The following is a 72089-nucleotide window of genomic DNA, read 5'->3' as shown; positions in this document are numbered from 1 at the left end:
TGCAGGCAGTGCAGAAAATCGGGACACATCGCCCGGGTGTGTCGGGCTCGGCCCACCCGACACCAGGCATCAGATGACCAATCCAAGAGCCCCAGGTCCCGGGGCCCAACGCACCAAGGCAACTCGACGGAGCTCACGGACTTCCAGGTATACCAGTTGCCCCACCCCAACGTAGAGAAAATTTATGTAGAGGTACAGATAGAGGGGGCCCCATGCCGCATGGAGCTTGACACGGGTTCAACTCTATCCATAATCTCGGCAAGGACCTTAAGGAAACTGTGTCCCACTGGGGGTCCCAAACTCAGGCCGGCCCCATTCACCCTCCGGGACTTCCAGAAACGTAAGGTCCCCACAATGGGGGTGGGGACCTTCAGGGTGCAATACCGAGGGCGGACGCGGCAACTGGACTTGCTTGTGGTCAAGGGCCCCTACATTAGCTTACTGGGATTGGCATGGTTTGGACCACTGGGGCTAGCTGTCACCGGGGTGAACCACACTAGCTTACAAGTGGACGTGGACGCCATATGCAAGGAATTTCCAGGGGTTTTCGATGGGAAATTGGGACAGTATACGGGCCCCCCCATTGCGCTACAGCTTGACCCCGCAGTACGACCGGTCAGGCTCAAGGCCCGCCGGGTCCCGTTCGCCTTGAAACCCCGTATAGACGAGGAATTGGACCGACTCGTAGAGCAAGGAGTGCTGGAGCCGGTGCCTAATGCTCCCTGGGAAACCCCAATCGTCACACCCGTCAAGCCTAATGGTTCGGTCCGCATCTGCGCAGACTACAAATGTACCATAAACAAGGCCCTCACGGCCCACGCATACCCAGTGCCAGTGGTCAGCCATGTCCTTGCCACCCTGGCTGGGTCGAAAATTTTTGGCAAGCTGGACTTGGCCCAAGCATATCAACAGCTGCCAGTAGATGAGGCCACAGCAGAGGCACAGACGATTGTGACGCACAGAGGAGCGTTCAGGGTAAAGCGGCTGCAATTCGGTGTCAGCGTGGCACCAGGCATATTCCAGAATATAATGGACTCTCTCCTTAAAGGGATTCCTGGCGTCACCCCCTTCTTCGATGATGTGTTGATTGCCGGCCCCACACCAGAGGAGTTTGAGGACCGCCTCCGCACCGTTCTGCACCGTTTCCAGACGGCGGGTCTCAAGGTGAAGCGGGAAAAATGTCTACTAGGAGTGCCTCAGGTGGACTTTCTGGGATTTATGGTGGACGCAGAAGGGGTCCACCCGACTGGGGACAAGGTACGGGCCATTTGTGATGCCCCAGCGCCCAAGAGCAAGACTGAACTTCAGGCCTTCTTGGGACTATTGAACTTTTACCATTCCTTCCTTCCCCACAAGGCGGCGGTAGCGGAGCCCCTACACAGACTCCTGGACAAGCGGGCCCCTTGGGTGTGGGGCCAGCGCCAGGAGGCCGCATTCCAGGCAGTCAAGGACTTGCTTGTCTCAAACTCGGTCTTGGCACACTTCGACGAGAGGCTGCCGGTGGTGCTAGCATGCGACGCCTCACCCTATGGCATTGGAGCTGTCCTGGGGCACCAACTCCCGGATGGAAGAGAGGTACCGGTGGCGTACTTTTCCCAGACACTCAACACAACCGAGCGGAACTACTCGCAAATCGACAAGGAGGGTCTGGCAATCGTAAAGGGAGTAAAAAAATTCCATGATTTCTTGTACGGGCGGCCCTTCACCGTGGTGACTGACCACAAGCCGTTGCTTGGCTTGTTTGCCCCCGAAAAGCAGACCCCCCAAGTGCTGTCTCCTCGCGTCCTCAGGTGGTCAATTTTCCTTGCCAGCTACCAGTATGCACTGATTCACCGACCTGGGAAGGCGATGGGCCATGCGGACGCCCTCAGCAGGCTACCACTACCGGAAACAGGCCCTGACCCAGCACCTGCACAAGAGGTTATGAGCCTGGAGCTGCTTCCCGACCGCCCCATTCAGGCACAAGAAGTTGCACACCATTCCAAGAAAGATAGGGTCATCTCCCGGGTCCTGGACTGGGTGTGGAGGGGATGGCCCAGCAGCAGCCCCGGGCCAGAATTCGCCGGCTACACAACCCGCAAACATGAACTGTCGGCCCACAAGGGGTGCCTGTTATGGGGAAGCAGAGTCGTTGTTCCCCAGCCCCTCTGCAAAAGGGTCCTCACAGCCCTACACGAGACACATCCAGGGGTAGTAAGAATGAAGGCCCTTGCCAGGAGTTATGTGTGGTGGCCGGGGATCGATGGAGAGATAGAGGCCTGGGTCAAACACTGCCAGGCCTGCCAAGAATCCCGCCCAGACCCCCCAAGGGCCCCAGTCCAGTCCTGGGAGTCCGCCCGAGCACCATGGTCACGCCTGCATGTGGATTTCGCTGGCCCCTTTCAGGGGAAAACATTCTTCATAGTGGTGGACTCCTACACCAAATGGCTGGAAGTCGCACTGGTACCGTCCACTTCCACGTCCGCAGCCATCCGGGTACTACGCAGGCTGTTTGCAACCCACGGGCTCCCTGACACTCTCGTCTCAGACAACGGGACTGCATTTACGTCAGGAGAATTCCAAACCTTCACAGCGCAGAACGCCATCCGCCACATCCGTTCGGCGCCGTTCCACCCTGCCACCAATGGCCAAGCAGAACGCATGGTGCGGACCACCAAGGACACCCTTCGCCGCATGACGCAAGGGGACTGGGAGTACCGCCTTGCCACATTCCTTCTAGCACAGCACAGCACCCCCAGCTCAACGACTGGCCGGAGCCCCGCTGAACTACTAATGGGTCGGCGCCTTGCAATCAGATTGGACCGCCTTCACCCCGATAGAGCTCAGGATGAGGTAGTGGTGGGGGAAGGCAGGAACCCCCGGACCTTCGAGGCCCAGGACCCAGTGTACGCAAAGAATTTTGGGGCAGGCCCAGCATGGGTACCCGCCACAATCACCAGGGTCACTGGCCCCGTGTCGTACAAGGTGCTAACGGATGGGGGGCAATGCTGGCGCCGCCACTGCGACCAGATACGGCGACGATTCCCGGGAGAAAACCAGGAGGAGGACAGGTCAGAGGAGTCCCAAGGGAACAGCGGGGCAGTGAGGCCCATAGAGCAGGAGGGGCCAGCAGGAGAGGCAGAATCAGTAAATACAGAGAGGACCCGTGAGGCCGAAAGGACACCGGAACCAGAACCACGACTGAGCGAGCCGGTTGCACCAGACCAAACAGCCGCATCACAGCCAGCATCCTTGGAACACGAGCCAGAACCCGGAGCCCGGACCAGGGAACACCCCAGGCCACAACGCACACGTAGGCCGCCGGCATACCTTGAGGACTATGAATGCGACCTCCCGGGCAGGACTGGAACTTAGAGGGGAGGGGTGTTATGTACTGAGTTGAATAGGATCCAAACTGTAGCAGTCTGATTGGTCCTAGAACAATAGGATCCAAAAGGCAGCAGTCTGATTGGTCCTAGAACAATAGGATTCAGAATGCAGCAGTCTGATTGGTCCTAGAACAATGCAGCAGTATGATTGGTTGGCAGGAACCACCCAATCCTGCTCCAGATAGAAGTGAATCCACAACCTGATTGGCTTACAGTAGAATTCCAGAATTAGCCAATCATGTGCAGCCCATTGTGTAAATAATGTATATAAAGCAGATACTGTGAGGGGACATTTATTCATTCCTCCTCACCACTATGAGCTGAATAAAGAGCATGAAATCACTTTGCGACTCTGAGTATATTTCACCCACCTTTCCCCAAGGACCTCAAGGTGGTGTGCATGGTTCTCGTCCTCTTCATTTTACCCTCACAACGACCCTCTTGACCCTGAGAGATTGTGACTGGCCCCAGGTCACCCAGTGAAGTTCATGGCTAAGCAGGTCATTGAACCCTGGCTTGCAGGTCCTAGTCCAACGCGCTTAACCACATTTAATCCTGAGCCGCCTACACAATGCAGTGGATCGTAAGAATCAGCTGTGCCATTTTATGAGCAACGCCCTGTGTAACATTGGGAAATTGTCCTCCTAAGGGCATAATGGGGTTGGGCAGTTAACAAAGGATAGTTATTCAAATTAGCACCTATTGCCTGCAATACTAGAAACGTCAACAAGGATACAGTGTTGAATGCAATCCCAGAAATAAATCCCCAACCCTGCCCCACCAGGTGACTCTGAAATTGGAATTGAATCCAGCTTGCGGGGTGGGGGGTGGGGGAGGCAGCCAGAGAATGAGACCCTTGGAAGGAAGAATCAAAAGAGCACAGCCCCATCCCTCATGCCAACAAACACTATACACATCCAGGAATCTTTTGCCCACTGTGGGGCTCAAACCCCACTATAATCCTCACAACAATCTTAGAATGTAGGTCAGTATTATTCTATAGCAGTGTAGGGACGGAGACAGTGGCTTGCCTAAGGGCAACGAAAGAGTTAACAAATGATGTGAGATGTGAACTGCTCAGCCTCACAGAAGCCTTTGGGCAAAGCAGAGCTTTTGGATGGGCTTTTACAAACTGTTCTCAAATACGTTTCTCTGGTAAGGTTGCTTTTTTAAAATAGTTTATTGAAAGAGTGGTTTTGTTTGTTTGTTTTTAGGATGGTTCAAGTGTCTTGCATTTGCCCTTACGAAAGAGAGAGGGTGCGGGAACGAGATGATCCTTGTGGTCCCTTCCAACTCTACAATTCTATGAATGCTCAAAGCACTGCATCCAGGGTGGCCCTCCAGGTGTGATTGGGCTACAATTCCCATCATCCCAGGCCACTTTCCATGCTGGCTGGGGCTGATGATAAGCTGGAAACCAAGAGCATCTCAAAGGCCACAGGCACCCCATTCTTGCACTCTGAAAATGCTCATGGTTGCTACGGAAAAAAGCTGACTAGCCATTATCATGAACAATGATCTTCAGCATTGTATTTCCTTTTTAATTGAGCATTTTGACAAACGTTGCCTCAAAAGGAAGGTTGGCTGCCATTTCCTCCCCCAATAATTTGTGTGCATGTTTAAACCCTTCTCTTTTCAGCTGTGCAAGGGGGAAAGCTAATCCAATACGGCTCTATGTCAGTGCTTAGAATCATTCATTTAACAAGACAGTCTTTTCCACGAATTAATTAACTGGATGTTCCCTCTCTCTGTTCCACCAAATATGATGGCTATTCCTCATTCAGCAGCATGAAGAGTTTCCTCACCGTTGCCTAGCTTCTAAAAGTGCAGCCCAAGCAGATGATCGTTCTCAGAGAGTGGAGGTGAACAAGGGCAACTGTCCTACATCTGACCTTGAAGAAGGGAGCATGACAAATAATATGTCTCGGCTTGTCTGACAGATCTTAATTTAATGAAATAAAATCCACAGCACATGCTAATAAACCCTGGAAGCTATCATAATTCTGACAGTAGGTAAGAAAAATATTTACACACCAGCAGGTGGTGTTTGTACAACCTGTACTGCAAAACACTCCTCTTTAATGGATGCAATTGCAAAGGAGAGGTGACAACGGATATTTAAAGGCAGAGAACAAAATAGAAGAAAAGCCCGGCGGGATCATACCAAAGACCTGGCTAGTCCAGCAATTTGTTCTCAAAATGGGCAACCCACATGACAATGAAAAGCCTGTAACCAAGTCCTCAACACTCTCCCGCCTTGTGATTCTCAGGAACTGGTATCCAGAGCCATACTTCATCTGAGAGTTGAGGCAGAACATGGCTAGTAGGCACTGAGGGCAAAGGTTTTAGTCTTGTTTCCTGCATAGATATTATTCTGACAATCTTCACTTTGCTTCTCAATCCAACTGTGTCACCGGAGCCTCAGGTAGCCTCAGTGCCTAGAGCTACCTTTTACCAACTGCGGCTGGTTCCATAGTTACGGCCACTCCTGGACCAGGAAAGTCTGGCCACAGTAGTTCATGCATTCATTACTTCAAGACTGGATTACTGCAATGCACTTTATGTGGGAATTCCCTTGCACTCGATCCAGAGGCTGCAGTTAGTGCAGAATGTTGCCGCATGATTGCTGTCAGGAGTGAGGCCTTGTCAGCATAGAACACCTGTGCTCAAATATCTGCACTGGTTGCTGATCCTCTGCTGGAACAGATTCAGTGTATTGCTATTAGCATATAAAGCCCTTAACAACTTGGGACCAGTTTACCTATGAGATCACCTTACCCCACACGTGCCCACTTGACCACTTCGATTGGCAGAATTGGCACTACTACAAGCGCCACATAAGACCCGTTCTGCATTCATAAGAACTCAATCCTTTAGTGTGGCAGCACCTGCCCTTTGGAACTCCCTGCCTATTGAAATCAAGCAGGCGCCTTCACTGTACTCTTTTTGGTGCTTCTCAAAAACTTTCTTGTTTAGACAAGCCTTCCTAGATGCTTAGAAATGCTAGGATGAACTTTAATCCATTTTAGTATTTTAACTTTTGTATGTTTTAATGCAAAAAGTTTCCTGATTTTATGGTTTTATCTTTTTGTAAACTGATTCGAGGCTTTTCTCTCTCTTTTTTACAATCAAGTGGTGTATAAATTTTATGAATGAAGGTTCCATCTGAATGACCCACTGGCACTAACCTAAAAGCAGCCCTATACTGTTGTACCTTGGTAGTCAAACACCTTAGTTGTCAAACAAATCAGCTCCCAAACATCGCAAACCCGGAAGTGAGTGTTCTGGTTTGCAAATGTTTTTTGGAAGCCAAACGACCGACGCAGCTTCTGTGGCTTCTGATTGGCTGCAGGAAGGTCCTGCAGCCATTCGGAAGCTGCGCCTTGGTTTTCAAACCATTTCAAGAGTTGAATGGACTCCTGGAACAGATTAAATTTGAGAACCAAGGTACTAATGTATATTCATTAGCTTTCAGCTTTCCTTAGAAGAGAAATATTGTGACATCTTGGGAAACAATTAAAGACCTTCCCAGATTCATAGTCACTATTACTGAAACACTGGGGACTTTAAAAAAAAAAAATTACATAGCAAGGCAACTGGTAGGTAGATGATTCAGTTAGGTAGCCGTGTTGGTTTAACACAGTCGAAATATATATATATATAAAAAGAGAAAAATTAGAGACCAACTAAGTAAAAGGTAACTTTCGGGGGTGGGGGTATACATATGTGTCTCACTACAGGAGAACACATACCCAAACCTTCTAGCTGCATGTAACATGTGAGAAGACCATTACTCTTTCTTGCACAGCAAAGCTATCCTCCCACCTTCCTCTTGCCAGTTATGTGTGGACAATCAGAATGCCATGTTGTTGTCCTTGAAAAGACAATAGACACTCCCTGATGCTGACAAGCCCATGGAAAGCAGAGAGGGCACAAAGGATCCATTAGCCAAATCAGTAAAACAAGCAGAGCCGGTTAAGGAAACCAGTCTTGTCCCTTCAATTAAAGCAGCTGTGGAAGGATAAAGGTGGGGAGGGGAGAGGAACTACGGTAGCTAGAGAAATATTTCTGGACTTTATGTTGAAAAAAGTCTGCCTGTGGCTTTCCCACAGGTTTCCTTTTTTCAGCTGGAATAGGCACTCTCATAGACCCGACAATTTGTATTGTTTTCATGACAGAGGCTGGTGCACTAAAAAGCATCACCTTATTAGCCATAAGGTACTGCATATGTAACTATGTCCTTTAGAAAGCCTGCCGTGTTCCTGTATGTTCTTTCTAGGTGCTCTGTGTATTCTTGGAAACAGCTGTTTGTACACAGCCTTCCAGCTCGGGGTGCCGATGTACATTTACAGCATGAAAATGAGTCATCCCGCTGAGGATTCTAAGCAGCTTTGCACACCGGTTCTCCTTGTTCAGTATTTTGCCAACCTTGCAAATCACAGCGAGGTAGACAGATTTGAAATTCTCTCTCGTGTCAGTGCTCTCTTCAGCTTTGCAATTAGAGAGCCCACAACCAGACACTTCCACACACATACATTGACGGCCAAGACCAAAAGGGGTGTGTGGGTAGTTTCTTGGGATAATTGTGCAAAATTGCAAGCTTTTCCAGAAAGCAGACAGCTCTGGAGCCATTTCATGAGCTGAAGAGGTGACCTAGCAGCTTGTTAGAAGTGGCTTGTCTGCACCCAGTTATTATTTCATCACCGAGTAGCATGCCAGGGAGAGGTGGGGGGGGGGGAGAGAGTTACTTTTGTCTATCACACAGAAACTTTGCTTGTAATTCTTTTACAATGGTACCCAGTTGAACCACTGGGTGCGATCCTTTTGTCCCACACCTCTGCATAGAGGGGCTGAGGCATCAGGGCAGTACAGGGGTGCCAACTTGAATAAAGTGGGGGGGCAGGTAAGCCCCACTCTGCATAATCAATCACAAGACGTGGCATGCACACACCATTTGAATGACAATACCTATCAAATTTTTTTGGGGGTGGTGGCCTCCTCAAATATTTTATTGGGGGGGGGGCAAAGGGACCAAGGCCTCTAGGAGCTGGCTCCTATTGGGCTGTCACTGTCTTCTCTTCTGCTTCTTCACACCCTTAAGAAAATGTTTCGAAGACATATGACCTAAAGTCACATTTAGATTTATTCCATAAATGTGTGCAACTGGTTTTCAATCAGTTCGTTATGTCCTTACAGCTCCCACAGGCTGACATGATCACAGGCAGCTCACACTAAAGTCTGCCCAAGAGTCTCTGGCACATCCCTGTAAGAAAAGCAGCTCTTATTTTGATATGCTTTGTATTGACTATACATCCTGACTTCACTGGGGGGAGGCATCCTTCACATGTGCATAATTGCTTCGTCTTGTGGGCACATGACTGGCAGTCTGTATGGGCAGGTGGAGACCACAACTGCCATGTACAAAGGAGCCGGTGAGAATGAGTTCAAGCTTTAGAAGAAGAGCCAGCTGGTCAAAGGTGTGATGCCTGCTGAGAGAGCCACAAAGCGGAAAAAAGGAAAAGCACAGGAAGCTGGCCTTACTCAGAGCCAGACCATTTGTCCAGCTAGCTCTAGGTTGTCTGCACACTGACTGGCAACACATCTCCAGCTGTTTCAGGCAGCAGCTTTCACCCCAGCCCTACCTGAATGTGCTGGTCCCAAGGGTTAACCGTGTGGCGAGGTTTGGGTCCAGTCCAAGGTCAAGTGTGCGATATGGAGGCTGTCCGTCAAGGCTGAAGCGGGGTCCAAGGCAGGGAGTCGGGTGAGGTAAGGAACTCTGGCAGAGCAGGACAGGGTGCAGGAGGGAACAGGCTACCAACAATGTTGCTCCCGAAACCTGGGACTGGGGCTGGCTGGCTTTTATCTGCCCCGAGGCATAGGGTGGCCCCGGTCCACAGGTGACTCGCCTCTCCTGGCCTGGAGACGAGCACTCCTCTTGCGGGAACTTAGTTCCCTCTGCCCTGAGCCTCTGCAGCTCAGGAGAGGCTGGAGGGTTTCCAGACCCAGAGGCAACCTCAGCTTCTCCTGACGGGGCTGAGAGAGGAGCACCTGCAGGCAATGGGTCCTCCATCACCTCAGGAGCCAGAGCAGACTCAGCTGGTGCCTGCACCTGAGGATCCAGCACAGGTGAGGACCCTTCAGGCTCAAGCCCCAGCCCCGGCTCAGCTGGTTCTGGAGGCGGGGACTCCTGTGCAGGCTGGGATTCCTCAGGTTCAGCCTCCGAGTCCAAATCCCAAGCCATCACACTGAAAGCTTCAGGGATTGAACCTGAGGGGAGGTGGGGGGTTGCATGCAAAACGTCTGCTTAGCCACTGAGCTGCATAACTTAAGATGGCTAGGCAAGGCAGCAAGGCAAAGCTTTCCCAGTTCCAATCAATCCAAATGATCCCAAGCCCTAGTCAAGCCAACTGTGCCGGGACACTTGAAGGCAAATCGGACCCTGGAACAGTTTGGCACAGGAGATGGAAGGGTGGAGGGCTGCCACCCTCTCTGGTGGAGCTGAAAAAGCTTGGCCACAAAGGGTGGGTGTGTTCTTACCAATTACATCTGCACTTGGATATTTATCACTTTAATTTCTTTGGAAAGCGGGTATTTTGAAAGAGAGCCTAGTTCTTTGATGACAACATGGCAAGCTGAAGACATGCTCACAGTTTTTAAAGCACAGGGCTTAGAAACCCTTTTTTTTAAAAGGGGGGAATATTAAAAAAAAAAACCACCCCTCTACATTCTCATGTGACAAGATCTTGCACAATGTCAAGGTTTCAGTCTTGCCTCAGTGTAGCCCATCTTGGCTGTTGCATTAGCTCCTCGTGTATTAGCATTACATCACCACAATATTGCTCATTTCCAGCTAGGGTGGAACAATCTGTGACCTGCCCTGTATAATTCCTTAGAACAGCAAATGCAATGCAGCAGTTCTCGCCCATCCCAGAGGCAGAACATAGAAAGTGTTTTTTACTCATGCAAAAGGGAATCGTCTTTTTGGCTTCACGGCACTTTCTCCCATAAAGAGCCTTGGAGGCTGACTCAGTGCTTTGGGCTTGGCTGCAGCATTAGTGAGTCCCTGCAGATGTTTATTGCATCACAAATCGATAGGAAGAAACCTTCTGAAGACAGAGAGGCAGCAGTGTTTTGAAACAGCAACTTCTTCCTAGCCTGGAAACCTCTGTCAATTTGGCTGAGGCACAACTTGACTCTGTCAAATGCACCTTTTTAAAAGGGCTCTGCAATGTAAACTCAAGGGTACTTCTGTAGGGCTGCCACTATGATCTGTTGCTCAGCCACAAATGGTGGAGCCAGAAAGAATCACAAAACATTCTTTGCCATTTCCACAGGACACCCCCATCTTCATCAATTTCCCACTGGCCAATGAAGGCCCCTCATGCCACTCAAAATGCTGTTCTCAGGGGTTGAGGAGAGCCTTTGGAACAGTAGAGGATATGGTGTGAACTGCAGGCCCTAAAGGGAGATTGGGGAGAATCAAGAGACATGCCCTGCACAAATGAAAGTGATTCCCCCTTTTCTTCTAGGAGACCTCCAGACCAATAATACAAAGCTGGCATGCATGTGGGCATATGGACCTCTTCAAATATTGTTTTATGTGTGAGCACGCCTGCCCAAGACTATCTTCAAATTGGTTCTGAGAAGATCATCACCAATGGATGCCCGAATGACCTGTGTGAAACATGTTCAAAGTTCAGCGCGCACACACACACACACACACACACACACACACACACACTATATTCTAATTGGGGTCTGGAATTGTTAGGGAATTGTCTTAAGACGTTCAGCAATTTTTATATTGAAATAGCCTTTGAGAAATGTTATCATTTCAGAAGAAGAAGAGGAGTTTGGATTTGATATCCCGCTTTATCATTACCCAAAGGCATCTCAAAGCGGCTAACAATCTCCTTTCCCTTCCTCCCCCACAACAAACACTCTGTGAGGTGAGTGGGGCTGAGAGACTTCAGAGAAGTGTGACTGGCCCAAGGTCACCCAGCAGCTGCATGTGGAGGAGCGGAAACACAAACCCGGTTCACCAGATTACGAGTCTACCGCTCTTAACCACCACACCACACTGGCTCCATTTCAGGAGACAAAACATGCCACTCCTCCTCTCTTGAGCTATGAAGTGAATGTGATCTATACCCCCAACACATTACATATTCAACCTACCAAAAAGTCTCTCCGGCATTCCGCACACAGACTTTGAATGGATCTCCTCCTCCTTAAAAGGGACAGTAGCATAATTGTTGACCTGCAGCAGCCAGAGTGGAGCATATCTTTTTCTCCCAGGCCTGCAGAAGAGTTGCTTAGTCTGCCCTGGACTTTTCAGCTGCCCTGTTGCTACTGTCTCACTGTTGCATTGTCATTTTAATAATCTGTAGATATTTTTACTATTACTCAATTCGCTTTGAGGCTTTGCAAAAAAAAAAAAAGCAGTGTATACATTTCTGGGGAAGAATCTAACATTATTTCCCTTCTTTGTCATTTCCATGAGCTCACATTAATGAGAGGACTGAAAATACAAAACAAGAAATGCTGAAACCCGTTCCTCTAATTGCATATAGGTGAACTTTCCCTGAACTCAGCTTTCAGCAAGTTCAACATGAGGGGTGAACAGGATTGCAGATGTATTGGAGTGGAAATTGACAGATGTTGTCCAAGTGTCATTGGAAACAAAGAAGACAGGGAGTAGCAGAAGCAAGTAAGAATGTTTAGGGTAAAGGGAATCCACCTTGTCTCTTACACAGGAGTTCAAAGGAAAAGTACATAAAAACAGAAATATTTAAACTACCTGCCAGTTCAGATGAGCCAGGTGAGTTTCAACTGGCAAACTTTGCTTCACTGGTCATGATCCATCCAATGAGGATTGGGCAACCCTTGCAAATTATGCTCTTAATTTCATCCTCAGCAAATGAGCTGGATATTGACTCTGCCCAGCAAGTTTTGTAAGCCACCTGGTTGGACAGGATAGCTTTGTGTTTTTTTCCATTATTCTCACACGCAGCAGAAGCTCCAGCTCTCCTTTGCTCAGAACTACTAATTTTGTCAGCTTCATGTGGCAATTGTTGTAAATGGAGCAGTGTTGGAAACACCAGCTGCACAGACTATAATCACCAAATCCTTCTTGAGTCAGTCAGATTGCTGGCACCTTTCCATGGTGGTCTTCTCATAGGTAGTGATAAGCACACACACAAAAAGAGAAAGCTGTGAACAAAAGAACTTGAAGCGGAAGAGGACAAGCACACAACTATTTGACCTTTCTCCACACATTGCAAGGAGGGGCAGAACTCAGGTGTTGCCAGGCATGGCATTCTCATGCATGTGCAGCCCTCATAGAAGGCAGATCTTTTGATTTTTGAAAACAAAATCATTACAAGTTTTGCTTGTATGGTACTCACTTGGACAGCAATTCCTAGAGTGGCCAGCAAGAGTACAAGTTGAGCAGGAGAAGTTTGTTGCCCAAGGCAAAGGGCAAGATGACATCTCCCCTTCCAAATACAGAAGCCCAGCAGCCTGTCAACTTACTACTTAACACCAGCAATGTGGCAGCATCCTCCACAACTGAGACCAGCAAGTTGGCCTAGGCAGAATGTGTGGTGCACGCAGCTTTGTTCTTGAAGAGCGGAATGACCAGGGAAGCTCAGTGCTGATGGCTGGAGTTTTCTGCCAGTGTCCCCTCTCACCCCTCCAAACATCTAATGCCTGAAGTGGTCGCCTCGCCCTGACTAATGGTAGGGCCAGCCTTGCAAGTGGGACTGGGAGGATGTGGTAGACTGCTGGAGAAAGCAGGAGTAGTGCTACTGTTGACCCTGCATTGCAGGGATGAGATTACCCTCAGGATCCCTTCCATTCTGCGATTCCCTTTTCCTTGTCTAGGTGGGTGGCAGGCACACACACAGGAAAAGCTGACAAAGTTTAAGTTTGCTTCTTGATAGGACGGCAGCTGGGGGGAAAGCACAGAAGGGGAGATCACTGTAACACTTTAAAGTAGGTTGTTGCTGCCTGTGGTGAGGAACTGACATCACTGCAGACCATAGGAGCTATGCTGCACCTTAGACTTTTCCAGAGAAGTGAATTGCAAGAGAAAAGAGAAGAGGCAGAAGGGCCTCCCACCCCCACCCCCACCTGAAAAGGAAAAAAACCAAGCAGCTCCAAAAGGATTCAAAGTCAGTATCTAGACTGAGTATGTGCAAATATCTGCCTGTGTAGGCCTCCAAGCTACAGAAGCCAATGGGCTAGGGTTCTTGCAACGAACCTGTTGGAATGTGTTGACATCAAGCTAGAAAGGCAGAAACACAGAACATCACAGAGACAGTAGCACATTGGGTTGGGTGGAGACCATGAGAAATCACCTAATCATCCTGCCTCAACCTGGTGCCCCTCCAGGTGTTACTGGACTCTCAACTCCCACCAGCCCCAGTGGTCAGGGATGATGGGAGTTGTTCAGAACATCTGGAGGGCAGCAGGTTGGGGAAGGCTGCTCTAAATGGACAGCTTTAGCGAGAGAGAACCACCTGATAACTCACAACATCAGTTATATTGGAGATATACTGGAGATTTGTACTGGAGACTTCCACAAAGTTTCACTTTAAAAAAATACGTATTACTTGTGGCTTACCTGACGGTAGAGGAATAGGCAACATTTAACAAATGTTCAAAAAAATCCAGGAGAGTTTAAAAAGGCTTCGAAGTATCAAGAGGTCAGTACCTACAAACTTCATTCAGGCTGCAATACTGACTTTACCCAGAAGCCCCATTTAACTAATTCTACATGTGTGCCCTTAGCCCTCCTGCTGACATTTCTTTCTATGTCAAGATGTACTCAATGTTTTGCAGAAGTCACCTTTTAAAAAGAGAAAAAGGCTATCTCAATGTGCATATTTTCCTTTCAAAGACTTTATCGCTTACCCACAAATGCCTGTGAGGGCCAATCACATTTATTAAACTAAAAAAAAGTCATTGCTAATGTTAGTTTAAGGCCTGTTAACAGCAGAAGGGTTGAGTTTGTGAAGCTTGGCAGCTTCTGTCTCTTTTACTGAAATCTATCAGATTGGATGGATCACAGAGATCTGTTAAAAGCCAGTCCGCATGAAAACAGTCATGAGCCGTGCAGTAGAATTAAATGGCACAGCCTGCAATAACCATCTGCTCACTTTACAGATTAAGGAGCCCTCGCACCATTACTTGAACGGCATTGCTTTCAAATGTCCTGTCAAAACAACTTGCATACTACAAAGTGCCTCTGAGCAAACCACAACTATCATCAGCCAGATTCTTGGATTTATGAGGGCTCGGTCTCATTCCCCTGGCACATGATGTCACGGCTATTCTTTTTCCTGTTTTTAAATCTACGTCTCCTAGCTTGTTTGGTGGATACGCCTCTACAAATTGCTAATGTGGTGTCTTACTTTCATCAACAAGCTCTCCTTGAGCATATTTTAAAATAATATATTGTAACAGTTTATAATCTTACAAGAGCTAAGAGCCAAACATTGTATCCCTGATATATATTCAGCAATCCTAAAATTGAAATGAAAAACAGTCAGAGGAGGCTGCACATTTGCATGGAGGAGTGGCAGGAAATGCTGCTCAATGTTTTCCCCTCCAACCATTTTAATGACCCAAACCCAAAGCTGCTTTTTCAAAGCTGGAGGGGGCATTTTTGAGTACAAATATGACCAGAGAGGAAAGGGATATGTAGCTCCTTAAGTTCCTCACTTTATGTGCGGCCCTCCAACAGATGTTTATATATATACAAACACTGGGAGACTGTTACATACAACAGTGAATGTGGGCTTAAACAAGATCGGACCAGAGCTCTTTATTAAAAAAAAGAGTTCTCATTACGTTAGGATTTTCAAATACTGTACTACCAAAGATGTTTGAAAATGGTTTTCTGTCTTAATATATTGAAACATGGAATAGGTCTGTTTTTGCTTTTTAATCACACATTCAGAATGCGAATTGATGAGAGGGGAACATACCAGATAAATGCATGGCTGCTACGTTTAGTAAGGGTGGCAGCTACGGAAGAAAGCAATTGCAAGGAACTTACATCTGCTCAATGTGGGCTTTTGGTGTTGCCTTATGAAAACAGAAAACGTACCTCTTTCTTTGGTTGCCTGTGTTTTAATTTGAAGAGCTGTGCTTGACTACATTGTCTTACCTGATCACAGAGTGGCAGAAACTGCTTTGTCAGTGGATCTCTGCTTTTGTGGGGTATCTGTCCGCTGCTGCCACTTTTCAGTTCAGGTGTTATTTTACCCGGAAAAATACCCAGGAAACTTGCCTCCACATTGCAAGCAATTTAAGCTCTGGCTATAAATACGTTCAGCGATTTACAGCTAAATCATTGCCATATTGCAGTGGGTCCTCAAGCTCATGCGCACACCTATCAGGGATGCTCGCCGACCAGAAATATGACGACTGATAATGAAATGGCAGCAATCCACATAGTGCTTGGCTGGTGGTGCAGAGATCATTTGTCAGGGAGAGTGGTTGAAGTACACTGTAGCCTTGAGGTTAGAATATGGCCTGAAAATATACATGACAAAACTCAGAAGGATATACACATGAGATGGATGCAATGAGAACCCACTGGATGGCATTCAAGGAAACTGCAATCAAAGGAATTTAATTATGTGGTCTTCCACATGGAACGCATGTGATAAGATTTATCACATTGTATGCTGTATAAGAAACTACATGGAATTGATATTTGGGGCAGGGGGGAGGGTAATCATTGTAAAGTGGCCCTAACTGGGACTCTCTTTAGAGATGTATGGTAGGAACATCTGTACCTCAAGTTCTACCTTCTCATCCAATAGCTATGCAAACAGACTTCAACAGGGAATTATGCAAAATAAAAAGCGCACCTATAAATCACCCAGATTCGATCATAATAGCCAGATTATCACACAGAAGAGCTGTTCAATTCACCTTAAGGTTTGCAAAACAGACATAACTGATCAGATGATCAGTTTGCCTGAGCAACAAGCAGCTGTAGGCACAAGAAAAGAAGCAGTCCTTGAAACATGCCGCTAAGAGTAATGTTACTTAACAATGCCTTGGGCTTCTGGAAACAAGAACCTGATGTTGCTTTTTCTCAACTTTCTCCAGCTCCCCATATTAAATGAATGCAGAAGACAGATCAGAATAATGTAATTTGTAACTAATTTAATCATAAAAAATAAATCACTGCTGTGGGTGATTTTTCATTGATAGTTTTAATCCGAATCATAATTCCATAATAGGATTATTTTCCATTTATATAACTCCTTTGCATGTAGCACTCATCTTTCCAGTCCTTGATAAGCTTTAATAAATCCTCACAGCAACCCTGCATTATCCTTATTATATACCAATGAGGAAACTGACAGAATAGATTTGCAAAAGGCCACCAAGGAGGTCAGACCAGCACAGGGAAACGGCAGCAAAGACAAGACAATGCTATTAATAGCAGGCACTGTCGGCTGGCTTTACACCTCAGCAAGTGTAAAGATCAGAAATAAGCCGGGCTCTCATCTTAAAAGGGGTCATAGGAAGAAGAAAAAACCATTTGGCCAATATTTAAAGCAGCACAGAAACTCTCGAAAGTGGCAAGGAATTTTGTTGTGTTTTTGATAGAGGAAACACAAAAGGAGAACTTAACTGCATATTCTGTTCCTGGCATGGATAATCATGTTGAAGCCCTTTGTTCTGCAACATTCTCACTTGACCTTCTGAACATTCCGGCAAGCATCTTGGCTTGCCATGTGGAACAATCCCTTCTCTCCTACCACACGTAATGCTCTGGGGGTTCTCCTGGACCCCACCTGCCAGTCAACTACAAGAGCAATTGGGGGGGGGGGCAATTCCACTGCAGAAGCAGAGGGTCTTGCTCAGGGCTACTGTTGATGGGACTCATCTGTTGAATCCTTCCCCACATGCATTCAGAAGTCCTGTTGAATCCAGTTTGCTTGATTCCCAGTTATACAGGGTTAGGGTTGCACTTTTGTGATTATTTGAATTGTTTTGTAGTTATAGGTATTTCAGGAAGCAAAGCATGAGCTAGTAGTATATGGACTGGATCCAAACTACCAGAAATGATGTAATGTGTATGAGAAGTAGAGAAACTACTACAAGAAAAATGATTGACCTCAGGTGATTTCCCATCTTTTCAATATAGGACACATAAAATGCACCAAAATTCCTTATCAACTATTGTGGGTTTTTTTTGATTACCAAATGTAGTGAATACCAAATGAATTGCTTACACTTTCAAGGCTTACTGATCAAAAAGGAAGTAAAGGGGTTTTTTAACCAAGATTTCCTTTATAAAGGTCTGCATTTTTACACAACTGCATTTGCTTGCTTTTAGACCAGTTACTATCATGCAAATTTGGTAATAAATATCAATATACAATAAACCTTATTTTATACTGGAGGGATGGGTGGGACAAACTCTTTGAAAAAGGACAGAGAGAATGGCAATCCAAAATGTCAATCATCTGCGATACTGCACAGATTTACAGACAAAGTTAAATTAAACTTTACCACTAGAAAATGCCCAAAAGACTCAGTGGCAGCTCATTTACAAATATACTATTTATAATGATACATTGATACAGAATGACTTGTAAAAAAGCAAGGCAATCTTTTATAGACATAACAATCAACATTACAATAATTCAGAAAGTACAATTTTTGTAGACCGTTTTACACGCTTTCATTTTCAATCACAAATTAGTGTGGTCTTGTATTTAACAGGCAGAATCCTGCACTGTCCTGCTTAAGACCTAAACATTGAAATAATAAACAGAATCTTCAGATCTTTGTAGAATAAAAAAGCCATCAGATTTTTTTGCAGATATCATTAGTAATTGCCCTACATGTGCCTTTTAAAGTTGGTGTGTTGTGCAAATTACTGCCAAGTGTATACCTAATTAAAAGCAAGTTCTGACATGCTGATTAAATATACAATGGAAGTGCAATATTGACTATACAAATGCGCTGCTGCATTCAGGTTCTTGAATAATCAGGAAGGCATTATTCCTTTGATATGTGAAGAATACAAAACCATCCCAATGCCCCTGTTCCAAAAATTGTCCAGGTCAAAGATGCTACTTTGAATTTTGCCTGCCATTTTGACAATAAGTAGCTACAGTTTTCTCTTCTTAGTACTACTATACAAAAACATTTCAATGAGCTAGAATCCCTCCTAAGCTTAAATATTTGCCAAGATAAATTGTGTAAATAAAGTCTGAAACATCAAAAAGCAAACACTGCAAAATTTTAGCAGGAAACACATTAGAAAGCCCCCACAAGGGAAGTTGGGTAAAGATCTTTAAAGCCAAATTATGCAGCCAAATTAATTTACTCCCATTAATGTAACATGAATATTATACTAAGATATATACACTGGTTTCCCAAAGAGTCAATGCCAATTATTCCTTCTTTGCAATTCAGTGTTGCAACTCAATCCTAAGAAGTGGAGGTTAGATTTTTGTAACTTTCCTAACTGTGGCAGAGCTGTACAAAGTGTACTTTGCAGCCCATCTGAGGGGTTCCTTCAGCAGTGCAGAGGGTGGTTTGTGCTCATGTGCTAAAGCAGCTTTAGCACATGATAACTGCCTCATGTGCTAAAGCAGCACATGAGGCAGTTCCGTCCTGCTTGCCATTAAAATTCTGTTCTAACACACAGGCACAGGGTTACTCCAACGAAGCACAGCAAGGGCTACACTGACATCCATATGCATCACATCAAAGTCATACAGGTTTTATCCCTTTGCTATACAGCTGCCAGAGAACAACACAAGAGCAGCAGCACTGATGGTGGCACCCGCACTGGAGCCAAGGTGATGACCTCGATGGACATGGCATCTTTTCTTGCACTGGGAAACCCATGTACATGATTCTATGGGGAACAGTCTAATAAGAATGCTCCAAATATATCTGCTGTTGTTTCCATGACGAACTTGGGAGGATATGCACTGACACCCATCAAAACTGCTTGAGAGACCTGAGAGGATTGTCACTAATTCTGAAGCTTCGCGTAAAAAGGTAGAACTGACTTAGTAGAGATACTAAATGTGTAGTGTTACAAGAGCAAGGGGCACACTTACTAGACATCCCAAAAAGAACTATCTAGAAATATGTATCTTCTCAGTATCACAAATCCTAGAATTTTCCCCAAGTTTCTGATTGGCACAGATTCAGTTTTTAAATTCCAGTTAATACATCCTTGCTAGATTTAGGTGGACATTTCCTAATTGGTTAGAATCCATCATTTTGCCAAGGAAAGTAAAGATATTCTGGGACACAATAACTTTCTATCATGAGAAATCAAATTCTAAATTTCAGAAGACAATCAACTGCATTATGAAAATATTTTCTGATTTCTTTTTAGCCCAGAATTTATTGCTACCTCTGTCTAAATTTATTCATTTTGCATCCTGTGCTGATTGTGGAACATAAACTTGGATTTGGGAGTCCTGTAGATTCTGTGCTTAACAGACTATACTTTGACTCCTCTTTACATGTGATACTGAAGTATAATTGATTCACCTTTTTTTTTAAAAGTTCATTTTTTAAATGTTTTAATGAATAAAACCAGTTTCCAACATGCAAGTGATCTTTCAGAGAGAGAGAAAAACAGTCAGTCACATAATCCTTGGCAAGATGAACAATTGTATTAATATATTTACAGACAAAACTACCAGTTCCATAAATGCAGTTCAACTTCATCTACCCACAACTCCACAAAGTGGCAGAAGAACCCAACCTACTAGAAGCATCCTATCCTACATCAATTCTGAAAAATCTTCCAAAGATACTATTCTCATTTTGCCTGGAATAATTTTCAATACATGGCTAAACTCTGGCTTTAAAAGTAACAGGTACAGACAATTGATTATAGAAAAGATTATCTCCCCCTAAAAGTGCATATGGGCAGCATATAAAGACACAGACTGAGTTACTGGGACAAGTTTACAGCTTCAGCATAAAGTGGACTTTCACCTTTTAAACCACCACTTTGTATTTTAATACCTTAATGCTCAGATGGATAGGCTTTCACACAGCTGAAACTATACAATTTTATAAATCTAAACTGACATAGCATTAGATTATTATTTTTCAGAAGACTGTAGTAGATATTCCTTTGTATATCCAGTGACATCTAGACTAGTTTTTGCTACCAGCTTAAGCCCGTTAAAGGTTTTATGTATCTTACCTGCCTTTCTTTCAAAAAAATTCTCCCTCGCTAGTGAGAAAACCAATCAATAAAAGCTATAATTCATATCAAAGAAAACAGAGCAAGGCAGTAAGTTATGATGGGCTCAAGCCAAAGGAACTCAGGCACATCCAAATCCCACTACAGCCTCTGACACTTGCAGAGCACTCTTAAGCATCTTTACTCAGAAGTAATTCTTAATTATACTGCCAGGAGTGTGCATCTTACTTATTTACATGGGACAGGCATATGTGATAATCTCTGATTTGTACTGATTAAATGGCTCTTAGTGCCAGAAATAAAAGTTCCAAAACCTTCAATAGGCGAACAAGATTCCTCTGGCTTCTGTGGTGCATACAACTGGTTCAAAAGACACAGCACTCTCTAAATTCCACAATCTCAGAAGCAAACCCAATGTAGTGAACTGACATTGAAAGCAACTGCCCAGAATGCAAGATGAGTGTACAAAAAAACTAGAAATGGCACTGCGTTAGTGGCAAGTGTCTGTTTCACTGCAGCGTTATTAGCCCTTCATACAGCCACGAAAATGACGGTAAAACTGCATGTGAACCACTTTACTGTTCTTTTTTACAGAGCAAGTTTTAAGTACGAATGAAAAGGTGTCCTTTTAAAACAGACCGGTCTTTAATACTGAGATTGATAGGATGAAGCTGAGAGAATAAACCATGGTACTGAACTGATTACTTTGAAGCAAGTGTCCCACTTCTGCAGGGAAAAGTGCATTTAGTTCAGCAGCAAAACAGCACAGCATGAAGATATTGTGCTTGGATGCAGATGCTCCGTAACAATGGAAAGATGTACAAGGCAAGGCAAGATATAAAGCCAGAGTAACACTGTCAACCAACCATAAATCTTACATATACTGCGGTGCTTTAAAAGACACATTCATTAATTGTACAAAGACCGGGGGAGCGCTTACACTTGCCTGGTGTAATATATATTCATTCCTCGTCAATGCACTACTAGACCTTAACAGAATGTTGCGGGTTTTCAAATATATCTGTCAATTTATGTATCAGAATATGGTGCTTGTGCTAGATGAGGCCAACCGTAAAATAAGTGGATCAAATAAGATATGCTTACGAACGATAAACTGAAAAAGGCCTAAATTCAAGCTTTTGTTGAACTGCATCTTTTCCTACTTACGCTTTTGTTTTAATATAAAATCAGACAATAAGAAGCCCTCGGCAGAAGCATATAAATTTTAGATATGAGTATAACAGAGCAAATCCAACAACAATAATAAAAAATAAAAATAATCCAGTGATTTACTCTGACTGTAAACAAATACATCACCATTTGCTTCAAATCTTAAAATAAGTTAAAGAATCTCCCCAACTAGAGGACAAATCACCCGAAAGGATTTTTGAGACAGAGAATGTGCACAGAGGGGAATGATAAAAAAAAAGTTTATGTAATCAAGTTGCTTGTTTTTCCCATAGGAAGAGGGCTCCATCTAAAAATGTTTTGTCCCTTAAATTGTTCAGCAATTAGTTGGCCATTGTTTTCAGTGAACTGGTATCTCCAATTACCCAGACATCCATCAAATTCGGCAAAGAAAACTTAGACAAGCACTTTACAAAGAAAAAAAAATCTAAATGGCTATGCTTCCTCTATTAGCAGAAACACATAAACATGGTCTTGAATTTGCCTGTTTTATATTATTTATGCTTTATATATAATATAATATACAGCCTATATATTATATTATATATTCACACATACGCAATACCAATAATGCTCTTTGCATTTTGTACAGTGTATGGAACAATCCAACTTTTATCAAACCCTGGCACCGTGTGGCCTAGATAAAATTATGTACACAATGATACCCTCAATGCAATTTATATTTTGTACATCATTAGGGCAGATATCCATCAGACCATGGAACGATATGGTCCCTGCATTTTGAGAAACTGGATGATAAAGGAAGGTCCACCTGCAACAATTTGAGCTGGAAGGGTATTGAGTGGGCAGTTCTCAATGCTCATTATAGACAATTTACTGCAGAGGGCCAGTTCAAAAGGAAGGCTGTTCAGATGAGGGTTGTCATTTAGATACAGTTCTTCCAGATTCTCCAGTGTACCTACAAAAGCAAGAATTGTCAATAATTAGCACTTAAAAACACCCTTGGCTGAAACTAATTTAGACCCAACTGGTGTCCTTGCACTTATGGAAGGGCTTTCCGGCTAAAGGAGAGGACGGGAGCCTGCTGTTGTTAATTCCCTCTCCCCATGGCAGTACTCCATATCACCTTCTATGCTGTTCTGAAGGATTAGACAACTGATTGGAGCAGATTTCTGGAGGGAGGGTGCTGGAGAGAGGATCACTTAATGAAAACTCCCTCCCTTCCTCTTTCATTCGGAGACACATCTGCTAGATCAAAAGCCTTCCCATGAGCGTGAGGGTGCCAACAAAACTCCACACACCACCCAGAAAGAAGCTCTCATTAAGATATTCTCAACACATAAATAGTTTGTTCTTCTGTCAGTTATCACAGTACGGCAACCCATTTTTCCACAGGATCCAAACAGATGCCTTAAATTGAAGATGCATTTCTCATCTACTGCCATTTTCTATTGTTTGCATGCCAAACGAAAAGCAGTATGAAACTGAGAGATTGCGACTTCCCCTCATCAACTGAAGCCCATTGTAGATAATAAAATTGTCTTATTTCTTCCTTTACTGTCTTCCCAGCTACAAAATCTTGAACTCCTAACTCCTACCTTCAAGAGACTTCATTATGCTAAAGGTCTTCTGATGAGAGATATGCTAGAAGAGACTCCCCAAACTGGCAAAGTATCTACCTAGTGCTTTCCAAATGTTACAAGAAATATAGTTCTGCCCACATTTTAAGAGAGTGCGTAGCATCCCTGGGACAATCCTGTGAGCAGGACACAACTGGAATGTAGCAAATACTGCAGATAATCAACACCTGTAGACTACATCTCCAGCATTTTACTGGTAGCTAAAACAAAACCACATCATTCTATGTATGGGTAAAACAAATATCATACCAATTTCCTCAGGAAGTTGTGTAAGAAAATTCTCTCCCAGTCCAAGATGTGTCAGATTGATGAGGTGGCCAATTCCTCTAGGAAGGGTGCTCAACTGATTATTTGTTAAGATCAACCTCTGGGAAGAAATATGCATATGTAAGCATCAAATTAATGTCATCTTCAATCACCCAGAACAAAGATGGGTAACACTATCCAATCATTAGAATCACAGCCTTCCCCTCCCCGGCAACCATAGGGATGTAAGAAAAGCCTGCTGGATCAGGCCAATGGCCCACCTTGTCCCACATCCTGTCCTCACAGTGGCCAACCAAATGCCTGTAAGAAACTTGCATACAGGACCCAAGCAGAAGGACACTCTCCCCACCAGTTCCCACTGTGGTTTCCAGCAACTGGTATTCAGAAGCATTACTGTCTCCAACCATGGAGACAGAGCATAGCCATAGTAGCTAGTAGCCATTGATAGCCTTATCCCCATCCAAGTTTGTGGTCATCACTGCCTCCTGTGAGAATGAGTTCCATAGTTTAACTATGTGTTGTGTGGAGAAGTAGAAGCCTAGCGTGGAATTTGTCTTGTTCACAATGGCTGCACACCAGGCCAACGTCTTGATCGAGCTATCTACTAGGACCTCAAGGTCTCATAACACATCAGTTACCCCATGCAATATGTCATGACCCAGAATTTAGGTTTTAGCACTCTGCAATGTTATCTACCATACACAGAAACTGGGAGATGTCCACACAATGACTTCTACAGTTACTTCCAGATTATCCACCCTCCTTACATGGCAATGCCACATACTGGTGAAACGTGTGTACAAAGAGACAGTCCCTAATACCAAATCAGGCAAAAAGACCCATTGATAGAGGTTCCGTTTTTATGTGGTACAGATAGGTACCTGAAGTTCCCGAAGATACGCTATTTCATTGGGCAAGGATTCCAGCTTGTTTTCCTCTAGATCCAATTCTCTTAACTTTCGCAGGTTCCCAATGCCATGGGGAAGGTTTCTTAGAAGGTTGTTCGACAAGACAAGAACCTGAAGAAAGACGTATGTTGAACTTTTAATAAACCAGCAAGTTATTGGCGAAGTAAACATTCAGTAAACTAAGGGTTCTTCAATTAAAAAGCTGGAGGTGGCTTAATTTCGCCTACAAATGCCATATTTCAGGGATGAGGAAGTGTCCCTTGGCCTATGCCAAACTCCTCACTAGTTCTGCTTAGCATTCTCCCTGAGTGCTTCTGCCTGGTGGGAATGTGTCCTTCAACTGTGATAACGCCTCTAAGCTGGATAGAAAGGAGTGTGTAGAAATATCAGAGTTTTGCAGATTGGATCAAACATCGCCTCTGGTCCACTCATCGCTAGCATGTGGCTCTGAGAAGGTTGCGTACAAGGGAACATGGCCACTCAAGCTCGAAAAGGTCTCCTACCTCTGCCACACTGACTCCAGCAAATGAGAATCATGAAACAGCTCTCTCTCAGACAGCTATACTTTCACAATTTTTCCAGCCAATGTTTCTTTTAATTAGGACAGTTTAGCAGGTTTTGCAAATCAAAAAAAAACCCCAACCCAACAACACACATATAAAGTAGTTTAATCTTCAGTTCTAAAATTAGTTAGAGCAAAGACTGAATAATTTTAGCAACCATTTAGGAAAAAGAAACAGTACTGAGAGTAAAAGCAACCTTTCCCAGAAAATGTTAACAAAGTTTCTGTGTAGCTTTTATTATTATTATTATTATTATTATTATTATTATTATTATTATTTTATTAGATTTCTATACCACCCTTCATCACAAGAGCTCAGGGCAGTTCACAAGATCTCAGTGTATGCCACTCACCTCTAGGGAAACAAGTCCAGACACATCCTCAGGAATCTTGTTGAGTTGATTTGTAGCTAAGTTCAGTTCTACCATGCTGGTCCATGTCCCAAAGTCCAAGGGAAGCGACGTCAGCTGATTGTCCTGTAATTTCATATGAAGAAGGTTTAGGAATGTGGTTGAAAAAGTAAAAGAAAACTACTTGAAAAGGACATTAATTGGGTACATGAGGAATAAAATCACTTTGATTCTGACTTTAATAAAAAATACCACTGATCTGCTGCTTTAAAACTTTTAAAGCAGGGGCAGTCAACATGTTCCCCTACAAATATTGTGGACTGTAACACACATCAGCCCCAGATATGTCTTCCAATAGCCAGGAATTATGGGAGTTGCAGTCCAAAAACATCTGAAAAAGCAGCAAATTGGCCACATCTGTTTTAAAGCTTTTTAGTTTTGTACAACTGTTCATTAATATTTTTAACAGGTATCTTTACATTACAGATCTCTTTTAACTTACCTTGTCCAATTGTATTTTACTATTTTTAATATAAGCCACTGACTGTTTTTGCAGAAAAGCAGGATATCAAACTGTCAACATGACAAAGACAAATTCATTACATCACAAGACCTGTGTGCAAAATCAATGCAGCTGTACACATCTAACAACTATACACAAAATTATAAAAAAGGGGATCTGAGATGCAAAGTGCTACTAATTGTATGGATTCACCTTAACCTTCATTTTGCTGAAAACCAGCTACAGTACAGCCCAAGGAACAGCTTCACACTGTGTATTTACAGAAGATACGCAGCCATAGTTTAAGGGGGTAATCAGGTGTGGAACGACTGCTCCATTTACCTAATGGTTGCTGCTACATATCTGGTGTGTAAACACGGCATGAAATCATCCCCATCTAAACAAGGAGATAATTTAGAATTTGAATAAGCAATTTGTTTTTAAAGGTGGCCAGGGAAGATGGGGCTACAGGGTGCACAGTCCTTCCTTCTCAATTGCTGGACAGAGAGGTTTTGCAAATAGCACATGCTGGCAAAACCCAGTCACCCACAACCAATGTCTCATCTCCCACTGATAAAAGATGTGTGCAATTTACTCCAGCTACTCTCATGGATTTCCTTCCAGATAGTTTCCATTACACCACAGCTGACACCTGACGCAATTCCCCAACACCGGCTGGTAGAAGGATCAATACAGAGTAAGTGCTTGTTCACTGCTTCACATGGTGGCCACGTAGACATTTCATAGAGAGAAATGTGATGCTACTCTCTCCTCCATAACAATGTCCTACCAATATCTTAAATAAAAAATCTTTTGAAGGGTATATACTGCCTTTCTCCAGAATGTGAACACATGCATGCGCACAAAGTTTGGGTTTTTTTACTTAAAAATAAACACAGATTCCATATACAGCAAGGCTGTTCTCTCAGATATCAAGTTAGAATAATATTGCAACTAAGGAAATCATAGCACTATTGAGAAACCCTAATAAGAGACCAATAACTTATAAAGAAAATAGGATTTCTTTAAAGCATTATAGCTAGGAAGTCATACTTAGTCAATATTTATGCAAGGTCTACATTTTCATTAATGTTTAAAGCACTGCTACACTGTGCTTATTATTTGAATTCAAATCAGAACAGTATATTATTTGAAGTATGTATTGTCCTTGCCCAGATGATACACTATTTAAAAAAGCAGGTTGTGGCTAGTATTTGTGTTAACTGGAAGTACAACTTATCTATATATAAGAGCCAGTTCTCTGCAAGTAAAAGACTCACCACCTGCATTACAAGCAGCAGCATTTAATAAAGTTGGCAATACTTAGATCCTCTGTTTTAGACCATTATTAAATGAAAGAAATTATGTGTTGCAACGGAGTTCAGCTAGACTTCAAAGAAACTGACAATAAAATATTTGCTTTTGGCAATTTAATATTCAAGTATAACCAAAAATGTTTCCTACAATGTGAGCAGTCTACTTATATGGATCTAGGCTTGAAACACCTTAACATCTTGTTCCAAATACCAAAAGCCACATTTATAATATGCAATGATCTGAGTCAACCTATTTCACCACCTCAGCAACAACGTTCAGCAACAATGGAAGCAAGCTCCTCCATTTTTCAGACTGCCAACATTTGAAACAAATTTTTAATTACAACTAATTTATGGATACTTGTTTGTATCCAGCGGTGCCATTCTGCTTGTGCAACAGGCTCCTGTTTGTACTAAAGAACTTGTCCCTCCTCTCCAGCTCCCGAGGCACTCTCAGAATTCACTCCAGAGGATTGGAAGACAGTCTAGAACAGATTCCAGGGGGCAGGGAGAGGAGATGAGGGGCAAGTGTTGTGTGAGTCAAACTCCACCTGTGCAGCCTTGGGGACAACCCAGTATGTGGCAATGGCCCATTTCTCTGTTTACCTCCCCATGCATTTGTTTTTCACAAGAAAAAGGAGCAAAGACATAAACATGCTGCCTGCTTGGGCTCAGTCAATTTTAAACACTGATTATGCTTAACAGAAGTTCTCTGTCTTTTGCAAAAGGTACAAAGGCAGTAGGGGGAAAGGAAGGCTTCTGCCAGCTTCTAAAGAACAGATATTCAAATCTGCATTAGAAAAGAAGTTTGTGCTCTATTCATTTTATGCTATTCTCATATGAAAAAAGAAGCATGAAATCAACAAAGGCTTTTTTCCAGTTTTATACTTAATATCTGACAACTCATCCACTACTGTCATGCATACCTGGTTATCTTGCACCTCTTTACTTAACTGCACTTAATGTTTGGCAACATTGGCAAGCCTGGAAGCAAAACAGTTCCTGATAGTCAGCGATGTCTCACCTTCATGTTCAGCTTACTTAACACTTTTGCTCTGGAGAAAATTCCAAAAGGGATTTTATTGATGCGGTTATGCTCCATATTGAGAGCGTAGATGGTAGAGAACTGTGAGGGGCCACCCACTGGATATGACTGGAAACAGTTCCGTGCCAGAGTGAGGCTAGTCAGATTCACAAGACTGGATAAGAGACCCTGGGGAAGCAAAACAGAAGCACACAGGTCTAAATACAAACTTGCATGAACTCTGAACACCAACATACTTGAATTTTTCTTTTCTCTTGCATGCCACCTACCGTATTTTTCGCCCTATAGGACGCACTTTTTCCCCTCCAAAAATGAAGGGGAAATGTGTGTGCGTCCTATGGGGCGAATGCAGGCTTTCGCTGAAGGCTGGAGAGCGAGAGGGGTCGGTGCGCACCGACCCCACTCGCTCTCCAGGCTTCAGGAAGCTCTGCGCAACCCTCGGGAGACCGGCGCCACTTCGCGCTCGCCTCCCGAGGGTTGCGCAGAGCTGCCTGCAGTCCCGGGGCGAGCGCCGCTCTGCGCAGCCATCGGGAGCGGGGCGCGAAGTCGCGCCCGCCTCCCGATGGCTGCGAAGAGCTGTCTGCAGTCCCGGGGCGAGCGCCGCTCTGCGCAGCCATCGGGAGCAGGGTGCGAAGTCGCTCCCGCCTCCCGATGGCTGCGCAGAGCTGCCTGCTGTCCCGGGGCGAGCACAGCTCTGCGCAGCCATCGGGAGCGGGGCACGAAGTCGCTCCCGCCTCCCGATGGCTGCGCAGAGCTGCCTGCTGTCCCGGGGCGAGCGCCGCTCTGCGCAGCCATCGGGAGCAGGGTGCGAAGTCACGCCCGCCTCCCGATGGCTGCAAAGAGCTGCCTGCATTCCGAAGCCTGGGGAGACTGGCACGACTTACCGCTGGCGTCCCTAGGCTTGCAGATAGCAGGCTGTTCTCAGGGCTGGGATTGGGGGAAGCTCGGGCTTCCCCCGCGCCAGCCCCGCGCCTGGGGGGAAATAATTTTTTTTCTTTATTTCCCCCCCCCTAAAAACTAGGTGCGTCCTATGGGGCGGTGCGCCCTATGGGGCGAAAAATACGGTAATCTCCATCTTAGTGTGACAACATATGGGTTTCTGTTGTTTTTGCAAAAATGTTAACTTCACACTTTCAAAAAAACAAATAACTGTAGTCTGAACCAAAGCACATGGAAATGTTCACAAGAGCTTCCATGTATACTTCAATACCAGGGAACAGTTTCATGTGCACAGTGGGAGTGTGCGTGCAGAACTGTCGCCAGAACTGATGGGAGGAGGAAGTATCTGCTTGCACAGAACTTGTACATACAGTGCTGTAATTGCTGATTCAAAAAAAAGATAAGCATGTCATTTAAAAAAGATAAGCATGTCATTTAAAAAACCCCACTCATTACACCGGTAAATTATTTCCCCAAAGTAATGGCTGAAAATAAACTCTGGGCAACATGAAAAGCTTAGAATTAATTCCAAGTAGTGAGGTAATGTCTAGATAGCTCAGCCAATTATAGTACTTTCGCACTTTGTAACAAGCTCAGCCTATGGAAAGGGAGAGCCATGTAATTCATGGCTGAGGTTGTGCCGGAGATTTAACTTATAGTCACCTTACCACTTATTGTTGCATCCTCATGTAACAGGCATTATATAACACAGCATTGCTTATCTCATTTTTGTGGAAACCAGTGCTTCCATAACACCTATGCTATGGTTTCATTTGATAGGCACAATCAATTCTCCATCCAAATAGCTGTTGCTGTACCCACTGCTGTCTAAAACTAGAGTACTTTCAAGTGGGGCTGCAACTTTTAGTCAAGTAATCTGTTAGATTAATAGATGAAAAACTTTCAGTCAACTAAGAAAGAAAGAACCCTTTCCCCAATTGAATTGGCAAGATTTAAGCAAACTGCTAATATTTTTAATGTAAGAACTTACCACAACTGTGGCAGCAGGCACCATCTTGGAAGTTCTAAGATGGTGTCCACTGTAACATGCCCATACATGAAATAGAAGCATGCATGTTTCGTAGGAATTATTGCTTTATTTAAATGTAAATTTATGCCGAAGCAATAGACTAAACTATCTTTAACTGGGTGACAGCCTTACTTTAAAGATAACAGCTTGGATCCTAAAAAAGGAATTTCACGAGAAGAACGCTTCCTATCTCTTCACACCCTGCAGCCATTTGTGCCCAAAGATATCCTGAACAATGTGGAATGGGGAACAGAGGACAGCTGAGGTACACAGGAATTGCTCCAAATTCAGCTGGATTTAAGGGGAGTTAGCTTAAGCAAGTTCATGAAAACCAAGTTTCCCATCCTCTCCACGCACACCCTCCAGGCCACAGTATTCAGAGGACTTTTGGGCGACATCAGCTGTTGCAGGGAGAATGAGGCAACTGTGAACTTTTGTTCCATTAACTTAAGTTCCAGGACACTGTGAGCTCAGATAAGGTACGTACTTTTAGGATTAACAAGTCTGGGGCTTTAAACTGCACCCTCAATATTTTTTAAGTTTACGCTTCTGACAAATAACTGTAAGTAACGATTAAAACAAACACAAAACAGATTCAAACAGATTATATCATTCACCAAGCAAGCTGTTATATATGAAAAAGAAAAGCACCTGAAGACAGGATTGGTTTCCTTTATTTACTAAAATGGTGTCATATTCCTACTTTGTAATTCAGAAATTACAAAGAGTACCATATTTTTCGCTCTATAGGACGCACTTTTTCCCTCCTAAAAAGCAAGGGGAAATGTGTGTGCGTCCTATGGAGCGAATGCAAGGGGGAGGCAGGCGGGAAAAGCCCCCAAGAGCCGCACACAAGCTTTGTGCGCTCTTGCGGGCTTTTCCCCAGGAGGGAGAAGGGACTGACTGGCTGCATCAGTCCCTTCTCCCACCTCCCAGAAAAGCCAGGAGAAGCCGCGCAGCCCCTTTAAAGAGCTGGTGGCTTCTGCGGGCTCTCCGGGAGGTGGGGGAAGCTGCAGCGGATTCCCTCCTCCCCAGCTCCCTTTGAAGCAGCAAAGTGGGAGGGGAGCAGCTTACACTCGTGTAAGCAGCTCCTCTCCCACTTTCCTGCTTCAAAGTGGATGGAATCCACTGCAGTTGCGAGCAGAGGATCCATGGCTCCGCTTCCTTCCCTGGAAGCAGGGTGCGGGGGTGCAGAGGAGAAAGAGGGCAGGAAATAGATGCCGGGCAGGAAGACACAACCACACTTTGACCACTGGAATGTCCACCCCAGCCTCCCCAGATTTCCACTGAGACGGCCAGGCTAATCTCGATGGCCATAAGTCAGGCTCAGCATTATTAACTGGACTTAGATAAGCCATGGTTCCCCTTCCTACCCTCCTCTGAGGCTCGATTTAAAGCAGCAAAGTGGACAGGAGCCGCCCACTTTGCTGCTTTAAATAGTTTAGTGCAACATTTGATTCAGAATATTTTTTTGTGTGTTTTCCTCCTCTAAAAACTAGGTGCGCCCTATGGTCAGGTGCGCCCTATGGTGCGAAAAATACGGTAGTATCGAACAGTAATGTTCCGCCAATGAAAGGAAATTACTGGTCATTGACCATAATAAAGAGATTGATTGATGGAAAATATCCATTAATAGATTGGGGAAGGGAGACCATTTTTTGGAAATGCGACACAAGCTCAGCCCGCTGGGCCCAATTTTATGCAGGATGGAAACCCAACGAAACAAAATAGGAGGCATGGGTGGCTACAAAGGGGTGGGGAGGAAATTGCAGAACATTGCCTCTTCCCCTCTTCCACTAAGGGATGCCTTCCATCAACAGAGTAACACCATGGGATATCACTAAAAGTTTCCTCTTCTGGTTTCTTATGCCAAACTTTCTTTCTGATGCAATTAATATTGCATCATGATGCCTGCAATGATGGAATACTGGTAAACTTGCACAACATTAATCATTTTAAAAATGAGAGCAAGATGCTCTCAAGTACTAGTTATAGGAATTTCCATCAGTAAACTCTCAAAATATCCAGCAGTAACCACCCTCCAGCAGAACATATTTTTACTGGTGCAACAGGACTTCCCCTTCTTCTTCTTTCTCCTGCAGCCCCAAGCCCACCCTCCCAAAATCTGTTCCAGAGTGCTGGGGTACCTCCAGAGCAGACTTGAGGAGAGCACAGAGAGTGAGCAAAAGTCTGCATGTTGCCCTAAACTCATAAGGTATTTCATATTAATCATATTTAGAGAGTTCTTCATGCCAAAGATTGCAATGGAGCTTTGGCACCACCGACTTTTCAAAGAATATTGAAATCTGCAAAAGCTTGATGCTGAAGGCTGTCATAATAAACTCAGCCACATAGATATTACATTTTTTAGCCATTTTCAAACACACTGATTATTTTTTTTTTAAGGGATCAGAGAAGAGGCTGGCTAATGAATGTACTGCTTCGAAAAGAAACAAAGTACTTACTATTTATGAATACTGTTGGACAGCTGCCTCTCCCAAACTAGTCTTTTAAGATCTAATGTTTATTAGGCATTGCATCATCATGAGCTTGGTATATTTTGCAATTCTGCAGTTTTCTTTACAAATGTTTTCTTTCTTCTGCTGCCAAAGAGACTTGCTTTAATGGATTACCCCACTACACTAACATGCAAGTGGCTCTTTTCAGCAACAATTACAATTTATACACAGACTAGCACTTCTGAATAAAGCATTTTTATTTGTTAAAAGAGTTTTTGGATTGGGAGCCAAACTTATCTTATGATAAAGCAATCTGTTTTGCTGTCAGTCTCCTTTGTATATTTAATTACACTTGAGTAACTTTCATAATGCGCTAGGGAGGGGCAATTCAGCTTTGTTCTTAAAAGCTTCCAGGCAACTTTCTCACAGCAGCAACTTCTTCAAGCAATATCCATTCATTCCCATTCAATTAGTGCTAATGCTAATAATTTACATCCAATTTGGCAAATTTCAGCAGCCTTCCATTTCCAGAGCATTTGTCTTCAATAAAACTAATGCTGGTTCCAGTGCTTTAGAGCAACATTTAAACAACATTAAGCCTCAATCATACAAAAACTGTAGAGTGCCTCACCTCTGGTAAAGCAGAAATCATGTTGTTCTCCAAATTCAGTTCATCAAGTTTACTGCACTGTGCTAGAGACCTGGGTATTGCTGAGAGCCGGTTATACCTCAGCCCGAGGCTTTTCAGACTGGACAGGTTTCCTAAAAACAAAAGAGGGTTAAGAGAGATTTGCTTTAGAAGCTGGGAGAAGGGGACTACCACTGGTTGCATTTTCTTGGAAAAGAACCAATTCCTAGAGTTTTTATTTTTCAGTAAACACATTCTTTCCACAATAATATCTCTGCATATTTTGAGCAGCAGCATATTTTCAAAGGATTTCCCAAGTATAGATGCAAACACTGGTAAAGGATTCAGAATTTCAGCTATGTCCCATTTTGGTGTAATCAATTTACACTACTCAGCTTTGCTTTCATCTCTAGCTGCCCAGCAATTCTCTCAAAGCATACATCGAAGTTTTTCTGTTTGTTTCTTTTTAAACATTACTGGCCACTCATCACTCTAGTACTTTAGACCACTTTACACATTTCAGATTACAAGGGTAAGCATTTCTGCAAGAACAGAGGAAGGGGAAATTAGCAGACGTCAAAAGCAATACAATTAAGGACATAAAAACCTTGCATGTGAGCTGCATGTGCCAGCGGATAATTAATGAAAAACCTGCTGCCATCTCCTAATGCTTTCTGAACTTAACCCATGAGACTATATTGCAAATTGATACATCTCTCTTGGTGCAACACTAAGCATAAGATCAATATTGCCAGGGCAAGCTATCCATTTCGTCAACAGAAAGCCCCAACACTTGTCAGTCTATAAAACTTCATGAGATGCAAAATTACAGTTAAATGTTTTTTGCTACAAGGTGCTCTTATTAGGTGTGGGAGATAAATTTCTTAGGATTGGCAGTTTAAACAGAATTCACAGGTGAAGAATAAAAACTTTGTTACTGCAGAAATATATTTATAGTCATGATTATAAAAAAAATTAATACTGGCTTTTTATGACACCTTTGTCCATATCCATTTTTATTACCAAGCTTAGCTATTTCTCAGACCAATAAGAAGAATGATTGCCACAGAAGCTTAAAGTGTAAATTTGCATGCCACCATCACACTCTGCAGCGCCTTTGGGCAGAATGACATCCCTCCTTTTCCTGGGAACATAAGCTTCACACTCATAAAACATACTAATCACGATTCTAGGGAAGTTTGCAAACAGACATAAGTGAGGTCTGGCTACCTATTTTGCCAATGGAAAACTAGATCACACAAAGCAATCTAATCTTATGTGCTCTGTACTCTGCTATGCATAAAGGAAGACACAGACAATTTTTTGTCTATCAAGTATCACAGTCTTGTAAATAAACTCACAAAAGTTAGTAAAAAGGTAAAGGGACCCCTGACCATTAGGTCCAGTTGTGACTGACTCTGGGGTTGCGGCGCTCATCTCGCTTTATTGGCCGAGGGAGCCAGCATACAGCTTCCGGGTCATGTGGCCAGCATGACTAAGCCGCTTCTGGCAAACCAGAGCAGCGCATGGAAATGCTGTTTACCTTCCCGCCGGAGCGGTACCTATTTATCTACTTGTACTTTGACGTACTTTCGAACTGCTGGGTTGGCAGGAGCTGGGACCAAGCAACGGGAGCTCACCCCGTCGCGGGGATTCAAACCGCCAACCTTCTGATCGGCAAGTCCTAGGCTCTGTGGTTTAACCCACAGCGCCACCCGCGTCCCTACAAAAGTTAGTAGCTTTCACATTTTTTGACTAGCTTGCTAAGAGGCTAGTAGCCTAGGTTTACATGCTGCCTGCAGAGGGGAGGAAATTCTCCCCTATTCCAGCCCTGAAATGTAGGATACTAGCGTCTTAGCATGTGAGTTAAAACAACTGCCTTCTGCCAAACAGGCTGGTGGTGAAAAAACAGGACCGATAGACAGATTTCCCTTTTTCTGTAGCCACAATGGAAACAAAGTAGAGAGACATGAGGACTAGCTAGGGGTGATGGGAGTTGTAGTTCAACAACATCTGGGGACCCACAGGTTGATAAAGGCTGGCTTATGGGAACCAGATCCCGAACACAAAGGACCTGAAAGCTTCATACAAATTGATGCTTAGCCACCTAGCACAGCATGAGTAATACAGAAATAGACGAGGTACCAAATTACAGTGGTGCTTGTAACCTTTGCCCATAACAACTTTTTGCTCATAGGCATTTAGAAGATGCTTGTATTGAACTTGCCTGGATTTGTTTCCAAAGTACAGGACTTTACATCTGCATTTTCCTTGTTACACAAAGCTTCCCACAGAATTAACGGCTCAACACTCCTTTTTCTAAGTAAGCTATTCATAACTTAAATTTTGAATTAATAAAGACCAGAATGATGAAGATTATCACTGCTTACACCGTCAACGAGGTCTAACAAACACACAATGGCAAGATTAAAAAGTTGGACCTACAACTTTAACTCCATTCACCTAAATGACTATTTTAATAGGCAGTTTGGGGGTGACACTTGACCTTTCAAAAATAATGCTGATAGTCAAAGCATTTAGAGAAGTCCTATGAGGATATTAAGTAGCCCAGAATGCAAGAAGAGGCCAGGGTAGAGAGCACAACAGATACATTAACTCTGTAGCAAAATCTATTTTCCTGTAACCTCAGTGGATCTCAGTAGGAAGAGTAAGCAATTGTTTTCTCAAGCCTCTTTAATATTTGCAAACTGCCAAGATAGCTCCTCTTAGGAATCCCTGCTAGCAATGGATCAAAACGGTGAAGGTTACAGAAAAAGGCCTATGAAAAGCTTTTGAAAATTATTCAAGTTAAAGCATATGTATCCGAATACAGTGGGCCAGATTTCATATTGCAGGACTTTTGATCCACCTACCATTGAATCCTTAACTCTCTGTTCACCCTAGTGAACAGCAGTGATAAGTTCGTATGAGAGCTACTTGACTCTCATCTTCATCAAGCAGCCACCATCTTAAATCATCCACAATAAGTGCCATAGGGATGCTGGAGTCTCCAGCATTAGCAAGGTACCAGGCTATCCTGAAGAGTGTAATGCTTTTTTGCAAGGAGCAAGTCTACACACAGTACAAGCTATTTAATTATAGGAAACTCTTCCCAGAAGCGTTTCTCTTTTTTTAAAAGATGGGCTATAACCTTTAATTTACGTACCTTTTTGATTAGTTGGAGATATATATAATAAACCAGGAAGATAATGTTTTCTAATGTTTGCTTTCATACAGGTTATTTACAAGAACTACAGAGGCAGGACTTGGGCAAGTGTCTCTTTTAATGCAGAAGGACTTGCAGCAATAGGCAACCACCTCTCCAGTAAAGATAAGGATTGATGGTTAATTTAAATGAAACAAATTTAGAACAGTATCTGGGTTGGTAATGACTTCGGGGAAGAGATCAATTTGGGATTATCTGGATAGGGTATGGGGAACTAAGTAGGGCTTATCAGGATGTAATTTGAGGTTATTAATTATGGAGGGAATGATTTTAAGCAGAATCTGGGAGTGAAATTAACTGAAGGAAAATAAATTGATGAGGAAATGATCTGGGGTAATTTGGGTGGGATATTAATTCAGCAAATAAATTTATATTAAGGGAAATATGGGTGGTAATTGTGATGGTTTTTAAAGCATGTATACTATTTGGTTAGTTCGTTAGTCACTTTGTAAAGGTTATTTGCTTGGGAATGCAGAACATAAATACTTAGATTTAAAAAATAAAAATATAATGAGCTAACAAATAAACTGAAGCTCTCCAAACAACTTGTTCACATCCTTAGACACAGGGATCCTCTAAAGGGAACCACCACCAAAAATGCCCCTTTACAAACAGTAATTCTAATCAAGAGCTCAGCTTCTGTCAGCTTGATTTCCACTATGATGATACATTGGGCAAGACCTGAGTCACATGAAAAGAAGTACAGTAGGTTACATCTCCTCCCAAACCTCAGAACAAACTCTGAGAGCTTCCCCAATATAGTGGATGCTCAAGTTGCAAACGTGATCCGTGCGGGGTACACGTTCGCAAGCTGCAGCATTCACAACCCATGTCTGCGCTGGTTGCAATTTGGCACTTCTGTGCACGTGCAAAGCATGATTTAGTGCTTCTGCGCATGTGCGACCGCCAAAACCTGGAAGTAACCCGTTCTGGTACTTCTGGGTTTCGGTGATCCGTAACCCGAAAAAACACAACCTGAAGCGGCTGTAACCCGAGGTATGACTGTACACAGGAATCAAAAATAAAGCAGGCTCCATGTAAAGTAGTAATTTGGGAATATCAAGAGCTGCCACATGTTCAGATCTAATTTGAATTTAAAAATAAACAATGCCTTTAAAAAAATGAAGAAGTGCTTATTTGAGATTAAGGGCCAAACAATAAACAACATTGGTCACATATTTAAACAAGGGTACTTAGCCAGGCTCCTTTTATTTTGGATTAGAAAACAACCCAATCCGGAACATGCACCTGGGTCCAGTTCCGGGGCCACAACACTTTCGTCCTGAAAATCACACACTTCTGGCTGATTTGACCCCAAAGTGTTGTTTGCTGCAAACAACAACTGGGGTGGGAGACAGCACCCAGATAAGGAGTGACATTCAGCAGAAACCAGTGTGGATCTAAGCCAGGCACATGCTGCAGATCAGGATGCTTTTTCTCCAAAATAAAAAAGAGGCCATGTTAAGCACACTTGTTTAAATATATGACTTGTGTCACTTGTAGTTTGGCCCTAAGATTTGGCTTACAATATACAAAGCTTTGGAAGGCCACTACCAAGGAAGGAAAATCGCTAGTGTTTTTGGTTTTAAATCATTCACTGGTTTTGTGGCATTTATGCATTTGAATTGATTTTTATGTTATTTGCATGTGCCTTTTCTATATTAGTGCCTCATTAATGGTTTTAATAAATGATAACTATGTGATGCTTCATCTCTAAATTTATATTTATTTAGCATTCACCAGCCTCTCCAGGGTTGCAGCAAGTTAGGCCTGGAAAGGTGATAAAATATTTTTCCTGCAGATAGCTGGGCAGGAACATAGAAGCTCTTTTACATGGAACTGAGTGTCATTCCATGTATGGAAGTTTCTTGTGAACTGTGCCTCTGAAGAACAATGAAGAAGAAAAAAAAGAGGGAGGACAGAAATTTAAATCTAAAGACAAAAACCTGTTTCAATAATTAGAAACCTATATTATCTATAGCAAACCAGTCCCAAAAGAAGGTACAAAGGGGGAGAAAAAACACAGTCGGTTGAGTTCAGAGATTGGTGTGTAGTTCTTGAAATAACTAAGAGGTGAATGACTGCTACAATCTGCTTGAAGATGATTACATTTAATCTCTAATTGAAATGAAACAAAAATTCTGCTGAAGACTGAAGTTAAAGACAGACAGACAGACTTTAGGACCACCAGCCCATCTACTCTGTTGTGTTTGTTAATTTCAAGATTTAAGCACTGACTTTCAGGCAAATGTTTCATGCTGCTAACAATTAAATTTTCATGCATCCAATGCACACCTATGGTCCACTGGAGCCAAGTGCTAGATGTTGTAAGAAAAACTGTTGTCAGTTTTCACACACACACACACACACACCCTTTATGATCTTTACAGAAGTCTCTGGGAAGGCATGCTGAACCTTAATGATGGGACATCTATAGTACCTGGAATGATGCCTGAACACACATATGATGGTGTCAATATCTAAGTTACGATAATCATCTGAAATGGCAAAACCTATTAGCAATTTCACTATTCAAAATCCTTGTGTGGGCTGCGATCTAAATCTGACAGGCAGAATCTTGCCTGCAAAAGCTAATGCCAAACAAAAGTTCTGTAAAGTTACAAGGGAGTGAGTCAATCACTCCCTTCCTCAACTGATCTGTTTGGATCAGCTGAGTTGGAGGAAGGGAAGCTGTGTGCTTGTACCATGTCCAAACACACATGTGTCTGTGTGTATGTGTTTGTGTATACATGGTGTGTGTTCATGCTTGCAAGAGCCTACATGGATGAGTGTGGGGTGGTCACACCCACCGCTGGCATGTAGCCTCTGGAGAGCTGGTCAAGGGTGAATGTGGCTCTTGAGACAAAACCATGTCAACCACCCCTTACTCTACAAAGTAGATGGAGCAGGGGATGCAAAACCATGTATGTGGGGGAGGTATGTAACAACCTGGGTTGAGCTCATACACACACACACACACACACACACATATATATATATATATATATATATATATATATATTTCATGTATATTCAGCTGAAGAAGACATCAGCCTCCTGCAGGTTATCCCCAACCTATTTAAAACTCAGATTAAGCAGTCCAAAGCCTTGGCAGAAAAAACAATGTCAAAGATCTCAATATAATTAGAGCTGATGCAAGGCTTCTGGATATGGTCTCTGGAGGCTGAAGTTGCTAGGCTGAAGTCTCTTTGCTGGACTTCATCAAAATTAGTGCTTGAGGGAGCTCTGAGAAACGGTTAAAAACAGTCCTTCTAGGGCTATGGAAAACCTGGAGATGGATCAGGATTCTAGGACATGGGTTTCTCCCATAAGGGCAAAATACTGTTCATGGGTAATTTTTTGACACCCATTAAGCTTTGGGATTTGTTATTCGTGTTGTCTACATACAAGTTTGAGCAATGAGAAAATGTCCTTTGGGGAAATATAAATTTCCACTCACAGGAAATAATTTGTACTAAATCAATAAATGGCACAAATTAACTAAATAACTGTAATTCACTACAAAGGCAGACATGTGGTAACATGGAGTTATTAAAGCAGTTTAGAAAGAATATTCATTCCATTCATGTTGAAGTTTACAAACAGTATTTCCATTTAGGTGGTAGCAAAAGGTTTTTCAGAAATACAGCTAGATTTTTTACAAAAAAATAAACTTTATAAATTTCAAAATGAGTAAATTTTAGCAGTTGCAGAATGAGATAATCACAAATCTTGTCAAATCAAATTTAATTTTTAAAAGTTACATTAAAAGCATGTATTTAAGCAATGATCATTACTGTTAGTCATCTTTAGACTAATTAGCTTCTATATTTACCTGCCTTCAATACTGATTCTCAGCAAATGTCGCTAGAGATTTGGGCACAGAATGGCAAGGGATAAGTCCAAATGCCTGCATTGGATTACCCTGGACTCACTCCCCAAAACGGGGAGCCAAAAAATAAAGATATTTACATACCTATGGTATCTGGAAGGTCCAGGAGCTCGTTGTGCTGTAGGTCAAGTTTGGTGATCTGTGTACAATTTCCAATCTCCTTTGGAAGATGCTCAAGCTGATTGTGTGCGACATCCAGTGTTATGAGGTTAAACAACTCACCTGAAAGTGCACAAAGATACAAGTATTAATAAGTCATTGTTCTGCCCAGGACTAAACAGTGCAGACGCAAAAGGCCACCTTTAAGGCATGCACGGCATTGTCAAGTTTCAACCTCTAATCCCAACCCACACAATTTCACAATTTCTCTTCTCAATGTAATGTAGTAAAGAAGGAATAAGAATAGTAATTGTATGGTGCTGGTATTCTTCCCAATAGAAGAATCTGCATTTTAAATTTCTTTTTCTGTTTTGCACCAACGTGGCTGCTCTTATACCTAGCACTTTTCACAGTACTAAAATTATCTTGCTAACATGGTATTTATAAGGACAGTTTTCCCTAAATTAAAAACCTGGCAAGAACTGATTAATTCTAATTTAAGGCAGGAATTCGAGGCTGGAATTCTTTGCTTACTTACCTGGAAGTAAGTCCCATGAACCTAATTACTTCTGATACAACAGCCGATAGAGTGCTTTTCTTTAAAATGTTATAGAAACAGATACAGATATTGATTCTGTATAAGTAGAACTCTAGCAGAAACAGCAAATCTACCATTTCTCACAATGAAGATGAAAAACCTGTCTTATTTATATATTTTCCCTCATTAAAACACACAGACTTTCTCCTATATATAGGCTGCTTAATATTGTCATGCTTTCATTTAAGGAGGGAGGCATCTCACATCTCATTGAGACGCACAGATACAAGGAAAACAGTAATGTTCATTTTTTTCTTCACTTGAACCGAATCTCCAGTTTAGCTTATATAAAAACAAACTGATTGCTTTTAATTCCCATTTTCCACCTTCTATGAAACCTTTGTGTTTCACCTAAGGATGGAGATGGATCCAAGTAACTGCTCAACTTTATCTTTTCAAAGATAGGTGGATTAGTCATCCTATTTTCTTTCCAGCAGCCTTAGATGTAACCTGAAACCTGCATATCACCTAGCAGAGCCCCATCTGAAGGTCTGCCACTCCTATGTTCCATCATAAGACTATAACTAAATGGAGACTTTATAGAGTCAGCCTGTTTCCTGTCCATCCCATTTTGTTTACCATCTAGCCTGATGGAGCATCTTCCAGAACCCAAAAGCTTGCACGCTACTTTGAGACACTTTGGTTGGCCTAGTAAAGGTGTTGCCATAATGCAGATTTTATAATTTTTCTTACAGCCATCATGGCTACCTTCACTTGTTGTGAACTATGTATGTATGTATGTATGTATGTATGTATTCTTCCTGCCACAATTAACTTGGTGGAAAATATTTGATACTGCAAGGATGATATGCAACTCTCCTGACCGGCTGCACACTCTCGCTCTCTCCATAAGCAGATTGAAAATTCTAAAACCCTTTACATCATAATAAATCCTGCATTAGATGACAAAGGGAATGCATAGAAAGCTTTCCCTGTGCACATAAGGAAAAGGAATTTAGAAATATTAGCAATTCTAGATTTTTGCTTCAATTAGCATTTGTCTTCTGACCTCTTCTCTGAAGTCATCTCCCCTCCATTTTTCTTAAGCTGTGCTAGCCCACTGAGTATTATGAGACCTGAACACATTATCCAGCATACTGATTGCATTAAATAAAATTTTAGTAACAAGCAGATGAGTCAAACTAAGTCAATACAGAGCAGTCAATGACATACGTGTATGTCTGCTAGCAACAGTGTTTATTAATCCTCTTCTAGACTCTCTACCTACATAAAAAGGTAACCTAAATTATATTGTTATAACACCTGAGAATTTAAAAACTTGAAGTATTTTTTAAAATTCTGGCATTGAAAAATATTACTAAGATTATAGTAAGTACTGTACTGGAATTTCTATTCCCTGATTGATTTTTAAAGTGCCAGTACAGTGGTACCTGGGGTTAAGAACTTAATTTGTTCTGGAGGTCTGTTCTTAACCTGAAACTGTTCTTAACCTGAAGCACCACTTTAGCTAATGGGGCCTCCTGCTGCTGCCGCGCCGCTGCTGCAAGATTTCTGTTCTCATCCTGAAGCAAAGTTCTTAACCTGAGGTAATATTTCTGCGTTAGCGGAGTCTGTAACCTGAAGCGTATGTAACCTGAAGCGTATGTAACCCGAGGTACCACTGTATACCAAAAACAATGAGCCTTCATTTTTCTTTTCCTGCCAGCTACCCATGTAAGAACAATTATCTTATGAATTCTGATCAGGAGTCCACTAAGCTCTTAGAAATCCATTCTCATTTCTCTCATTGCTAACATAGAGAACAGCAAGCTGTCTTATTGGCTCTGGGTTTACCTGGAGCACTGCCCATCAATCATATCTCATATCTACAATTCTATTGCTGTCTTGTGAAAAACTCAGAAGGTAGCAGAGGTTACGCTCATCTTATAGAAGAGCGGGAAACAATTTCTTTTAATTAAATTAAATAAGCTTTACATCTCTTGGGCATGCCAACCAACAACTCCCATTACACACCATCCACCCCTTACTTGAAAAACCTGTCCAACAGGGATGTTCAAAATATGTAGGTCAGCCTTTACTGCAATTTCCCCAAACCACCCCAAATTGAATAATTTTAGAAGCATCTGCTTTCACCTGCTTTGCTACTTACATGTGCATATCTGTGAAAAATAGAGAAACCTGTCACCATTTCAGTCAGTTGTTTTATTAGCGAATGCATGCATTGATGCATTGAATAATAAAGCTATTTTGTGTGAAAATAAAACTAATTGTATGAAGTGCCTCTAGAAATGAACATGTACAACAAACTAGCTATAAAAGAATGCATAAGGTAAACCTAAGATTACAAGAAAGCTTTGGATTCAGTCAGAGACACTCCCATTTGTTTCTTCATATTTCTCATGCTTCTTCTGTGACTCACTATAATTTTGAATTTTATCCCACTCTTCACCCTTGCTTCAATGAAATGGAGGATTTCCTAGAGAGATATGGATAATAAGCTAGATCTACCTTAGGCAATAGGGGATCCCCAGTGTTTTCTTCAGGAATGCATAATTCTTAGCATTAGCTGTTGGCAGGACTTCGCATTTTTAATACAGTGCGACACCTCAGACTAAACAGTTCAGAGAAGAGAAAAATAAACCTCCTTTGGTGGTTTCTCTGGAGCCACAGTGGATATACAAAAATACACAAGCACTGTGTAGTCCTTCTCCCAACAGACACAGCATAGAACAGTATTTCCAATTGCTTTCCTCAAAGGTATCACACAAGTCAAAAGGGCAGCAGCAATAAGTCTTGTTCCAAAAGCAAGACAAATATAAGCAGCTACCAATAAAAGTGGTAAAGATTAGTCTGATATCACTGCGCAAAGGCAGAGATTAACAGCTAAAGTAAACATGAACCATTTGTGAGAATCAAGTTGTTGCTTGTTTCTACTGTTCTTTAAATCGTCCACAAATCAGTTCACACACTTTACACAAATTCAACATGACCTAAGCTGAGTTATGCTGCTGCCACATCAAACATCCCCTAACGCCTAACCATTTTTACTTAAATTTGCACTAGATGTGCACCTTACCCTTCAGCAGCAAAAAAAAAATTACACTGCATTTACTTAAAGAAGCTGCAGTGGGCAAAGGTTGGCAAAACTAATACTTGTTTCAAAATTATACTAAACAAGTGAATATATTAAGTTCACTCCAGCCACAAAAATGGAGGCACACAAACCCCCACGAGGTTTCTATGAGTTTTTAGAGAGTAACTTGCCCTAAGGAAGAGTCTACAGCAATAAACAGCCTTCATAATCCCTCTCCAACTGTTTCCAAGTACAAGAACTGTATAGAAGCATACACTGCATGAACAGGCAATTTTTTGAGTGACTTCAATAATAGAAATCCCATAGGACTGTATCCTGTTTGCATACGCTGCTTTACTTGTCACTGTATCAGGATGGAGTGCATGGATGCATCTTGCCTGTCTGGATTAAAATTAAATTTAAGTGTCGTAACATTGTCTTAAATCAGAACCACCAGTTTACTTATTAAAAGAAAACTAGAATGAATAAAAGAATTTTAAGGAAAGAGGCCAGCTGAAAGAAAGCTGAATTTCTTGAACAAAATAAAATAGAAGTATCTTGAAACACTTTAAGACTAACAAATTAATAAACTGTGGCAGGCATATATACACATCAGCAAGTGGAAAGAAATGGAGGGGAGTAAAGTTAGAGGGAAACAAGAGACAAAAAAACCCCAGTGATAAGTAAAGAAAAGTGGAAAAATTACAGCAACAAAGCAAAGTAGGTGATCACACATATATCCTGTTGCATACATTTGTATATAGTTAGGAACTGTTTAAGATGTACATAGTTTAAATGTGGAAATTTTTGCTCTGCATGATACCTCTTCAGGTCTTTATGCTATCCCCATATGGTCTTAATTCAAGAGACCAGCCAACATATTCCCTAAACCTCATCCCTCCTAACAGTACTGTCAAATGATCATAGCCTTTTCAGTATTACGGCTTATAGGAAAGGAGTTGGAAAGTTATTGAATTTCTATAGGCAATTCATAATGGAATCTCTTGACCTATTTTAAAAATATTAAATTTACTCAGATTCTTAGTTAAAATACTAGCCGTGCCATTTTTGCAACTTAAGCAAGTTTCCACTCCTGAAAGAAATGTGAATTCATGATTCAATGTTACATTTATGAAAAGATTAATTGCAGGCATACTGATCAGTAATTAGATAGCACCAAAACTGCTTTCTCCTAAAGTGTTGTTTGTACCCCAATTCTTACAAAGGCATTTCTAACTTTCTCGACTTTACCCCCATAGAATACTACTACTTATGTCTTAGGCAGCACAGATACACAATCCTTAATATCTAACACTGTATCTGGGAGCCAAGAAATGGTTGTATTCCTTCCTCAAGAACTAAGCCTGTTTCATGGAGTCCAATATGAAGGAATAAAATTTGTGGGACAGTAGCTGAACACCAGAGAAATATATGAGGTATGGTTCAGTGCTTTAGGAATGTAATGGCCACACGGCATGCATTAATTTGGTGAAGCCCATCCACCAGCAGAATGGACATTACTTGCAAAGCAGATTGAGCATTAGCGGACACTAGAGAGCAGATTTGGGGGTCCTAGGGAGCAGCAGTTCATTTCTGCAAAGGTGGCTCTTGCCCATGGATAACAATTCAATCCACTGTTACATAATAAGATTTAGTACAGGGTTTTAAAAATCACTCTTACCAATTTCTTCAGGTAGTTGCTTGATTTTGTTCTCCCGTATGCTGAGCATGATGAGTATCGACAAGTTTTTGATATCCTTTTCCACAGCTGTGATACGATTAAAGCGTAGATAAAGTGTGGTGAGAGACCTTAGCCTGTACACCACTGGGGGAATTTCTCTCAGTTTGTTGTGTCGTAAATCAACCATGCGAAGCTGCTTCAAGTTATCAAGAGAGTCAGGGAGGCTGGTAAGTGAGTTCTCGTTCAGGGCCAGTGTCACCAGATTCACAAGACAGCCCACCTCCGACGGTAGTGACTGCAGTTTGTTTCCATATAAATAAAGTTCCGTCAACTGCGTTAACTCTTTGACAGATGGTGGGAGTATGTGTATCGACCTCTTGGCCAAGTCCAAGCGTACTGAATTTTCCTCCCGACATTTGTTTAGCTCTTTGATCACCTCGGCATTGCTGGACTTCTTGCGAGCACCTGGAGCTGGATTAGGCCGTTTTATTGTATTGTCCACTGAAAAAGCCACACCCGGCTGTGCACCGCTGGAGTCCTTCTTCCCATCTTTGGCTTCTTTCCCTTTGGTCTTAAGCTCTCTCTCTTTGCTTTCTTTCCCAAATCCACCAGAAGTCTTGGCCTCTTTCTCCCTTTCCTTTGCTGAAGACCCTTTTGGGTCCTTCTCCTTACAATCTTTTTCTTTCCCAAGATTACTACTCATGGTTCCTCAGTTTAACAAAAAACCACGTGAAATCCAATTTCAGTTTCTGTCAACGAAACTCATTCACCACCCAAGAAATAAGAATCCCTAGAATGATTCTTTCACTGCTGAAAGCACAGGGAAGTCTAGAAGACAAACACCTTGGCCAAAAGCAGCAAATCTGACGGAACAGTAGCTATCTGCTACATGTTGGTTTCAGAAGTACTTTCTCCCAGCTTTGATATCCGAGGATCCAGCTATTAGAGCTCAGATAATCATAGGATCTTCATTAGAAGTTCTGCAAAATAAAAAGGTAGAAAGGGTAGGTAATATGTTGAGAATTACAAAAAATGAGAGACATGAAATAATACCCCATTACTAACTTTTTCAAACTGGTCTACTGTAAATGAGAGTATGAGTATGTGTACTTCTGCAGTTGTCCTACTGCCTATCTAGCAGGTCTTATTTATTTATGGAGGTGCTTTTATCTTATGCTGATCTATGACCATAATAAAGATTTGGATTGGATTGGATTGGTTTGGAAACATTCTAAAGGCAAAGAAGGTTTAATATATTTCCCGAAGGTGTAAAATGCAAAGAAAAATACCGAATATCTATAGTTCTTAAGCTGATTTATCAACTAGAATGCCAAGGAGGTTCCCCTGCCTTTTTCTGAGCTGATCTTTCCTACTGTTACAGTGTACCACAGTGCTCTGAGAGTCAGCTTGGTGTACTACCTTTAAAAATGTAAACATCTGAAAAGGCAACTGCAGATATATTTGGGATGCCTAAGATGTTATGCAACTAAAGTTAGATTAAAAAAACAAATATTTATTCCCCAAGCAAAAGCTACCTAACCACCTATTTCAAATGTTCTTATAAATTTGTAAATCAAATTACATAAAGGATATGTTGAAGAATACTATTTGATGATGTTATGGAAGAAAAAGAATGTGGGAAATGTTAAACAGCACTTTGTGCCACTTTGTGCCTCTCAGTATAAACACCGAATTTCATTCTTTTGACAACAGAATTTATCACCACTTTCTTCTGCTATGCCTTATCACCAATATGCTTATCTATGATGCTTAGGAAACAGGTTTGCTTCCTTAAATACTCTTAAAAACCCTCTGCTACATGCATGCTAAGGGGCAGTGTATCTCCACCCAAGTACCAAACACTAGGAACAAATAATGGAAGCCATTTTTTATACTCTTAGTAAAAATTCTAGATACAGGTAGGTAGCCGTGTTGGTCTGCCGCAGTCGAAACAAAATAAAAAAAATCCTTCCAGTAGCACCTTAGAGACCATCTAAGTTTGTTATTGGTATGAGCTTCCGTGTGCATGCACACTTCTTCAGATACACTGCATGCACACGAAAGCTCATACCAATAACAAACTTAGTTGGTCTCTAAGGTGCTACTGGAAGGAATTTTTTTTATTTTGTTTTGACTACGGCAGACCAACACGGCTACCTACCTGTAACTAGAACTATGGAAGGCACCACATTGAGCCACATGAAATGGAAGTCCATCAACCTCACCAAGAAACTTGCACAGGTACAGACTGACATCTTCTTTCTGACTAAATGCAAGGACCTGGACATTATACCTAAGGGTCTTAGAATTAAGAACCCTCTACAATCCACTTATCCTACCAAATATGCAATCACCCATTCCCACCACCCTTCTGAGTAATACCCCTCCCCACCCTCTCACTATATACAGAAAAAGAGCAAATATATAACCTTCACAGACATTCCACATGGCCAACATGTATGTAAGTGTATATATCTCCATCATTCAATTTCAAACCAAACATGTAAATATCTACTACACATACGGAGCAAACATTTCAGACACCGGAGAAAGAAAACCAAACAAATAAATTATATATCTGGGAAAGGACGGAGAGAACACGAGAAAAACCATGTCCTACTTTGTTGTTGTTGTTTTTACTCACTGCTCCTGTCTGTCTGTTCCTTCCTCCCACCTGCATATTTCAAGAAACGTTGGAGGGATGGTACACAGAAAGTAATAGTCTGGATAAAACTAAAATCTTGCTCCATTTTAAAAGGATACATAGGCAATTCTAACCAATGATATTTCTGGGGGGGTTTTCTGCCTACTTTTCTACTAAGCCATAATCAGGCCATGTGTATCCTTCCAAATAACGTATCCATATCATTATGTCCCCAGAATATTAACACACAAAGATGCCTTCTCCTTGAGAGGTCCAGAGGGTGGCAACACGAAAACGGGCCTTCTCTGCAGCGGCTCCCTGTCTGTGGAATGCTCTCCCCAGGGAACTTCACCTGTCGCCTTCATTATTCACTTTTAGGCACGAGGCAAAAATGTTCCTTTTTAACCAGGCCTTTGGTTGATTTGATTGACATCCTATGCCCTTTTAAAATGTGGGGTTTGGGGGGGAGGGGTTACTGGATTGTTGTATTTATTTTAATTATATATTTAGTGTTTTTATATTTTGATTTTGTTCTGTGAATCATCCTGGGACCTCCGGGTATAGGGCGGTATATAAATTCAATTGAAGATGATGATGATGATGATGTTACACTTCAGTTTCTGCCTCCAAATTTACAAGTCCCAAGTTATGCGGAACACAAGTAATTTTGCCTGCCAGTGGCAGCAAATTTATTACAGCAGAGACTGCTTAACTGCAGTTGTAAGTGAAAACAGTCAGGATTTATCAGGACATTCACAATAAACTTTGTCAGTATGTCCACTTTAGACTTTAGCAAATACTCTGTGAAGCAGTGTTCAGATAGCAATCCTTTTATTCTGCATTATCTCACCTCTGGTGATTGGAAACAGTTTGTACACCAGCCCATGTGGTTCCTCAGCACGTACATTTTTTAGTTCTTTATCACTGTTGTCATGGCAATTTGTGGTGTATTGCAATTTTGCATAATCTGTAAAATCTTGAAAGCCATAAATTGCTCTGAGTGATGGTCTTAGCTCCATCTGATAACACCCACGTTACAAAAATGCTAGCTAGCACTACTGACATGTTTGTTGATAAATGGGAGTATACGCAAATGTTGAATGGCTTTGGAAACTAAGTTACACTAGTTTAAGTTAAATATGTGCTAAAGAGTATGGTGAGCAAAACTAAGAGAAAGCTGACACAATCCAAAGGAGTTTCTCCCTTATCCTGTACACGATCACAAGAAGAATTTTCCACTGGCATTACTCCACAGGATCTCAGCAAGTTTTTGGACCCACTCCCAAATGTTTCATTATTGGAATGTTGATAAGGAGAACATGTGTACCATCACAATACAAAATATATTCTTAGAATAACAGAACTGGAGAATGAGGGTGCTGGGAGGGTGAGAGAATGGGACGAAAGGAAAACTCAAAAATTACAAAATCCCTAACAGGGCAATAACTTCATTAGGACCAAATAAACTCATTGGCCAGTTGTGGGGGGTTTGCAGTGTTTTTTTCTCCTTATGGACCAGCATGGCTACCCTTGCTTTTTATGTAAACAAAGTAGTAAGTATGATGGGTATATTTCTACAGGTAACTGTCAATATTTTGAGGTGCTTCGTGGGTAACTAATGGACTCTGGAATCGTAACACGGGGACAAGCAGAAACTCAATTCTAGAAAAAATATGGATCTGTTCATGATAACTTTTTACTTTTAACTTGCTTCCTGTTCCTACGGGGCAGAGCAGACCAACCTGACCCTCCAAATGTTGCTTGACTCCCAATTCCCACCCACCCCTCACCCAGCACAGCCAACGGTTGGCAAAGAAAAAGCAATGGCCTCCAGAAACTTATCACCAATCAACTGTGCAAGGTTATTACAGTTTTTGTGAGTATGCGTCGTGGCTGCTCTTGTAGTTGAGAGCGTTTCACCCACCACCCCTGAAGCTACTGTCACAACAGCATTGTGAATGTAATGTCTTAAGCACAAAAGACAGAAAAAATGTTTCATGATATTTTGTCAATTTTGGTACACTCAAGGCTTATTAGGGAAGAGCTGCTTAAATACCACAGACTGCATAGAATTAAACAGAATGCTGTTCTTCATCCCCATGGCTTCACAAGGGCACAGAATCACAAAAGTCTACCAGGAAATTAAGTACACTTACTGGGTTAACAACCACTATTCCTCTGCCTTCCCATCTTGTCTGCTACAAATACAGTAGGTGGCATTTTATTACTGACTGATTTTCAGTAGTTGGGGTTTTACTTACATGAATGCAACAGTCAATACGCAGTTCAACGATATTTTATTTTCCATTTTGCACACTGGGAGCACATACATGTTACACAAATGCATCTTCTGTGCAAAACGTCTAACGTCCTTCCTTTTGTGGCTATGTGGAAATCATTTTTGAAAGGCCAAAGCTGAGTTCCATAATCAGAATTGTCACAAATCCCAAGAACGCCATGTCATTTCTAAAGAGGCATTTCATTTGCTACTACAGCCTGGTTTGCTGCACTAAGTACACAGGATGATATCCAACCACGACATCCCAACTGTTTAAGGGATTTACGCTGTCTCTCTTCCACCATGCAGCCCCCTACGTTCCCTCAAACTCTGCTCCAGAGGGTTAGCAGACTCTCCAGAGCCGATTGGGAGGGTGTGGGTGTTGCAGGCAGGAAGAGAGCAAGGGAAGTCCTGCTGCAATGTTGAATCTCACTCATGAAACCTTTCATCCAGTGGTTTGATGAGTAGAAGGCAGCTTCTGTGGTTTGGTGACCCTCATTAACAGTGGAACTGTGTTGCACAAGACTGCAATGATAGGGGGAAAGCACCATTGGGCGTGGGGATAATGCTCCAATGGCCACGATATCTATTTTATCCTGATCTGGGTGGTTTCCCCTTCACATTTCAACCCATACGAAACAGCTGCCACTGTTCAGGAGGGCTCCCCAAAACTCTGAAGTTGGTCTTAGGGGAGGAGGAGAGGAAAAGAAAATTGATTGCATAAGCAGCTTTCCATTTGCACAACCACTGAATACAGCCCACACTGTGAAAGGACTCATGCAGTGGATTGGTGCCAGGGGAACTATGGCAACTTGCAACTCCCGTGTGTGTGTATGTATGTACCGTATTTTTCCCTCTATAACACGCAGATTTTTTCTCCTAAAAAGTAAGGGGAAATGTCTGTGCGTGTTATTGAGCGAATGTCTGGTCCCTGGAGCCGACAGGCGCAAGTGAAGGCAAAAATCAGGCAAATATCAATCGTCCGGAGAAGGGAAGCCTTGAAAAGAGGAAGCTGCTGCTTTCCTGCATTCTGCCTCAGGGTCTTACTGCCCACCCGCTTCTGTTTGTTACTGTGTATGCTCAAACGGAACAAAGAGCAGAGAAAACCCCTCCCCTCCAGGCAAGCAGAGGGGAAAGCAGAGTGTCCTTCCTTCTAATTCCGCTCATGCTCCAGTGCTGCAACATGCAGGTGGGGGAGAGAGAGAGAGGTGGCTGGCTTGGGTGGGTGCGTGGGGGGAACTTTTACCTTCCTTTCCTCCCTCCGGTAAAACCCCTCTCCTGCATTCTTAGCCAGCTGCTTCTCCACACACCCCTCTCGGTGCTCCTTGTCCCTTCTATGTTTTTCCTTCCCTCCCCACTTAAAATGTGGTTACAAAGCACGGATCCACATGGATCCTCAGGATCTTTGCATTGGGTCACCCCAAATTCACCATCAGATCACATAGCAATGATCTGATGCAAAAACAGGGCTGCAATGGTGCAAAAACGTGGTTACAAAGCACGGATCCACATGGATCCTCAGGATCTTTGCATAGGGTCACCCCAAATTCACCATCAGATCACATAGCATGTCCATGGCTACAGCCTGCACAAAAAAAATCACGCATCCACTGTTGCCTGGGGCTGCAATGGTACAAAAACGTGGTTACAAAGCATGGATCCACATGGATCCTCAGGATCTTTGCATTGGGTCACCCCAAATTCACCATCAGATCACATAGCATGTCCATGGCTACAGCCTGCACCAAAAAAATCACGCACCCACTGTTGCCTGGGGCTGCAATGGTGCAAAAACGTGGTTACAAAGCACAGATCCACATGGATTCTCAGGATCTTTGCATTGGGCTACCCCAAACTCACCGTCAAATCACATGTCTGTGGCCACAGCATGAAGCACAAAAATGATACATCCACTGTTTCATTCAGAATTTTTTTTTCTTGTTTTCCTCCTCTAAAAACTATGTGCGTGTTATGGTCAGGTGCGTGTTATCGAGCGAAAAATACGGTATATACATGTCTTCCTTCCTCAGTATGTGTTTACTGCAACAGCACAGCCTGGGCAAACAGGACTGCAATGTGAAGAGTGAAACAGCTCTGCAATGGAAGAAGAGCCTATGCTGCAGATCACTTGCTCTTGCAAGGAAAGGGAGGAAATGTTAAGAGATGTGAACATGGGTGAGGAAAAGACAAATGGTGAACAATCCCAGGCTACATCTGTGATGAAGAGCTGTAAACATAAGAATGAAAAGGACTGTAATCCTGTTTTAATTATGCTCAAGCTACCACACTATAGTAGATTAAGAGTGGAGCAATGTTCCCTAACCCAATTACCAAGTATATTGGAAGGGAGGCTTACCCAAACCAAAATCTGTAGGCAAGGAAGAAAACAACAAAGATGTTTTGGAAATTTCTGTGACACCAGGAGCGCTGCATTTCTGGTGCTATCAGCAATTTGCAAGCATAGACTTACATACGGCAGAGTCTGCGCTTTGGCAACTTTGCTGATAAAATAGGCTATAAATACGAATGTTTGCTCTCGCAGAAAAATGTGCATACAATTTAAATATGAAAATATATTTATAGCAAAAGCAAACTTTTAAAGCTGATGCACAGCAACAATAATAAACAGCTACACCAATTGCTAATTACGATGGTATATAAAATCCCAGGATCACTTTTTTAAAAAAATAAATAATGCTGCAACTGACAAGAGTACTGGGACTCTTCCATAAAGTTAATTACATCACTTTACTAGAGGACACATCAAAGACCACAAAGACGGTCACAGTGTTACACCACAAGGCATGGTCAGCAAAAAAACAACAACCAGGAACTCTTAATCACCAGTTCATAAGGAAACTTCTAAGACAACAATACATATCTTTTAACAGGTTAAAAGTGTTCAACATCTCTGTATTCCAATGCAAGACAGCACAGATCCAGACAGGAAGAGGCAAATACTAGAATACAGGTAGAAAATAGTTCTTTCTTAGGCCAAATGAGATGTAACATCATTCATGCACCCCCATGAATAGTTCTCTTATAGTAATAATATGGAGGCTGCCCACAAACTCAGATCTTCCAGCCTCCCTGACTTAACAGCAACTGTCCCTGCTGCCAACTCTGTAGAATATGAGAAGAGAAATGCTGTGTGTGTTTGTGTGGCCAGTTTCATAACAGTGATACTTGCTAATGTCAAGCACCGTCGCTCAGAATGAAATGTAACATATTGAAGGAGAAAGAATCACTGTAACAGCATTCTGAAGTCAAAGGACCTCAGGTGCAATATAAATTGTAACGGAATTGTTTCAGATACATTTGTGTGCCGCCTTCCCACAGTTCAAACCATGCTCAAGGCAGCTTAGAACATGAAAATAAGGGGTGCATCCTCTTCATTTGGCCTTTGGTGCTGCTACCTTCTTTGTGAACAGAGCCTACATTATTATTATTTTTGCTTGGACTGCTGTTTTATCTCCAAGTGTATTTTTATATTCTATTTTGATCTGCTATTTGATCTGAGGTGTGTCACCTTCAGCCTCAAAAGGTGACAAAAATAAATAAATCATCTCACGAAAAACTGAGCAGCTTCAGAAGATCTTATCCCTGCAAGAGGGGAGAAGTGGGGAGGTATTTTCCAAACAGATTCTACAAAGTCTGTTTAAATGATGTATCACGTTTTTAAACACATGCACTCAATGACATTTCTACTGTGGGGGGTGGGGGCTGGAAATCAGACTCTCACCATATGCTAGTTAGATGCTATAGTCTTCAGAACATTTAAGTTCCAAGAGTGTATAAGGGCTTTATACATGTGAATTACCAAAATTCCCCACAGAAAACAAATTAAGCCAAGATTTAATACCGATCTGTTTTTATGTGTCATGAATAAAAGTGCTTTAGATCTCCATATTTTCAAATTAAAAAGGAAGGGAAGCACATATTGACTATTACAAAGCCACAAGCAGTTTATTGTTAAACAGATCAATGCCATTTGTATTAAACACACATATATACCTATTTGGTCATTAATAGGTATTTTCAATTTTTTGCACTCTCTCTTTCATAAATGTATATCTGGAATTTATAAATCTTCATGGTGGGATTAAAAAACACTCTGGCAAAATACTGCTTTTCTGTTATCTCAACATATTTTCTAGGAAAATATGAGATAAGACTCATATCTAATCAGAAATGTATTTTGGTCCATGACCAGCACAAAATGCATATTATAACTCAATGCTAAACATTGCTAGCATGATTATTACATCAGATGCTCCAAATCCAGGGAAGTTAAAACTGCATACAATGAACTTTTCCACTCAGCAATAAGAATTTCCAGAGGGAGTGCAAAGTAACCCTGTAACAACAGGCAGAATCTCTTAAACAAAGTTCTAGCCTTAATGTAATTCAACATTTAGACAGCAGTTTTCAGTATTCAAAAATGCCTTAAGACAAGTTTTCAATAATGCCCACAGCAGACCTGTAAGACAGGTCAGTATGAGAGGACCACAAATATGATCACCAGTAGTGATGTTACATTTAATTCTGGCTATCACATTGCACCATCCACAGCATCAAGAGGCAGAAACAGAGCCCTCAAAGCCTAGCAGAAAGCACTGGGTTGGAGACAGTGAGCAGTATTCTACTGAATAGTTGTGCTAGCACAAGAATTATAACTTGCCACAATGGGATTCCCCTCTCTCCTGCCCCTGCACATACCCCAAATCTGCTCCAGAGGGTTGGGTAAAACCCCAGAACAGGTTTAGGGGTGCAGAGGAGGGAGAAGGAGAAAATGTTTGGGCAGGAGAAACATGTGTGCTGATGGAGCAATATGCCTAACGCTGTATTGAATACAGCCTATCCTAAATTACTTGAACTTAATTCCTATTGAAATCAACAGGAGGCATGTTTAACAATCTATGGTCTTTTAAATTGTTGGTGGGGGTTATTGCTTTTGTTTGTTATTATGGTATGTATTTATTGTGTTTTTATGCTGTGAACCACCATGTGATCTTCAGAGGAACAGTGGTATAGAAATGTAATAAATAACAATAGTAATAATTGTTCTCTTCATTTCAACTGGAACTAAGTTCAACTTAGTCTGGATCCAACCCTCTCAGTTTATTCTGGGAGCAAGAGGCAGCACAGCCCACACCTACCCTCACATGCATGCATGCAGAGAACTTGGGGAAAACGCAGGCTCTCATGTCTCACTTTGCATAAGACATGCCAGGAAAGCTAGAAGCACTGAGGAAGACCTGTGCTGTTCCTGGCCTTCTCCAAAACCAGTTATAATGAGGGCCCAGTGTGAGGGTAGGGGGAAAGAAAGTGTTAGCAGTGATTGTAAATAATGTCTGGCTTCTAAGTCCTGCAAAACTGTGTGGACTGCTGCTCAGTATTATCCCCATACCACTGACAGGGGGCTAACTCAAATATAATGGCTTTCCTAACATATTTGAACTTAGAACTGAGATTTTCTGACTCCCCTCACAGTGATTATGCAACACAAACTTTCTCCTTGTGCAAAAACATCACAACTGAAGTATATGCCAGGTGGGAACTGCAGCATTCACAACTTCTAAAGCCAAACTCTTGCAAAACAACAACAACAACAACAACAACAACAACAACAACACACACACACCCCTTCTTCTTTCTGCTTCGCATATTATGTTCCTATCACAATTCATGTTTCTCTTTCTAACATTCCCCCAACCCCATCTCTCACACACAAAAATCCTGATTCCACATTTTGCAAATGCAGTCCACAGCACCCGCACCCATGTCTCCCAAGCTCAAATATCCATTAAGAACTCAGAAAACAACTAGCTTAGCACAGACATAGCTACGTCACCAAGTGAACAGAGATGCTTATCGCCATGGAGACCTTTGCACTCTCTCCTCTGTTCCCACTATAATTTTAGAAGATAAACATTGTGCTAATAGGAATGCTTTTCCTGGTTAAAAGAACAACTTCCAATTCAACCAGAGCAATTCCATTCCAACAAAACCACAGCAGAATTCCCTTGATAGTTTATCCCATACTAAGAACTCTCCTCCACCAGCACCTTGACTGGAATTACATGCTAAAGAAGAACATATTCTAGACTGAGATCATAGAATTGTCGAGTTAGGATCATCTAGACTAACTGACTTTGATGGATCTTGGCCTCTGGGAAACATGTTGGCCATTTTAAATAAATAATCTTATCACATAAAAGGACAGCGTAAAGCAGATGTATTAGGATAACAAACAGTTCTAAAACTAAGATGGAACATACCTCAACTGGAGGCCAAATGAAACATCATTACAAATGTGGGAAAGTAATAACATTATTTTATTATAAGAATACCTGAAACTGATCCTGATGTTTTTAAATGGAAAATTTGGCTGATTCGTGTTTTTTTAATGGACTATTGTTTTCATAAAGTTTCCAGCATCTCATTTAAACATCTCCCAACACACGTGTGAAAACACACATGTGCACACACATGGAATAAGGAGAAATTCTGCTGTGCATGACTTATAGATCAGGCAAAAGAGCCCAGGCAATAAGGTTAATAATGTAAAATCATTTGCAGAATTAATTTTTAACTGCAATATTATATCTCGGTTAAGGTTTTTCTCTTTGACTCTGCAAGTATTTACACTTCAAACAAACTTTTACTGTCCAAGCTATGAATTTGAGGTTTACTGTACTCCAAATATACCTTGAAACATTGTGTCCACTGTTAACTTTTTTAAAATTAAAGAGTAAACTTTAATTTAGACATGTGAGAAAAAGCAGACAGCGCTTGTTTAGACCGATTGTGATAAAGCAAAAGAAAAACCGATAGTGAAATAGTGTATTGCTAGCGTGGGTTGAAAAATACCATCTGCTGCAATTATAATTTGCTTCCCTTACTTTGCAGTAAGAGCTTTTAACTTCTTGGTTCCGGTTTCTGTTTTTGGCTTCATGCTAATAGATTTGTTCAGATCAAGTACACTCACCCAAGGCAGAACTCAATCGCAACTGCAAACATAAAACTGACAACTATTCTTTCCATATTTCTGTATATTATTTCACATATGAGGTAAAGTATTGTGCCAATTCCTAACAAACTCACTCTATTTTTTTTAAAATAATATTTATTGATAGTTTCAGAATTACAGAAAAAAATAAAAAACAAAAAACAACACTACAGTACATAGAAAAGAAGAAAAAAAGCAAAACGTAAAAACCCATACAACAATACAGCAAAAAGATAAAAAAAAGAAGAAAGACACAAATCCCATATTACATATCTTTAACTTCCATTTGCTTGTTTCATTGACCTCCTCACACCTCCCTTTTTGTATTCTAGTTTAATTAGTTATTTCAGCAAATTCTTTCCATCTTTCTCAATTTTTATTAAATAATTTATCTTAACAATTTAACCTATTAATTAACTCAACAAATCCTTTCCATCTTTTCCCCATATTCTGTTATTCAAATTACCTTAATTTATTTAACCTTATCTTACTGTAAAATACCTTAGAGCTTGAAACTTAATACTCAATTATACATAACTCCTGATATCATTTCTACTAGAGCCATATAGTTTCATTCCAACATTTTCCCTAATATTCATTAATTTTAGGCTAATTCCCTAGATAAAAAATTTTCTTTATAAATTTTCTTCCAATCTTCATCCAACATCTCTTCTTCCTGGTCTCGGGTCATGTCAGTCCTTACTGTCCATTCCATCTAGTCTATCAACCTGGTAGTCTTATGTCCGAGGCCCTTAAGTCTCTTACATGTCCCTTCTGCAGATCTTCTTCTTCTTGTTTATACCTGCACTTTTCCTTGTCTTTGGTTGGTCTCTTTCTTATTTTCTTTCCTTTCTCATTGAGGAGTAGGTCTCTGGGAGGTTCCAACCCAAAATTATCTCCGTCTCCCTTCATCAAACCAGCCCATTCCCCACAGTCCCACTCCCCACAGTCATCAATGTAATCCAAAAAATATTTAAGAGCATATTTCAAAGTCTCTCCAAAGTTAAGAACCTCCTCAGCTCCAGACTCCCCCTGGCCCACTCCAACTTCAGTCTTCAAAAACAGCGGCTTATGCTCCTGTAGGGCCTCGGGTCTCTCCATTTGTATTATTTGAGGTGCAACCGCAACCTCCTCCATTATCTTCTGCACTTGCCCAATCAATACAAGTTCCTGATTTGGTCCCTGAGTGGTTTCTGTATCAATATTCCCTGTTTGTCCACAGTTATTGACCACAACAGTCATCAAATCCATTTTCTCATTCATCAAATCCACCTTCTCATGCATCTGTTCCAACAAAGCACTTGTCTTGCATAAAGCAAGCACCAAAACTTCCTCCCAGCTCATATTTAGTCAAGGTCAAAAGGACTGGTCCCACGATATTAATCTCACAGCTGTAGAGTCCTCAAGTAGACTGCAGCAATAATTTAGCAAGCTCCCTCTAGAGGAGACAATTTCTATTTGTATCCATCTTTTTAAGGCAAGTCCAACAAAGGAAAATTACTTTCATTTTTCAGATATTTTGTTTCTTTAGAATGCAAAAGGCAACATTGGAATCAGTTTATTTCTCTTCTTTAGCTATCTGTCAAAGTATGCCATTCACAGTCAATAAACCTCTCCAACAATTTCTGTCTCTGACACCCCATTCCCAGGTTAGAGACGGTGGAAACTTATCTTTCTTCACTCCCTCTCCTGCAGGCATTAAGCAAAGTCCCCCCCCCCCTTTTCTCCTGCTTCCAAGGGGGTTTCAGTAGTTATAAATGAAGGAAATTTAGACTTTTTTAACGACTTTCCAGGCTTTAGCTTACAAGGTTTTTGCTTCAGTCTATGTACAAAAAGTGGAAGGCGGACTTCCTGTTTTGAACCTTCCCGCTTCGGTGCCAAATTAAGATACTTCTTGATCCAATTTTCCGTTTCTACTCACGGGTACTTGTTTTAAATCCAATTGTCCACAGGAAAAAGTCAGCGCTCTCCGGCAATGGCTATGCGGCTTCACTCCGTGAAAGTAGCAATCAGTTCGCAGCACCGCGCCGCTCACCCCACTTCACTCCGGAACCCCGAAATGGGGTTCCCCGTGAGTGGGGGGGGCGCTCCTGGTGCCCTGCCGAACCCCACGTTCCCAGGCTTCCTCCGCCTGGGATTTCTAGCGGGTCCCCACCTTCGCCGCGGCGGGAAGACCCAGTTTCCACGGAGCCAGTTCCTCCAGTCGGAGGAACTCTGCCATTCGCCGATGGCGCTAACCCGGAAGTCCCCTAACAAACTCACTCTAGAGGGGGCAAAATCAGCTTCTTGCTCCAAGCACTAGAATTGCCAAGAGCAAGTTTAGCCCCCTCCTCAATGGTGTGCATGCCTTTACAGTGGTACCTCGGGATGTGAACGGGATCCGTTCCGGAGCCCTGTTCTCATCCCGAACGAAACGCAAGACACGTTTTGCCGCTTCCGCGCATGTGCGTGACGTCATTTTGAGCGTCTGTGCATGCGCGAGCGGCGAAACCCAGAAGTAACGCGCTCCGTTACTTCCGGGTTGCCGCGGAGCGCAACTCGAACGCGCTCAACCCAAAGCACATTCAACTCGAGGTATAACTGTACTTTTCCATATAGGAATGGGGGGGGGGAATCCTATTCATTCCTATGAGAGAAAACAAAGAGTTACACCTGGAGATAATATTACACACAACCATAATTAACCCCAACAGTGGCTGGCAATACCAGTTCTGGAAAGCAGCCCATGGGAGACAACAGTACCTCACCTCCTGAAAGCGCCTTCAGGGTTCTAAAGGAAGGGCAACATATTTCTGAAACTTCCTTTTCCCTCCACCCCATAAAAACTAGAGGGATGTTTGAAAGTGTGGAATGGGAGGAGGTAGCAGTATGGACTATAACATTAGTGACACTTAATATACAAATGTTGCTCAATTATCTGAAGGAGCGTGTCCACCCCCATCGTTCTGCCGGGACACTGAGATCCCGCGCCGAGGGCCTTCTCGGTAGTGGTGCCCGCCCTGTGGAACGCCCTCCCATCAGGTGTCAAGGAAATAAGCAGCTATCTTATCTTTAAAAGACATCTGAAGGCAGCCCTGTTTAGGGAAATTTTTAATATTTAATGCTGTATTGTTTTTAACACTCGATTGGGAGCTGCCCAGAGTGGTTGGGGAAACTCAGCCAGATGGGCGGGGTATAAATAATAAATTATTTTTATTATTATTATTATCCTTTAGGAGGAATTATTGGAAATACAACACAAAGCTAGGGCGATCCCCAACTGCATTCCAGTACAACATTAAGATACAGGAAGGGATACAGAAGCTGATGTGTTATATTTAATACACACACAAAATAGACACATATGAATACACGTAGGTAGGTAGGTACACACACACACCTTAATGCCAAAATGACTTCTAAGCAGAGGAGCAAGCAGCAATGCCACAGAGAAGTAGGCAGGAGTGCAGGTCTGACTTCATGCTAGAACCAGACAGCCTTACCTCCACTATTTAGCATAAATGATATCTGAGAATATTGTTTATTTCACCAGGCTCCAAAACACCAGAATATGTGTTCTAAAAACTTTTACTGGTTCCTTCAAGATAACCTGAGCTGCAATATGCAGGAGTAAGGAAAGTGTTGAGTGCAGCAGATTGCTACGTACTTAAAGAGAATTTTTCACACAAACAATAGCAGACATCCAAAATAATGTTTTGAGGCATGTGGATATCTATTATTTCAGCAAGAGTTGATATATATACTGAGGGACTTGAGCCATTAAACTTGTCAGCTGCCTCATACCAATTCATCTTGCAGCCTGCAAAACTTGATTCACCGCTTTTTCCAGTGTTCATGTAGTGGCAGACCTTCCAGTATACACGTAGCTGCCCTCCAATTTATGCAATGCCATACATTTTGGCTTCTGCTTCCTTGCCACCCACTGTGTCAAGGCACATCAACCTAGTTTGTAAAGTGAACTTCTTGTATTGCTTTAATTATTAATAACTGGGAGAAGCTACGATGTAGTTTCACAAGTCTCCCGAACACCAACACACACAGCCCACGATTACATCACTGGAGCTTTAAGCATTCAATATCAAAGTTATCACTTTTATCGCCTTTTTGGTCATAAGAGCTTCATTCATAGCACACACAAAAAAGGCAATAAAAGTAGTAACTTTGATAGACCCTAAAACTAACCTATGTACCAAGGGTGTAAATTGTATGCAGGGTGTAAGAGTCATTTTAACCACCATGCTAAGGAATCTTTAGTAAACTCTAAAGTATTGAGGAACTGAATCAATGATTGCTTGCAAAAACTTCCCTCTATAGGCACACACATTGGCCACACAATTTACATAGGCAGCAACCATGTGGTGAATAGCTTTTCTATCCCAGTTTCTAGCACTGCTCTTGGAAGGGAGAATGAGCATCAGTAGTTAGCCACCCATCTTAGAGCCATTTACTGCTATTGGAACCCCAACAGCTGGAGCAAGGAGTTTCTTTAAACAGCTTTGGCCAGTACATCAGCAATGGCTATTCCTAGACACCTTGATGTATGGTCTGGAAGCTGTAGATAATGCAGAATGATAGAACTGCACTGGCTGCTGATTTGCTACCAGACCAGGTATTAACCTACAAAGCCTAAACAACTTTGGGCTGGGCTATTCATGTGAATGCCTTCTGCAATACTGACCAGTCCAGCTACTGTGGTCATCATCAGAGACCCTCCTGGTGTAACCAACTGCATCTGGCAACAGCTGGCAAAAGCCAAGAAGAGGACCTCTTCTGTGATGGCAGCCTTACTATGTAATAGCTTCCCCCTGAAATAAAGTATGCCTTGACCTTGCTGAACCATAGGCACATGCTGAAAATGTTCTTTTTTGCATCAGCATCTGATGGTTCATAATGCCAGCCACTATAATTTTAAGACTCACTACTGCTTGCGTTGTGTTGCTGTTTTTAGTATATTGTATACATGTGCTTGACTGTATTGTACACCACTTGCATGTTTTACATGACAGAAAGCATATAAATATTTTAAGATAAATGCTGGAGCTATATTGCCAGACAAACCCCGTAGACAGAATATGTAACAATAATGACTGAGACAACTTTGAGGGAAGAGATTTTCAACATGACATGCCTTAGACAGTACTCAGTTTATGAACGGGGGGTCTCCAGATTTTTCCAGAATCATTATGCTTGCATAATATATATCCTCCAAGAGTGTACCATCTAAGGAGATTCTATATACCAAGAATTCAAGCTTTCGTTTAAATGCATGAACCATTCCTAAAAGCACATGTCTTTTGATATTACTACCAGCAGGGCTCTGCAACAAAATGTTGCAATGCAGAACACTTCTGACCAAGGTTGCAGCCACTCATTTCATCTCCCCTCCCCACCCCTACCCTTAATCAAGGTAGCATTCTGTACCCACTGAGCATGCTCAGATTCATGGATCCCTATCAGCGATTCTCACTTCGGTCCCTAGGGACACTTAAAACAGATTCATCATGTGAACTAGAATATATCAAGATAATGAGACGGTTCTCTCTCCCCTTTTTATCTCTATGTGCCTCTTCCTCAGGCTTCCTTTTCCAGTGGCCCCATTCCACCATCCTCCCACTCCGTTTTCTGTTTTTTCCAGTCTATGTTAGTCAGCAATGTGTGGCCACATTGGGGGGGGGGTCGGGGCAGAGGAGAAACCACCATGGGGTATTTCCCTGAAGTTTTTATACTCCTGTTATCCTGAGCCTCCTGATACCTCATTCTTGTGGGTGGTGCATTTCTGTCTACCTTTGCACGAGCATGTGAAGACTTGCATCAGAAATAAAGAGAACACTGATAACCTGTGTCTAAATATGAAAGAAGTTATCTGGAGAGAAAGCTCTCTAAAATTGGCTTTAGCTCTCTCTCATCACCAAATCAGGATGATTTTCATTGCATAAATTTGTTTTTAAGTCGCCTGAATGTATCTTCAAGTACTTTCAGTCTCAAAGTTATTTTTAATTTCTCCGCAAGCATTCATTGCAAAGGGCATAGCACAACAGACTTGTGTTTAAAACAGCAAGCTGGTACAAGTCCAACTAACATTAATGCTGCATTCTCAAGAGGAGCAATTTCAGTGATTGGCCCAACTTTAAATAGCCATGTAAACAAAAGAAGAAACTTCACGACATGTCATCAGTGACAAATTCTTTGCTTATGAAAGCATGAGTTTCTTCCACTGCTCCCAAACTAAGCTTATTCAGCATGAATAAATTCTGTGTTTTACAACCATCATAATTTCTGAAAGAAATTGAAAAAACACACCAATTTTTTCACATGATCAGGATTTTTACTAAACCCTAAACAGTCTTAGAAATACTGAATTGCAGAAACCAGTGACGAATATTCACTTCTAGATCGCAAAATAATTTTGAAATCACTTTGAGCTATGCCTAATCGCAGTTTGCCTAGTTTCGTCACCTTGCATTTAAATCTGTGTACTACATGTTTTCATCCGCTTTTTTACATATACAATTAAGGGGGGAAGGGTTCAGTGGAAGCTACAGATTGCCAGCATGGACAATAGCACAGGCTAACACAAAAAAGGAAAGAAAATAGTACCTAGTTGGTATTAACCACTCAATTTAAAGACACATGGATTTGGAAGGAAGTGTGCTGCTAGAGGAAGAGGGGAATATTGTTTTACACCAAGAATGTTACCTCAATAGAGATATGATTGATCACTGATCAGTATCAGCATGCTAAATGAGGACAAATGAGAGGGGGAGAGAGAGATCTAAGCATAATTTACAGAATTCTGTATCTTTTCAGTAACACACACCACCACTACCACCACCAATTATTTCAATAATTATTGATCTTTCCAGTCAGTTTGAGCTCTCTTAAAGTATGAAACAAATTGTATATTATTGTCTTTTTAGAAAACACAATTAAGGGAGGGCAGGGTTGGTGGAAGCTACTCACACTGATGGCCACTGTGGATAATAATGTTATTAGGGTCATGGACTATCAAAAAAGGTCATTTCATTTAATCCTTCCAGATGGTACCAACCATCCTTTCTAGTCCATAGATTAGGAATATATGGAAGAGAAACTGTACTCCCTGTCAGCAACCTTGCCTATTAGCAGTAACATCCTGCACAATCCTCTTTTAATAAAGCACACTGCCAGCTCTGAGCAAATCTCCATAAACATAATACTGTATATTTTAGCATCAACAGTTAGACAGCAAGCATGAACTCAGCTGTGCAGCAAGCAATATTTCGTAAGTCATGAGAGTACAAATGCAGAAGATATTTCAAAATTTACTTGCATCATGTAAAAGGCATTGCTCCTTTATAGCAGGGGTAGGAAATCCTTTTTCTCTCAAGGGCTGCATTCCCTCAAAGTAGTCAGGGGTTGCATGCTGGTGTTTGGTGGAGGTAGGGACAGCGGTGGGTGTGGCCAGAGCCAAAAGTGGGCAGGGCACCCCCCATTTCTCTTTCTGCCACGCCCTTCTCTTTTGGTCTCTCTTGACATCCACATGAGGTTAGAAAGGAGATGGACTTAGCTGCCTCAAACTGCACAAACTTCCCACATAGAAGCCAGTTCCATTTATGAAAGTGTGCAAGTTGCATGCATATCATCTACCCCACTGAACACACGTATGCTGGGAAATGGCAACTGGTCATTTGCACAAGCATCAGAAAGGACACACATATTCACAAGGCTATGGTCTTCAGATATAATGCCAATCTGAGGGGGAAAGCACATTATAAAAAACAACAGCAACATGATAATAATAAAAGCAATTACAGTGGTACCTCAGGTTAAGTACTTAATTCGTTCCGGAGGTCCGTACTTAACCTGAAACTGTTCTTAACCTGAAGCACCACTTTAGCTAATGGGGCCTCCTGCTGCTGCCGCGCCGCCGGAGCACAGTTTTTGTTCTCATCCTGAAGCAAAGTACTTAACCCAAGGTAGTATTTCTGGGTTAGCGGAGTCTGTAAGCTGAAGCGTATGTAACCTGAGGTACCACTGTATCATGTTTGGCACTGCCTTTAAAAATAATGTGACTGTTAACTAACATAAGTAAAGGCAACTTCCTTTACAGCCCATCTTGAGTTCATCTTGGGAGACCAAAGAAAGAAAGGAAAGAATCAGAAATGTACATAAAATTCGCTCCCTTTTCACAGTGATCTGACAGGTAAGTGCCCCCACCCCCACCCCAGATCCGGTCCCTCACATCAGGTCTACACAATTAACACAGAACTGCCTAAAATCAGTACAGTTGCTTCATGAGATAATGACTGGAAAAACACATAGCAATGATATTACACTGAAAAGAATGTTATGCTGGAAAATACTTCTGCTTGAAGCCAGATTGAGTACTTTAGGTGTGTCTAATGGAAAATGAGCTCTAGGCAGTGCAGGTAAATGAAACAATGTTATCAACTCATAGACACTTACCATATCAACAAAATGGAATTTTAAAACAGAAATAATAATATAGCTATCAGCCACAGCAATTCTAACACAGAGACAAGTGTTTGGGTCCTGACACACTGAAGAGGGTTTGTCATTTATTCCTCCATGTCAGCCTTTGCTAACTTGATGCCCTCCCTATGTTCTGGACTATTAGCCCCACCAAAAACATCTCGAGGGCTCCTGGTCGGCAACAATCTACTTCTGCATACACACAAACTTTTATTCTCCTTTTTCCTCTCTGGTCCCTTATTCTGTTTAAATAGTTGAAGTACCCAGTCCCAGAATTGAGTGGAATCAGTTTCAGCTTATGCAATCAGCTGATGTGGGCAAGGTACTGGCGGCAATATATCCAATCACATGCCCTCTTGACCCCTGTCCCTCCTGGCTCATTAAATCTAGCAGAGGTGGTCTGACTGGTTGGGTCCAGAGCATGAAAAACACTGCATTGCATGAGGGTTCCTGCCTTGAAAGAAAACAGTGGTGCAGCACTCCTAGATTTCTTAGACTAGAACTACCAATGAAAAACACACCTTTCGGGGAGAAGGTGGTGATGAGGATGGTGGTGGGGCATGACACAGGTTATTTAGAACCATTCCAATCTGGGTTCAGGCCTGCCCATGGGTTCCCTGATGGATAACCTTTGCAAAGAGCAGAGCAAGGGAAGTTTGACCTTGCCTCGTGATCTGTCCTCGTGATCTGTCCACTGACCATGGTATCCCCCTGGACCTGCTCTGGGGAACAGGAATTGGGGGCACTGTGTTACAGTGATTCCAATCCTACCTCCAGGGCCAAGTCCAGAGAGCTGGATTAACAGAGTGCTTTGTAGCCCCCGGCAGCTGTGTTATGGGTTGCCACAAGGTACTATTTCCAATGCTATTTAATATCTAGATGAGACCCCAGGAGATCTGGGGCAAGGTCCCATCAGTATTCTGATGACACTCAGCCCTATTTCACCATAACATCTGAATCAGGAGATGCTGTGCAGTCCCTGGACCAATGCCTGGATGAATTGAGGAAGAACAAGATCAGCTTGAACCCTGGCAAGATAGAGACACTGTGGGGGGGGGGGGTTCCTGTGTCCAATAAATTAGTCAGTTGGCTATCCTGGATGGGGTTGCACCAAAATTCATACTGCACAAAGGCGTTGTATGGCCGTGACAGAGGAAAAACTTGCACAAGCTTGGCTTCTCATACATTAATCAACACAGAAGGAAATAAAAGTAGCAGGGAACAAGTTTTGATGGAGAAAGATACATAAATGAACACCAGTGAGCCATGAAAGCTATAGGTGAAGATAAATGAAAACCTCTATTTGCCATTGCCTTTCATCTGAAAAGAATTATCTGATCAACTTTACGGCAAACAGCTTGGGCAAAACCAGCAAATAATATATGAGCTGCCCTGAACCTTTAATCTGTGTCCAATGCTTACACAGCATATTACAGTGTTTACAGTATTCAAAAATTAAATTCTTAAATTCTTCTTGCAAAATTGTCTTCTCATGACAGTTATTTTACAAAAGCCTTTATTAATTTTGATCCAATCTAGAATGTTTATCCATATCAGCCCTTGGACATATTTCTTAGAACTGAAACATGATAATGTATATGAATTTTTGACGGCTGATCCTGTTTCTTTTTGATATTGTTTTATGGAACTGTAATGTTATATATGCTGTAAGCCACCCTTGGTGGACAAGATATTACTGTTTTAATAAAACAAATAAATACCACCGCACATATTGAATTTATTCCCTCACAAAATTAATATCTGTCAAAATGAAACTGTTGCCATGGATGAGCTCACTAGAAGAATCATCAAATGAAACTGAAGGAGTGTACACAGAAAATATGAACACATCCATAAATCAGTATACCCAGAAACTGTTGCAGAAATTATACACTTGTGCAATGAAAACTTGACCATCTCACTCAATTAAAACAAGAACCAGCATGATAGTATACTGTAACTATCAAGATAATATATGTGCAAGCCTCTCCCTGCCCTCTATGACATCTGCAAACACTGGAAAAACTGTAACTAGCAGCAGCTCTTACACACAGTGACAGCACTGTTTACAAACCTTACTTCTATCATAATCCATAGCACAGATAAGGAAATCACTTTCTACATCTATAAACTACTGGGAACATGGGAGCCTGCAGACTTTCATGTAATTCCAGCCATGCTTCTACATTTTAAAGCTATTGCAATCGGAGCTCCAAGTACAAAGTAGCTCCCCCCCCCCAAAAAAAACCTGCTGTTTCCCCAAATCATATGTAAATAACCATGGCCTGTTAATTTCACTTGCTACATCTACAGAAACTCCAAAGCTCAACAAACCAATTTACATGTGATGATTATCACAAATTAAAATGAATCCAGCTGCCATCTATTGGAAATCTTACTTGCTAAGAGCTCTTGGGATAAATCACTGAGACAATCTAAATATTTAAACCCATGTCAACAGTAATGGAGTCTGAAAAATCAGCTTATCTAAAATATGACACTAAACAGAATAAATGTATTGATAAGAACTAGGTGGAACTCCAGAGATCAAGAAAGTATTTATGCTTAAAGCATGACTGCATATATTGTGTAACTTCTAAGAATGCCAAGCATGCCTTACAGTGCAATCCTACACAATTCTACTCAGAAGTACGGTAACTTCACTGGGTTCAATAGGACGCACCCCCATATGATTGCTGATTGTGTTTCCCCTAATTTTTTAATCCCATTTTAAACTTAAGGCTACAATCCTTTTTTAAAAAAAAACCTCTGTTGAAAATGACTAAGAATCTGCGTCAATTGTGGGAAATGCTCTTTTAACTTATGTTTGAGCAATTTTATAGTTCCAAAAGGCAGGCTACAATATACAATTAAAACTCAGCCATAATTGCTATTTGCCTGTGAAAACATATTTCTTCATGCTCATATGCAGTTACTAAAAATGAATGATTTTACATACCAGTTTAAGCTACATTTTGAAATGTTGCATTAAAAATGCTTAGTTAAAGTTTGTCTTTTAAAAAAATGCATTTTAAAATCTTTTAAAATAGTCTTGAAAAAATCAAAACACCCAACATTGAAATCTCATGCTGCATCAAATAAAACTGTATTTATACAGTTAGAACACACACACACATTTGTTCAGCATAATAAATGGAAACAGATTTCAAACTACTTTAGTGTTTATCAAATGGCAATCACTAAAATCAAATCCTTTAAATTTGATAGCTGGATGATTAAAGACAGTAGAATCATATACAGAAAACTGAAATATAATCACAATGAAATAGGAAAATAATTACATACACGTCCTTTAGAAAGGAAAGCAGGGCTTTTCAGAATCAACATCCAGTGTTAAAAATGGAAATACAACAGTGGTGCTGATTACAGTCAAAATCCCTGAAACAACTTTTCCCCTTGATCTTCATGCTTGGTGAAAGACAAGCTGCCCATCTCTGCTTCTGTAATTGACATCACTCCTCCACAGTATATACACACTTTCTCTCGACACCAGACATTTTATCTTAGAGCAAATAATCCAACTCTCACCCATCTGAGGACACTGGCTATACCTGCTGGAAAAGGGCGTCAGTGCTTTGTGTGTTCGGGGCTTCCTGCTTCTTCTCGCGACTACCTTCTGCTGCTGCTGCCGTTTCTCCTTCTGCCTTGTGGCCTCTTAGGCCCAAACCCCTGCCTCCTGTCAGCAGCACAAGCAGCAGCCCTAGACAAGCCTTGGATCAGAGGCTCCTCCACCTACACCCTTGCAGCAGCAGCAGCAGCAGCAGCCAGCAAAGCAGCGGCGCACACGCGCACAGGCTCAGGCACACGCGCGCCCTTTCGCCAACCACCTCCCGAGCCCTTTCCCCTGCATACTCCACCCACTGCCCGAGGTCGACCCGGAGGGGTCCCCCTTGCAGCCTCGCCCTTCTCCCTGGGCCACGGCAGCCTTCCCCAACACCACCACCACCACCGGCTGGGGCTGCCTCCCTAAACAAGGGCTTCCATTGCACAGGTGCAAACAACAACAAGCACCCCTGCTTGGGAGGGAGGCAGGAGGGGCCTTGGCTTGCCACTGCGTCCCCTCCTCCTCCTCCTCCTTCTCCCCCCATGGCACCCATCGCCCCCTTTCTCCACGCACGCCTTGCCTTCGGAACCTCCCCCTTTTCAGCTGCTCTCCTTCCTTCCCCTGCAGCCCAACCTTCCCCTCCCCATCCATTTTCCCCCTTGAAAAGGCGGGTTCGTGTGCGGCTCCCCCCCCCCCGACAGACGCGCCCCCTGCCCGATCCGGAGCCCCATTTGCTCCCTTCCCCACCACGCTCACCTTTGCGCAGAGTCCCCTTCGCCCTCCCTCCCGCCGCCTCCCCTTTCCCAGCTGCCAACGACAGCCCCCCCCCCGCGCCTCAGTTGCAGCCCCGCCGACCTCCCGCATTCCTCCGCCTCCCCCACCCCGCCCTCCAGCGAAGGCTCCCGCCTCCCTTCCCAAGCTCCCGATACCCCGCTCGAGCCGCCCGCCTCCCTCCCTCCCTCCCGGCTGCCCTTACCCCTACAAGACGGCCGCCCTTCCCACTTCCCTCCCCTTCCTCCACATTCCAGCTGCAGCCCCCTAGCTGCCCCCTGCCGCCGCCGCCCCACTGCCACAGACGCCACCCCCCGCCCTCAGGCCTTCTTGCCCCCCGAGCTTTCCTTACCGTGGAGGCTCCTCCGCCATCCCCTCCTCACAGCCGCTTCCACCGTCCGCCTCGCCCGCCCGCCTGCCTGCCGCCGTCACCGCGCACCGAGCGGCCCGTCACGGGACTCCCCGCCCACAGACCTCCACGGTAACCATAGAGAGAGGGAAAGTGGCAGGTGGAGCGGCGCGCCGGCTTCAGCGCCCGGACGCCGCCATGTTAACCGGAGGCAGGGAGAGTGAGGGGGGGGGAGTCTTCGTTGCTATTGGCAACGGACGAGCACGACTCAAGGCATTAATGGCGGGGAGGATACTGGGGCAAACACCGTGACGCGTGTACATATAAATAAAGTCTTTCATTAGGACTCCAAAGTCTAACAAACGAAGCTGGTTTCATTAAACGTGACACAGAATAAAGCACCCGCTGCCCTCGCTAGGTAGGCAGCCGCGCTGAGGGTAAAAATGCCGCCCTCTCCTCCCCCTCGTACCAAGAGGCATGGCTGTCCGTTTGCCGCACAAAAGGGCGAGGACGTCGCCGCTGCCGTTCGCCCGGTTGCGCGCTCGCGAGAGACCCCTGGGCGAGGCCGAGCGCGCGGACGGGGCTGAGACCAGCCGGCCTGGCTCCGAATGGGTTTTAGAAGGCTAATAAGGAAATAAAGCTCCCTTGCGGATTGAATTCCAAGTCAGGATTCCGTCTTCCCGCCGACACCCATTTTAGCGTGTCATCAACGTCAGGAATTCATTGCCACCCTATAGAATAACCATAGGTCCTGGAGAACTTTTTTTTACAGGCAAAAGTGGGGGTTTGACACCAAAACACATAGGAAGCTTCCTTGTGCATGCATGCATTTTGTTAACTGGGGGGCAGGGGAGAGAAGCAAAGGAGGTCCATGTTTAAATCAAAGAGAATTGTGCAGTGGTGGCCCTCGATTTAATTCCACAAGCTCCTCTCCCGACGTCTCCCAGTTTTGGGCCAAATAAGTTCTCCCCGTGGTCTCCTCAAAACGGGAACGGGGTGTCACAAAAAGTAAGGGAGCGGGGCATCGCCCACTCTGCCTGCCTGAAATCCAAGCACGAAAAGTATACAGTATTGTGTAGGGAAA

At 42.6% G+C, this 72089-nt stretch overlaps 1 protein-coding gene and 1 long non-coding RNA gene across 3 annotated transcripts; one reads left to right on the top strand and one right to left on the bottom strand.

Annotated features, from left to right (window-relative positions):
* Positions 1-15223: 15223 nt before the first annotated feature.
* Positions 15224-19929, top strand: LOC308477674. The gene is made up of 2 exons (XR_013986656.1): positions 15224-18949; positions 19004-19929. It is a non-coding gene; the product is annotated as an uncharacterized lncRNA (long non-coding RNA).
* On the bottom strand, positions 17989-71130 carry SHOC2 (SHOC2 leucine rich repeat scaffold protein). Of its 2 annotated transcripts, none has more exons than XM_081006449.1 (9): positions 71009-71130; positions 45915-46894; positions 40587-40724; positions 33388-33518; positions 28308-28496; positions 25469-25591; positions 24527-24664; positions 23628-23745; positions 17989-22696 (listed from the first exon to the last, which is right to left on the bottom strand). In XM_081006449.1, the coding sequence occupies exons 2-9, from the start codon at positions 46615-46617 to the stop codon at positions 22488-22490; spliced, it is 1749 nt and encodes a 582-aa protein (XP_080862575.1). In that variant the 5' UTR covers positions 46618-46894; positions 71009-71130; the 3' UTR covers positions 17989-22487. The 2 variants fall into 2 exon arrangements, with proteins under 2 accessions (XP_080862575.1, XP_080862576.1); XM_081006450.1 differs by lacking the exon at positions 71009-71130 and adding an exon at positions 69893-70160.
* Between the last annotated feature and the right edge of the window lie 959 nt (positions 71131-72089).

Source organism: Podarcis pityusensis (genome assembly GCF_964106645.2).
Source record: "Podarcis pityusensis genome assembly, chromosome: 5".
Lineage (NCBI taxonomy): Eukaryota > Metazoa > Chordata > Lepidosauria > Squamata > Lacertidae > Podarcis > Podarcis pityusensis.
This window is presented reverse-complemented; position numbering and strand designations above follow the sequence as displayed.

What these genes read in the sequence shown, in the direction of transcription:
- SHOC2 (XM_081006449.1), bottom strand. Translation starts at nt 46,617, where the DNA reads ATGAGTAGTAATCTTGGGAAAGAAAAAGATTGTAAGGAGAAGGACCCA. An exon ending in GGACCTTCCAGATACCATAG is followed by an intron (nt 33,519 to 40,586) that starts GTATGTAAATAT and finishes TTTTGTTTTTAG; the next exon opens with GAAACCTGTCCAGTCTGAAA. An exon ending in TGATTTCTGCTTTACCAGAG is followed by an intron (nt 28,497 to 33,387) that starts GTGAGGCACTCT and finishes TTGCTTCCCCAG; the next exon opens with GGTCTCTTATCCAGTCTTGT.